This window comes from Anastrepha obliqua, chromosome 1 (assembly GCF_027943255.1).
Source record: "Anastrepha obliqua isolate idAnaObli1 chromosome 1, idAnaObli1_1.0, whole genome shotgun sequence".
In the NCBI taxonomy this organism is placed as follows: Eukaryota; Metazoa; Arthropoda; class Insecta; order Diptera; family Tephritidae; genus Anastrepha; species Anastrepha obliqua.
The window spans coordinates 30,901,994-30,974,082 of NC_072892.1; the positions used below are offsets into that span (position 1 = coordinate 30,901,994).

The following is a 72,089-nucleotide window of genomic DNA, read 5'->3' on the forward strand; positions in this document are numbered from 1 at the left end:
AAGCCTATAAATATGTCCTGAAATGTTTCAAATTTGCGCCAGAAGCACCCAAGGGGAGTACTGGAAAGACTTCTGTTCTAAGAAAGCTGCTCCCACTTTTTCCGACAACAACTCCATCCGAATTGCATACCACTGCGATTGTTCGCATTATCTTAGAAGCAAATTTCCGGAGCCCAAATAAGGCAGAACCGCAAATGTAAGACCAAAGAACTAAAGGCATATAAACCTCACCTATTTTCGTCCCAATATGTTTAAGAGCTTGTTGGGCGTCCACATTCTACAGCAAACCCATCCAAATTCCATCCCTCCGTGCCAGCACACCTACTTTAAAAGCAACTCTCTGGAGTTGTTTTTTTGATCCCCAAAGTGCCCGAGATCTCACATGTAAAACCAAAGGCTTATAGGCCTTCACTTATTTTCTTCTCAAAATATTTTAAGAGTTTGTTGGGCGTCCACATCCGACAACAAACCCATCCGAATTGCATACCATCGCACAAGCTCACACACTTTAAAACCAACTCCCCGTAGTGGGATTCCTCTCCAAAAACGGCAGGACCTCACCCGTAAAACCAAAGTGGTTTAGGCCTATAGATAAGTAGGTGAAATGGTTGAAGTATCAGACTGTCACTCTCCAATTAGCACTAAAGCGCCGTTTTCATACCATTATGAGAGCTCCAGGAGGCAGATATCTACAGCCAGCCAGAGGTGGTTGATGTAATAGAGAAGGTTGATGGGATTTAGGTTGGCGCACTGCCCCAGGCTGTCGAAGAAAGGAGCACTCAGTGACCTTAATCGTTTAGCATCCATTTACATTTACCGAGAAAGTGCTCAACAGTCTCCTTCTCTGAAAGGTTCCCACAGCTTCTGCAATGGGAATTAAATGGTACACTCAGCTTTTATGCGTGTGTGCCGATCATCCAATGGCCGGTAAACACAGCCACGAGTTAAGAAATTAAGTGGTGTGGCGTACACGGGACTTTCTGAGTCCTGCGTCTATTGTACTAGAGTCAAAGAGTTTTCGAAATAGCACACGAATAAATAGAGCTGCATCTCTTCTGCGCTTTCCTGAGAAATAAGTTGTGCTGCAATTCCCCTTTAACAACAGCCAGAACCTATAAGCTTCACCTTTTTCCTTCTCAAAATGTTTTACGAAACAGTTGAGCTTCCACATCCGCCAACACATCTATCCAAATTCCATCCCTCCGTGTCAGCTCGCCTGCTTTAAAAGCAACTCTCTGGAGTTGTTTTCATTCCCAAAGTGTCTAAGAGCTCATATGGGCTTTAGGCCTGTTTGCTTCTCTTCTCTTGTCTTCTCAAAATGTTTTAAGAGTTTGTAGATGTCCACATCCAACAACAACTCCATCCGAAAATCATCGTACCGTGTCAGTTATATATATATAATTAGCGCGTACACCCTTTTTGGGTGATTGGACGAGCTCCTCCTCCTATTTGTGGTGCGCGTCTTGATGTTATTCCACAAATGGAGAGACCTACAGTTTCAAGCCGACTCCGAACGGCAGATATTTTTATGAGGAGCTTTTTCATGGCAGAAATACAATCGGAGGTTTGCCATTGCCTGCCGAGGGGCAACCGCTATTAGAAAACTGTTTTTCTTCATTTTGGTGTGTCACCGAGATTCGAACCAACGTTCTCTCTGTGAATTCCGAATGGTAATACCGCACCAACCCATTCGGCTACGGCGGCCGCGTCAGTTAGTCTACTTTAAACCCAAATCCGTAAAAACAGCTCTCAACGAAATTGTAGACAAAATATAAAGAAGACTCCTTTAGGGAATTTGCACTGAGTATCTTGTATCACTGAAGAATATAAGGAGCCTTCAACAACTAGGTGCCTAAGTACCTAGAATTGAAGTAATAGTAAAGTGACGAAAACTTTTCTGTTTCACGTTTTTAAGCGACGTCCTCAAGAATTAAAAATAAATAAATAATAAATAATTGGCGCGTAAACTTCTGTTAGGTTCTGTTTGGTCGAGCTCCTCCTCCTATTTGTAGTGTGCGTCTTGGTGTTGTTCCACATATGGAGAGACCTACAGTTTTAAGTCGATTTCGAACGGCAGATATTTTTATGAGGAGCTTTTTCATGGCAGAAATACACTCGGAGGTGTGCGTTTGCCTACCGTGCGGCGATCGCTATTAGAAAAAACGTTTTCTCTACTTTGGTGTTTCAGATGGAGAGTTGAACCTACGTACTCCGAATGGTAGTCACGCACCAAACATTCGGCTCAGGCGGCCTCAACCATTTGGCATTCACAAATCAACTGTTTGGCGGATTTTAACTGTAGACGTGCTTGTGGCGGGCATTTAAATGAAGCCATTTTTCACATACCTATAATTCTTAAAAGCCGTATTTTGAATAAAAATAGTGAACAGAAGCCTGAAAGAATCTAAATTTTTAAATGTTTTATTTCAAAATAACATCAAGGCGCGTCTTTTGAAAGACCCTTTATAAATATCCCTTATAGTGTGGCAATATAATACTGACATATGTATGTATGTAAGTAATACACACATACATACACATATATGTGCTTCTGTAATTTATATTAGATCTGAAATGGAAATAAATCGCGTCATGCACACAAAAGCGCCAAGAGGCTGAAATTCCATGTCAACGAAAATTGAAGCTTGAAGACATAAAATACCAACAGAACTTAAGCGATTCGTGCCATATGCCAACCCACCAGCCAACCAACCAACACTTGCACCAACCATGCCAGCAGCCACGTATTGCATTCACTCACGATTTCCTATCGACTGCCCGTTTCTTCGACGTTCGCTTCAAGCTGATGGACCGACTTCCGAACCGGTTGACTACTTGTCTGGCGTAATTGATGTGGATGCGGCAGCTGACGCACGTCTCTTTGCACAATTCTTATGCCGTTCAGGGTCTTTTGTTCATGCAACTTTTCGCTTTCTCATGCAAACTTTGTCTTCCACTTCTTTACAATTGTGCAACCGCACAACCGCTTTCTCATTATTCCTTACGCAACACAGCGCTTTTTGTTGCCTACTCACGTTCATCTTTTATTGCAAAGTTCTATGCAAAAGGGTATTTTCTTTCCATATATCTCGTTTTTTTTTTGTTTTTGGTTTTTATAATTTTATTTGTTTTTATGCTTTTTTCCATATTATTCTGGTTGTTGCCACAGTTGCTACATCCTTTGCTCAAAGTTGCTGAGTTGAGTTGAGTCATCTTGTGCGCTGCACGAGCATTGTTGCTGTAGGCCAACTCAGCGCATGTATGGGTCTGTTTGGCCTGAATAAAAGTCTCGTTTTATGTATGCAAGTGTGCCATGTTATTATGCACATACGCTTATGTATGTAGGTGTGTGTGTGTGTATGCCCTGTAGCTTTAAGTTTTTAGGGGCTTTAACGAGGATGCTAAGATTGCTTAGTCGATATTATGCACACACACACAAGTGCGCTATCCTTTAATTTAATGCAAAATTTCCATTTCCCTTCTGAAATGTTGTATGCCTTAAAATAAACAAGCAAAGTAATCAGATTCGAAAGAGAATTCCGCCCCTTGCCGGCACCACTTCTGTGCGCTAGTTTGTGGAATTCTTATCTTTGCGCACATCCCCTGTCGAATTTCAGTTTTCTGTTTCGGGGTATTTAGCATAAAAAACGCCCTTAAAATGAACAAATTCTGTTGCAAAAAATCATAGATATGTACATATGTATGCACACACACACATACATGCATACATACACAGCCAAATGTTAATTTATTTTTTATATGGGTCCCATGTGGTTGAATTTTGTTGTTTCTTGTATTAAATGTAATATTTTACGGTTCATAAAGGCCGAATGAAATAAAATCAACGAACAATAAATTATGGCAACGGCTGCATGTCGAATAAAGTGGGTGGAACTGTTCTCCGTTCATCAGAAAGCCAGGCTTAAGGAGCGCATAAAATAAATATCAAATGATGAAAGAGGCAGGCGCTATCGCAAATCGTAAAATTGACTTTATGGACCATTTTTATACACCGAGTCTTATCCTTATCTACGCATGTAATCGAATTATGTAAAAAGTTGCTGAGAAAATCCGCCGATAATACTGAAAATAGATAAGTTAAAAAACATTAAAAACAGAAATTAAAAAATACATTTAAAAAATGTATAAAAAAAATCATATTTGCCTTCGAAAAACTTGTTTGCCACACAAGAAGTGTGCTTCGGATCATTGGATTGTTAAAGTTTCTAAATTACCAGTAAATTCTCTTCCGCATGAGGTGGCATTACATTTTGAAGTATCTGAACGCACTTGACCGCATCCATATTAACTTCGATACGATGAATTGGCCCGACATCGTTCCAGGAAAGCAGCCCACACCTTAATTGAGCCTTCCCGTGCTTTATGATTGTTGACTTTATTTACTTTCGTTTCATCCCTCACTAAAATATAATGATTTTGAGTCCAGGATATATGCTTTCGGCGCTGTCGTAGCGATGCTGTTACCAATGGCTTCTTCCATGCCACTCGACCGTGAAGTCCTGTTGCTGCCAATCGAAGCGCAACAGCTCTTTTCATTATTGCCTTTTCCAGGTGAACAAACATTTCTCGATGTATGGCAGCAGCACTCTTCCTGGGATCATTTTGCCAGCACATCGTTCTGCAACGTTCGGCTGTATACAAAAACGAAATTGGGTGATTAATTTTACGCCACCTCGGAATAGGCAATTTGGCCGCACTGTGGCCATTTGTTGTGTCGGAGCTTTTCCGACTACTTCAGGCCCGGCAGATGCTCGGATTAGTCTACCACCACTTGATGTTTTCATCTGCCATCTGCCGTGCCCCTTGACTCTATGCCATCCAGAGTCCTGCTTGACAAGAGACAGTGTGGTGCTGCCAGAGGCTCAACTGTAGTCAAACTCAGAAAATGAGCTCGGCAAACACTGTTCTCGCATTTTCACAGATGGCTCCAGGACCGAGCACGGCTCCGGCTCTGGGGACTACGTGGAATCCAACGGGACAAAACCGCACTTTGCTCTTGGAATGCATGCATCTGTGTTTCAAGCGGAAAACTTTTTGTGCTTTTAAAGAACTTTGTTGTGGAAAACCGATGGAGAGGCAGATCTATATGTGCGCTCATGGTCTCAGACAGCCCCCCAACCACTTCAAGGGTAGTCGAGTCCTGTAAATCTAGGCTGATCCGTAGACATAATAGCCTGATGTTAACATAGGTTCCGCGACACGTGGGTAACGAGATGTTTGACTCTTTAGCCAGAATGGGCTCTGAGGCCAACTTTCTTGGCCCGGAGCCCGTTCAGCCACTCCCTTCTGCAGCCATCAAAGCCACGGTTAGCAAACGGGTTACTCTAACCCACAAGCGAGCTTGGCAGGCTGAGAGAAGCTGCACATGGACAAAACTGATGTTATCTGTCATGTCCGACCGACTGTCGCAGTTCCTCCTGTCACTAAGCAGAGGGGACCGTAGGAGGCTGGTTGGACTGATGACGGGCCACTTTCTATGGGCAAAGCACATGGAAAAGGTGGGCATCTCAGATAGTGTACTCTGCCCAGCATGTGCGTCTGCCCGCCTTCGCTCGAATCAGGCTTGAGGTCTATGGCACTGATGGGTTCAGAAACAACCACCTTGACTCCTTGGCTCCACAAGATCTACTCAGATTTCTTCGGACGTCGAGTAGATTTAAAGAAAAATAAAAAGGAAATCCGAGTGCAGTGCAATGGACTTAATTGCATCTGAGTGTTGTACTTGCTAGTCTGTCCCGACAAAAAGAAGGCAGTTTAGTTGATACTAATCGTTAATTTATCGCAAAATCTATAATCGGAAAAAAATGTCAGCACACATAAAAGAAAAAAAAAAACTAAAACACGTAAGACTGAAAGAAAATATATTCGCAGAATATTTTGCGTATTTCTGCGCTGATGCATAGAAGTCTCCTGCAATATATCCTACTGTGAAAGGACATTTGCGAAGTCCTTTGCTGCAGGCGAGTATTAAATTTCTAAGCAAATAATTTCTTTTATTATTTAAAAAACAAACGTATGTGTGTATATGTATGTGTGCATGTGTGCGGAAGCATAAACATTCAGTTGTAATTTTTTACGCACTTATGGATTTTTAAGGATGCACACATATGTACATATGTGTGTATATGGATGCGCGCTTAGAATTTTATATTACTTTATTTATTTCCTTTGTTTGCAATTGTAAAATTTTTTTCTCATATTTCCCTGGCATATCTGGAGCTTAGCTTTTATCGTTTTTGTTCTTAAACAATGGCTTCAACTTTGTTTTGTTATCCTCGACCGGTGCGACGTAAAAAACACACAACCATAAAGAGGATAAATGAGGCGGCCAAGGAAGAGACGACGATGAGTTTGCATCCATTTCTGTGTGCGTTAGAAGGCGAGGAGATTAATAGTCGTACATTGAGTGTGCTTTTGTGCTTGGGCAACTTATTCCACTGAACGCATCTGTATGTATGTATGTGTGTGTGTGTGTGTTCATATACATAAGTATGGTATATATGTGCATACGTGTGCGTAAATATTATTTGTGTGCTTTATACACATTTGCCTGAACATTTTCACAACTTTCTTGTCCTAAAATGTGTGATATTTCTTCTATTCAAGTTTTCAGTTAGTCGTAAGGTACCCATAGCGTTAGCAACCATTCTTTGTTCGAACAAAAACAAGGCGTCCTTCGAATACTTCTTGCAATCACATTGTGTTGCCCAAGTACTGGTGTGACTTACATACAGACATATATAGTTTTTTATTATAGTATTTCCCTTGCCTGACTTTGCTTGCTTCCTCTTAGCTTGGCCTCCTTTGTGTAATAAAGTTGAAGAAATAAATCAAATCATTTTGAAATTTATTCGCACTTAAATGCCCCTGATTTCAATGGACGAACTCGTCGAGCGCACACCCTCCTTCTGGGTAACAGCATTCCGCCACTCGCTGCTACTACCTAAGTTGAGTTCACAGCTGCTTAGTCAGTCAGGCAACCCCACCACTCAGACAGCGAGTCAGTCAGCCGGTTCATTGAGCCACTCGGTGGGCAGCGGTAACAGCAGCAACCACAGCGACAGCAGCAGCTCCTGCGTGACATCACTGCAAAACGCGGATTAAACAGCACAAAAAACCAAAAAACAAAAACGCGTATGGAAAGGATGATGATTTTGCGCTAAAAGCACATTATTTCTTGCGCTCGCTAACTGTTGGCCTTTGATCGTGACGAAAAACCTTGCAGCAGGCACGAATTGGCTTCGCGTTGAGGTCGGCAAGCTCTCAATCTCGCTCCCTCCGCTAACTATTTCCCAACTATGCACAAGCAGAAACTAAAAACCGGAGCACAGTTGTCAGTTACTTTTATAAAAGGAAATATTTTCATGCCGCTCCTCGTTGGCATTTCTATGCAGCATTCGTATTTCACTATTTACGTATTCCTGCACACTGCGACCCTCGCCGTCGTCTCCTGTAACTGGCTGTTTTTGTTCGGCTGGAGTTGGGTGCATACTTTTTAATGCTAAATTGTGCTATTTTTGTTGCAAATTAAGCCCTGGAGGGCTGTGCAACTAAATCGCTTTGAAAATCGAGCATTCATAATGAATGCCAGAAATACTTGGGCAAAGATGGTCTTCGCTATGTCTTTTAGGTCTATGGTTATCTGCCCGCTCGGTGTATGGTATACTATATATGGATGTGTGTGTGTGCGTCAACGGCGCGAAATATGCGCTTCTAATAACACGCATACATACTTACATACATATGCACATAATAACACACATACATACATATGTATATATGTATGTACATAGGAAGCGTAGCTACAAAGAACTTTTTACCAGTCGCTTGTATGCTTTTATGTGAAGTCTTCTGTGTTTTTTGTGATAAAAATATGCAAAAAGACAGTTAAGACTAAATCTTAGGCACATATATCTGCATGTGCTTGTATGTGTATAAGTATGTAATATATTTATCTATGTATGCACGAGTATATATGTAGTTTAAAAAAAGAGTTGTATCTATAACAAGCAAACAATAAGTGCTGCTTTATTTATTCCACCTTTGTTTTTTTTTTTTTTTATAAATTTCTTGTATACTTTAAATTGGTCAAGCAAATTCGTAAGACAGTCACAAAACAAAATTTATTAACCCCTACCGGTATGATTTAATAATAAAAAAGTGCATGAAATAACCATTTCATTGTTATTTAAAAATACCTGTTTCATTTTATAATTCTTACATATTCTTAATTAATATTCAGTTTTACATATTGTTAAATGACACTAAAAACGGTAGAATTAAGAAAAACTCAGAGCAAAACTTTAATAAGGTATATCGTTAATAGTCTTCCAGCGTGTGGTACTCTTCAAAACACTCTGGTAAGTGCAAAAGAATCCTGCATTGTTTACACTGCCAGGGAGTCTCACTTCTAATTTTATTTTTGTAACACATGCGGCATCTCTGAGGTAGGTAGGTAGGTAAGATGGCAAGAGTACCCCAGGTACACTTCAAGTAGCACTTACGTGCCGTTTTAATACCATAATGTGGACCACTACCTGTGAAAAGATTTAGGGAAGAGCAAACCCCGTCTACAGCCATCCAGTGCTGTTGATGTAGTGGAGGAGGGAAAAGGGATCTAGTCATGCCCAAAGGGCACGCTAAGGAATCTCAAGCGCCTAGCCGCCAGAGCCGGACATTTGAGATGAGAAAGTGTTCCACAGTATCTTTCTCTGCAGGATCCCACAGCTTCTGCGATAGGGGTTGTACGGGATTCCAAGCTTCTCCGCATGAGTACCGATCACCCAGTGACCAGTGAACACCGCAATGAGTTTGGAAATTGAATGGCGGGGGATTCCCATCACCAGTGGCGGCGCTAGGCGTCGGCGACGTCGGCCACCGCCGACGGCCTCGCGCCTGAGGGGGCCTCGCAGGTAAACGAGTTACCTATTTATTTTCGTTTCGTCAATCATCCTGGCTTCGCCCTAATGAGCGTTCTCACACACACTGCCCGACACGATATCTGTATTGGGTGAAAATGTTTGTAAGTAATGTGTGTGGCATTTATCATTTATTTATTGATTGAATTCATGGATTCATGAATTCATGAATATACCTGCAAAAGATCTTAGTTTAGCATAGGTATATACAAACATAATGTGAGTGTCCTCTTCATTATGAGCGTCCAATACCAATATCGAGCGCTCAATTTCGCGCACGGCGCACGACACTCTGGACGGGGAATCCCCGTGTTGTTTAGTTTATTTATCTATATTTCATTTGTCTGTAAGAGTAAATTTCTTCATACGGCAACTTGCAGACTCGCAAGCGCAAAGTTTCTTTTTATTGTATTGTAAAGTCATCATCCCGACGTTCTAGTGCACAGTTCTAGTGGATAAAAGTTTTACGTTATTTGTTATTAATTTCATACCTAATGTTAAGGTAAGTTAACATCAACTTTTTAACGACGTCAACTATAGTATATTACAACCCAAGCCCAGAAAGTTGGATTTCCTGGCGGGTGGGAAATGGTGCCCGAGACGAAGCCGAGCCGGCCACGAAAGTCTTGTAATCCGCTAGAGCGCGCTGCTGCTCGAGCAGGCCTCAAAAGTCGCTCTTCCTGGAGTCAAATGCGGTCAGAAAGACCGTACTTTCGGCAGAGTGATCAAGAAAAATTATTTTGTCAAAATCAATAGTTACCTATATCTTTTATAAGTCGTAAATACTCGTAATATTAATAAAGAAATAGATTCAATTTTATATTTACCTAAATAAGTAAAGTACCTACCTACTTATTTTTAAACCTGCGCTAGTGTTTTTTCTCGAAATAATAGAAATATTTCGCCTACCGACCATTGCCTTCGAGTATATTTTGTATGCGTCAAAATTCGTAACAATTATTTTCACAGAGTTCTTTTTTCATAAATACCTATATCTCATGCGGTGTTCCTACAATAAGTACAAAATCATATGAATGAATAGGTACCTACAACGAATTATTTCATTTCTCCATAGAAAGACTTTGCTTATAAAAAGTTGCTTCTGCATTACGTATCCAACAAAATAAGTAGGTTGGTACTACTTACCTTTGCCTTCTTAATAGTGACTATGAAACAAAGATATTCGATCTGTGGCATGTACGTACATAAATATACAAGGTGGTCATGGATAAAGTGCAAATACCATTGAGACTATCGGCCCGCGACAGATCAAGGTGACGCTCTTAGGGGAGGCCTATATCCAGCAGTAGATGCCTACCGGTTGAGATGATGATGATACAAAGTTGGCAGCTGACTCGTAAATTTTGTATATTCGTTTTTTTTTTTCATTTCCGACAAAAAGTTTGCCAAAAAATGTTCCGGATATGTGTCGTAATCCATGGTTTTCGTATTTTCACTTTATCCAGGACCTCCCTGTGTAATAATCATCAACCAACTCTTATAATCTGTATCCTGTAACATTGCGTTCTTACCAAACTTAACTAAAAAATATTTAAGGTTATCATGTCTGAAAGTAAACTATGGCAATCGGTTCAAGTCAACTTGCAAGTCGCTATTGATTGCAAAAAGCGTAACAGAAGCTAGATTATTTGTGGAGAAAAGTACTTATGAAATTCAGTCTTAATTTAAGGAAAAAAGAACCAGTTGAATCTCCTGAAATGCAGTTCAGAGTTATTTATTTTAACACAGCGGTATAAATAAATAGTCGATACCGAATGTCGATTTATAGTGCTCAATGAATATTTTGAGTAATTTGGTTTTATTTATGATATCAATTATTTGAAATCTATGCCAAAAGAGGATCTTCTCAAACATTTTACTGAGGTACAAGACTTCGGGAAGCCGAAAACAGTGATATACAGCCTTTCGAACTATATGAAGAACTTCAGCTTTTAAAAACTAATTCACTAGACTCCATCAACGACGCGAAACAACTCATCCAATACTTTTTAGAAAATAATTTAGAAGAAATATATCCAAATGTTTATGTTACAATTAGAATCATGCTCACAGTTCCGGTCAGCACAGCTTCCGCTGAGAGAAGCTTGTCAAAGTTGAAATTGATAAAAACCTATTTGAGAAGCACAATGCGCCAAGACAGACTATCCGCGTTAGTTCTATCAATCGAAGCTGAAATAGCGGCTAAAAGCCGAAAAGTTCGACTATTTTAATTTTTGTTTGTAATTAGTTTTTGTCATCATTTTATTAACAAAAAAACTCGTTTAACTCATAAATTATTTTATAATTTGGCTCACTTAATTTTACGGTTTCTTTCACTGCGAAGTAAAGAGGCCTCGCGAAGTTGATGTCGCCGACGTACACATTTCGTCTAGCGCCGCTACTGCCCATCACCTTAAGCGTTCTGTTTCTAACGTATTGAATCCGGTAGTGTAACTTTTTGTAGGATTTGTTCTGCTATGTCCAGTTGAAAGCTCCCAATTCCGAATTTGCACGGCGACCGCCGTAGCCGAATGGGTTGGTGCGCGATTACTATTCGGAATTCACAGAGAGAACGTTGGTTTGAATCTCGGTGAAACCCCAAAATTAAGAAAAACATTTTTCTAATAGCGGTCGCCCCTCAGCAGGCAATGACAAACCTCCGAGTGTTTTTCTGCCATGAAAAAGCTCCTCATAAAAATATTTGCCGTTTGGAGTCGGCTTGAAACTGTAGGTCCCACCATTTGTGGAACAACATCAAGACGCACACCACAAATAGGAGGAGGAGCTCGGCCAAACACAAAAACACGGTGTACGCACCAATTATATATATATATATATTGATTTTGTTATAAAAAACATATGAATTGTAGAGTGCAATGTCAAAGATGTAGAAAAATATTTTCTTAAATCCTTTCATATATTTTCGCATAACCGGAAAACACGCCAACTGTTAATCATTTTTGTCGCTCACTCAATCACACAACTTGGTTTTAAACATTCTCCGCTTTTCCATCTTTCTTCTTTTTCTTTATTCCCTTATCCATGTGATCTCAGCATTACAGTCACAGGCATCCCCCACAACACATACTGTCATAGTTGTAAACAACCGGAGAAAAAAGAAACAATCTTCCATTTCCTCTGTGAATGCCCTGCCCTATGGAAGGACAGAATGTTAACCCTGGGCAAACCGCTGTTCGAGAGTCTCGAGCAACTGTCTGGCTTAGACGTCAACAACTTAATAAGGTTCCTAAACCGCACAGACTGGACATAGTCTTGCCGTAAATAACTGTTAAACAAGTTGGTAACGAGGATGTGGCAACAAAATGGTGCAGAAGAGCTAGTTGGGATTCTGGATGAATCACCACTCTAACCAACCAACCAACAATATCCTGGCTCGCATAGTTGATAATATCTTATTTCAAACCTTGCTCGCCTGGATGCAATAAACTGCACAAAACTCAATCAACTTTTCTTTATATTTCATCAAAGACTCGTCAATAGATATAAAGGGTTTTCCAATAACAGGTATTATCTATCGCTAGAGATGATTCACAATTTTTTATGGCCAGAATTGGATGGTATTGATCTGGACAACGTTTATTTTCAACAAGATGGCGCTACGTGCCACACAAGCAAAGAAACCATTGATATTTTAAGGAAAAAGTTTCCGGATCGTGTTATCTCTCGAAGAGGTGTTCACAATTAGCCACTGAGATCTTGTGATTTAACAGCTTGTGAGTTTTTTCTTTGGGGCCACGTGAAAGAGAAGGTCTACGTCAACAACCCAGGGTCCATTCAAAACCTCGAAGATGGAATTCGTTAGGCTATCGAGGACATAGGGCAGCCACTTTGCAATTCGGATATGGAAAATGTCATGAAAAGCATGTTGTCCTGTAAGCGTGGTCGTGGTGGTCATTTTCCTGATGTTATTTTCCGGCATACCTTCCACTTTGTAATGAAAGAAACATCCGATCATTTATATTAAAAATATCAAAATAACACCTCTTATTGGGAAACCCTATACTATTTTGGGAGTGTAAAGATTAATAAATTTATCATTTAAATAATTTGCAGGAAGCGTGAAATAGCTAAGAACCTTCTGAGAGACATAGTCTGTAAAAAAATTGGCGTATGTACTATTGGCCTTTTCGACCAGTACATTTTTAAATCTGATTTTTTAAAATATGCTTTCATTTCGACGACAGTTACAGGAAACCATTCTACATCTATTTTCTTACTTGCGCAATGTTCTTTCTTTATTGCTTGTTCCGCATGCCTGTTAGTTTTTATTGATAGGATTTCCCAAAAGTTCACACTCAATAGATACTTCTTCAAAAACTTTAAATGGCTTGGGATTAGCACCAAGTTTTTGCATATTCAGAGAGTTTACACACGGTATTCCTGTAAATTTTTCAATTTCATTATCTATTTCCCTCCAACACCATTCTTCCGATGATGTGTCAGCGATTCCAGAAGGTTCACTATCATCAACACTAATTAGTCGCCTAGCAGGTTTTCGCTTTCTTGGTAATATTTCACTATCATTACCTTCATTATCAGTATCAGGTACACTTATTCCTTCTGATTCTTCATAGTCGCTCCAATCACCTTGACCTTACAACACGTTTTTCCTTTACAGAAATATATATTGACCGATGATCACATTAACTTTTTAAGACTAAAATCTTGCAAGCTAACAACAATTCGCCCATGACTTGTACAAAGAAATTTTAAGGGTAAACAATATGTGATACGGATCTGTGATATTTGCACAAGTAAAAAAGGTGTTGCCAAATTCAGTACACTAGAAATTTTGAACTAAATTAATTATCATATTCAACAGTACGCATGACGAGTGCAGCTCGTCATTGCGTGATATGGCATGAAAAACCAATAACGAGCTAATATAGATTCGTCATTTTACCGGAAGGGGTTAAGCATAGAGCGGCTTCTACAAGGAGGCACCCTATCGAACTTGTGAACTAGACAGCTGCAGTACACAAGCAGACAAGCAATGGAGCGCATAAAGATCAAAATAAAGGCTTCCATATCTCTGCATAATCATTTATTTTTATTTAGTTATTTATTCACATAATATTCTAAAAATTCAGTATTTCTTATAAGCTATAAAAACAGATGAATGCTAAATAATTCATTCAAAAATACATTAAACCTATAATTTACAAGTTTTTGTTTTATTATTTATTCAATTTTAGTAAAATAAATTATAAATTCGAAGTCGCTCAAAAATCGCGTTGATTTTTGACAGTTTTTTTTTTTTTTGCATACGATGTTAAGATTTCCCTCTATATAAAGCCTTTCATCAATCAGTCTTTCATAAGCTTTTCATCCTTCGATCTGCACCAAAATTAGCCTTCCTCAAACACACTTATTTTCTGCAGTATTTGCTTTTTTTAGCCCAGTTCGCATTTACCGAAATTTCATTACTTCTGAAATGTAAGTGATTTCCCTACCTCTACTTTTATCAGAATGGTGCATTCATCCATAGCACAGCTGCCGACGCGTCGACTTGCTCGCCTTTAATTCACGCGCACAGGCATATTTACTTTGCAATGGATTTAAAATTACCCTGAAGGAAAGATGAGCTCAATTGGCTAAATTTTCCTGCTGCTTTAATAGCACGCCCATCGCCAACTTTGACAATATCATTGTACTGTTCAAACGTAGTGAACCAATCTCGCCGCTTGCTCATGTGATCGGTTGCACCCGAATCAAGTACCCAGCTGTCTTGCTTACCCGTTACACTTGCTCCACACACCAGCTCTTCGACATTTTTACGTTGAATCTCTTTCTTTGCGGATTTTGCCATTTGCGGACAGTCCCGTTTAAAATGTTCTTTAGAACCACATTTAAAACTGTTGCTGGTGCTGTTGTTCTGCTGCTTTTATTTACTTTGTTGCTTCTTCGTATTTTGCCGATTCTGATGCCTGACTACGAACGCCTCTACTTTAATTTTTTCTTGAGCGCTCAAACGAATTTCTTCAGCCATCAGTCTGGCTCTCAAGGTGTTCAAATTCTGATCAGATGAACGCACCGATTCCCAAGCACTATGGAAATGATTGTATTCCGCCGGCAACGAAATTAAAATTTTTGTCATAATCATCGAGTCTGATATATATTAGTTTCGCCCTGATCACGAAGATGCTGTACAATTTCCATTAACTTCGACAAAAAAGTCGCAATATCTTTTGCATAACTGTAATACTTCTGCAGCAAAAACAAAACACTCGCTGTTGATGTTTGCTCGTATACACTTTTGAGTGTATCCCAAATACTCTTCGCACAAGCACAGTTAAGAATCTGCATAAGCGGTTGTTTTCCCAATGCTGTACTTATTGTCCGGCGAGCTCTAGCATCAATTTTACGACAATTCTATTGTTCTTGCTCACCTGTCCTGGGCAATAGCTCTTCTCCGTTGACCACACCACACAGCATATTACCAGCTTCCAAAATTTGTACCATTTGAAACTTCCATGTCAGCCACTGTGAGCTATCTTGCAGTTTTTCAATTTTGATGTCACTTTCCGAAGACATTATAATAAAATAATACGTTTTTTTTTTTTGATTTTTTTTTTATTAATTATTAATATGAAACAATTATTGATCTTTAGCAATTTTTGCGCGACCTATGGGATCTGGGCTCATAACTTTTTGAATAAAAAACCATGTGAAAGAACAATTCAGTATTTATTTGTAACAGCAAAACGCAAGAATGATATGCAAAGCCTACTTGCATGCAAAAGCTTGAGAAAAGACTGAAGGACAGAAGGTCTAAAGAGAACGAAATAAAGTTGCCATGTAACTAAAATATACAAATTATTTCAACAAAAAGAATTTTTTTAATTGAATTACTCAATTTTTACACGAATTCGCTGTATATGACAAGAACACTTCATCACCATCAGGCAGCGTTACAGCTCGCGGTGAGCTTTAGCTGCATGAAGTAGCCTTCTCCAAGTTACACGACTTAAGGCAGCAGACCGCCAGTTATAGACCGTGGACTGAAAAGTCCTAACACATGCCTAACACATAGCTGGCACTAGAGTTTTATTGCATTCTCCTCTTTTTCAGTTAGTACTAAGAAACCAGCTGTTAAAATTTCATGATACTCTACATTATTTCGTGACTTATTTTGATAAAAGTGACTCTACTTTTGTTATTTTCGAAACAATGGTTGTTGTCGCCTTATTTGACACCACTTTCGATGGCAAAGTGTTTTGAAGTTGACTGTTGTTGTCTTGACTTTCAAATTAAATATTTTTCAAAATGAGCGAATAATTCAAAGCAAAGGGTTTTCTAATAACGGGTGTTATTGGTGAATGGATTGCGTCATCGGGAGATGATGAACGATTTTTTATGGCCGGAATTGGATGGTATTGATCTGAACAATCTATATTTTCACCAAGATGGCGCTACGTGCCACACAAGCAACGAAACCACCGAGATCTTGGGATGGGCCACGTGAAAGAGAAGGTGTACGCCAACAGCCCACGGTCGATTCAAGACCTCAAAGATGGAAATCGTGAGGCTATCGAGGACATAGGGCAGCCACTTTGCAATTGGGTTATGGAAAATTTCATGAAAAGGATATTGTCCTGTAAGCGTGGTCGTGGTGGTCATTTGCCTGATGTTATTTATAACCATAGATGATTTTAATTGAATGATTGAAAATTTTAATTATCGTATGACAACCTGCAGACGTGCTAATGGGGGACATTTCATTGATGTAGGCTAGGTTAGGTTCAATTACTGCCCTTGCGAGGGGCCCACTTGGACAAATATTCAAAATTCGTCCATTGTGATACCATAGGGGGGAAAGGAGAAGAGAGGAAAGAAAGAGCTTTGTTATTAGAGAATGCTGACCAAGCACACGAAGCCGACGGTTTGTAATTTACGTTCGTAATTAGCCGCTTCAAGCTACTAATGAACTTCACCAGATGTATGATGTTTACACCACAGGTGTCGCGAAAAAGTAACAGCCCAGATGTCTAAATTTTTGCACGACGAGAACAGGGCAGCTGAGAAGAAAGTGCTGAGATGATTCCATCTCGTCCTTCAATTCTTCAGAACAGAATTGAGGTTGACCGCATGAGCACCTAACGGACAATGTCCGGTAAGGAGCCGCCAAATTCGAGAGCTGCGGCTTTGTTAGAAGTTAGAAGGATCTCGCGACTTGGCACGTTTGCGTTCTAGTCCAGCTCTCGCCAAAAGCAGACCAAAGGTTATCAAGGGAGTAGGATTTTGGTTTTTTGCGATGAAATCGTCTCCATGGTTCCCTGTCTGGCCAGCTCCTCAGCTCAGCAGTTTCCCTCTATACCTCTGTGATCGGGAACCCAAATGAGACTGATATCGAAGTATTCGGATGCAACCGAGAGAGAAGCCAGCGATTCCCCGACTAATTTCGAACTCACAAACAACGAAATTTTTCAGAAATCATTTTAAAGCCCCGTTAGTGAAACCTAGAAAAATTTAAATTTGTACATCTTTTATTTTAAAACAACATCTGGGCGTGTCTGTTGAAAGAAATCTGTATTTTGCCCCTCATGCGCGTCATAGCTTCTCGGTTTGGCACACAAGCTTTTGCCTATTTTCGTACTGACGTCCATCAAGTGTCAAATTCTCCAAAAATAAACCAGAGGTTTTCTGTATTCGCTATATCGCGCATATCAGGCAAAGTTACTCTCTCAATTTTGCTTGGCAAAGTCATTGTGTTATCAGTAGATTTACAAGAACAATAACAACAACATAATACGAAGTTTTTAAAAATATTATTTAAATATTAAGAATGCACAAAATACAAATATATTTGCTTCTTATCGGTGCACTCGGCAGCGCTTGGAAGAGTGGTGAGCAGAAAGTGCAATATGTTAAGAGAAAAATAAAACAAACAAAAAATGGAATTATCACAAACTTTTACTCTCTTTTCTTCCATGCCATATGTCAGTATTGGACGCAACGAGGATCCTACAATACGATTGTGCTACCGAAGATTACCATTGGCAATGCCAAAATGGTGAATGCATCTCAATAAATGTGCTCTGCGATGGCATCAAGCACTGTCGCGATGGTTCCGATGAGACCAGAAAGTTTTGCAAAAATGCGATATGTACACCGTTATTATTTCGTTGTGATTACGGTGCGTGTATACCGTTGACACAGCTTTGTGACGGTGTAGTCGATTGTGCAGATTCGTCAGATGAGGGCAGCGAGATGTGCCACAAACGGCGCGAGGAGGTGTCAGTTGACGAAAGTAGTAAGCAAATGAATGAAAGGAATTGCGTTGGGTAAATGTAAAAGATATTTAAAATGACTAACAGAAAATCTTGAAGTGTACGCGATGGTGGTGATTGCACATTGCGAGTGGAATGGATAATATTTGTTTGCCATTTTAATATTTTCGCCCCCGCATTCTTATAAACAAATTAAAAATGTGAAGGCAATTCTTCATTTCTGCAGTTTTTCGCACGGCTACCTGTGCTATTAATATTATTAATACTTCTCAGTTCTCATATATGGGATATAAGCATATTTATTGCTTAAAATAAGACCAGGCACCTCCATGCGTCTCTTAGAGATAAGAATTTCACTAAGTTTTTCGTAGGGCGTCAGACGAGCTTTCAAGCTCTTTCATAGAATAACTATTGGGTTGACATTTGCTTATGAAAAGTCAACAACGTGGTCAGCTGTTGGTTTGTTACCTTCTTCTGGATTCCCATTTCAATGCCAATTACTTTGGATCACTACTTTTGGCGAGTTCAAAGCTTTTTTTCTTTCAGTAATTATAAGGAGGGCAGCCGGCACAAGCGACGCAGAAACGACGCGCTTCCACGTTACCGGAATGATCCGGATTTATATCCTGCCAAGGACTGCCACTCCAGCAGCATTCCCCGCACATGTATGGCGGATGTTTATGCTGCTACAACAACAAAAACGCAATCCGATGACATTAAGTTAACGAAACTATCTTGATTTATGCCCGAAGAAGGACTTTCATTCAACAGCATTCGCCAAACCTTTGAGCGATTTTTCATGTTGTTATGCAGCGACCTTAAGCTGTTCAAAATCAGTATTTTAATAAAATGACAGAATTAGGAATTAAAAGCTAAACTAAAAAAGAATTACTTTTGATAAAACTTCATTGCAATAACTATTACAAAGTAGAAAAATCGGATTTTAATTACTTCCTTTCAATGTTGACTCTGACGTCGGATACACTCCTGGAATCTGGCCGCCGTACTCCGTGCCACTCGCTGGAGAAGTAATATCGGGTCGTCATTCACCTCGTGAATGGTACTTTTTTAGTACTGAGATGGTCGCTGGGTTTGTTTTATAGATTTTTCTTTGGAATTACTCCCACAGGGTGCATTTAATAATGTCGGGGCGGAGTCAATTGTCACTGCGTTAGATAGACTAGAGGTGGAAAGACCTATTTGCCTCTGGATCTGCGGTGACAGGAGGGGCTAAATTCACTAGATTTGTGTGCAGGGAGGAGTTCTTTCGCTTCTCCTTTGGCTAGTTGCTGTTGACGAAGTTCTGACTAAGTTAAATAAAAGGGTGAGGTGAAGGTAGTAGCATACACCGACGTCTGGGTCCTCATGGTATCGGGGCCGATTCTTCAGTCATAACAGATCTTTGAAGGATCACTGGCTGTACTCAGTCGCTGGGCCGCCAGTTATGGTATCAGAGTCAACTCTGGACAAACAGAGCTGATGGTATTTACCAGAAAATATAAACCTCCATGCCTTAGGCTTCCCAGATTAAATAACGACATTCTTCCGTTTTCATCGGAAGCTAAGTAACTTAGAGTCATAATCGATGATTTAACTCTACTGGAAGCTACATACTGAAAATCGAGTAAAGAAGGCCAGCATAGCATTTTACTCCTGCATATCTATGTACGGTAAAAAATGGGTTTGGTGGAAAGCTCTTCGGAAGGGCTATAATATGACTGACCTGGTGAGGGTGCAAAGGACTGATGGTATTGGCATCACCGGAGCATGTAGGACTTGTCGAAAGTGCTGCTGTCGTTTTGCACTTCCTTCCTATCGACATTTCCGTTATTTCCAACACTACTCAAAGTGAAATCTGGCAAAAGGAGGAAATCTCTCAAGGGACATGGTAGTATTTCCAGGCAGTTAACACCGCACTTTCCAACTAGGTAGGATTGGAACAAGGAAAAAACCTGCACCGAAGCTTGCTCCTCTGTCTTCACTGAGGGCGCCAAGATGGAATTGGGAGTCGGAACAGGGGTTTTCTCTAAATCAGCAAACTTATCTATTTCCCTTAAACTGCTTTTCGAGTAGAAGGCTTTACTATCCTGCAGGTACGCAGAATGCTCAGAGAATGCGGGAGCGAGGGAGTTATTAACATTTCTTCCGATAGTCAAGCTGCGATCAAGGCTCTGGTAGTGCCATGGTGCAGATCCGAACTGGCCAAATCCTGTAAGGGGGAGATCAAATATCTTGGGTACGCAGGTAACATTTCTCCGATCTGGGGTCCAGGACATAGGAACATAGAAAGAAATGAAATTGCTGATGAACTTGCCAGGAATGGGTCAATTGAATTGATTTCAAAGGTCTTCTACCCAGACTGTTAAGGGGGATTGCGCAATTTATTTCTCCCGAAAGTGCAGAACACATGAAGCTCCATTTATTCATGTGCTATTTCGAAAACCTTGGGTTTACCCAATGCAATAGATGCAGGATGCAGATAGTTCTGGCAACTCTACGCCATTCTATTTCCAAAGTAGCTGTGTTTATCGGTCATTGGATGATCGGCACACACGCAGAAAGGCTAGGGTTACTAATTAATCTCCATCGCAAAAGCTGTTGGTACCTTTCAGAGTAGGATACTGTTGCGCACTTTCTCTGTATAAGTAAATGCCCAGACTTGGCAGCTAGACGGTTAAAGTCATTGGGTGCTCCCTTCTTCGGCAATCTGTGGCAGTACACCAACCTAAATCCCATACCCATTCCACAGCTCTGGTTGGCTGTAGGTATCTACCCGTTGGAGATCTCGAATTGGTGTCCGAAAGGTGCTTTAATGTTACTTGGGGAGTGCCAGACTGGTACTTCAACCTACTCACCTACCTATCTACCCACACAGAAAAAAGGCTGTAGAGGTGAGTATGGGCGGCCAGGATATATCACCGTAACGGCTTATCACGGTCTCTCTAGCCGAGTGCTTATATCTATATCTAAATTATTGAAGGTGCTCGATGTAAACCTTTCAAGTTTGTATGTAGCACAACTCCATTCTTACCAACTCACATATGCGACTTTAGCTTTAACCCACCTGCATACTTCCCATAAATTCATCGTATTCATATTGTCAAAAACGATTTTCTTTCAGCTGGGGTCAACTTAAGTGCTGGTCTGGCCAATGCGTTAGTGTGCATGCCAAATGTAATGGCATACGTGATTGCCAAGATGGCAGCGATGAGTGGGAGCGCCTTTGCGCAAATATCAAATGTAATAGACGCAAACAATTTCAGTGTAATTATGGCGCTTGCATAAGTCTGACTGCCAAGTGCAATGGTACAGCAGAGTGTTTGGATGAGAGTGATGAGACGTTAGCAGAATGTGTACAGAAGGTGAAAGGCAAGAGTGATAGCGATGTTAGTAGAGAGAAACTACAGACACACCCAGCAACTCTAATTACAACTGCTCAAGGGTCGGTGCAAATGTTCACCCCACAAACAAATGCAATGCCTATTTCAACTACAACAATACTCGTTAATGTCGAGCCCAATAATGAAAACGATGCTAGCGAAACACACGAGCGAGACGAAACGGAACTTGCCACTCATAGTCAAAGTGATAATAAGAAACCAATAAGTGGAATATATCCAAGCGATGTAATTACTTCATCACAACTTGGACATGGCCTAGGTTGCCGCATATTTCAGCATTGGCAAAGCTCATCAGCCCGATACTGCAATGATAAATGGATTGAAAAAAGTGATTGCTGCACTTTATATGGAAAAACCATTCCATGCATTCGTATACTACCGAATACGATTGTGCAAAAAGAATGCCGGTAAGTTGGAAAGAATATTGGGTGTACAGAAGTAAGGATTTTTCGAACTCCCAACTGAAACTGGGGATTCAGAAAATACTTAAAGTCTCTTTTAACTAATAACTTTTTTAACTGCTAGAAGGCGTTCGCGAAAAAACGTGGAATGGGTGTACAAGTCAATAAGAAATTATGTTTCTTTTTCGTTAAACTTCCTTTAAGCCCTAATATATTTTTAGATCCCTCAATAATTGCATTTACGCAAGGACTAGGTTTTTCTATGTTTTTTCTCGCAGCTCCTTTTTTAATAAATAAATGTTTGTGTGTTGTTCTTCAATAGATGGTAAAATCGGACAGTAATTGCACCTATTTCCCATTTAAAAAATATTTTACAAGTAAGACGTGCTTATGTAGGTCCTCATACGTAGGTTCGAATCTCCGTGCACCAAAATCATAGAAAAAGTGTTTTCTAATAACGGGGGCGACCTCTGCAGAGAATAGAAAACCTAGGAGTATATTCCTGCCATGAGAAATAGAGGGGGCCACTATTTGACGAACAACAAGAAGACGCACATCACAAATAGGAGGAGGAGCTCGGACAAACTCCCAAAAATGGTGTAAGCACCAATTAAATATTTATATATAAGAAGCCGTCATGCACTGGATCGAAACAAATGCAACCTAGCATCTGCTTTGCCCGAACGTATGCTACTCAAGCCAAAAATATTTCTGTTTTACAGATGCGATATTTCACTTATAAAACTGATGCTAAATTTGCTCATAACCTTCGGTTTATTCTCTTACAAAATCCAGTTTCCTCAGCAATTCGAGCCAAGCACATGTAAGTAACGAGGCACCAGTTGAAGAACTTATCCACCGCATCACTGCAGAGCGCAAAGACAACGGCGAAGCGGCCACAAAGGAAGAGCCACTGCACAACGCAGTTATCTCTCTGCCCGGTTTTAAAATTAGCTCGTTAGAGATAGCAGATAGCCATTAACTTGTTAGAGATTGACAAAATCAGCATTAGAATGGGTCAACCGTCGCTTACAAGAACGTGTCCCCGTTACAAGAATGCTACGGATGTTTAGAATTTGGTCTCATGTCGCGTAACTGTGCTATTGAACTCAATAGACCTAAACAGAGCAGAAAATGAGCGGTGGCCAACCACTTCGCCAAGGATTGTCAAAATAGCCCGTGCTTTGCGTGACCGACAGAAGGGAGAGAATCAACCATATTGCCGAGAGTTATAGGTGGGCAGAATTCAGGAGAGCTCCAACAAACAGAAGCAAATAAGAATTGATCAAATAAATATTAATCACTGTGAGGCCGTTCAAGACCTATTATCACAGACAGTTAAAGAAATTAGAGCAGATATTTGCATTATAAGTGAGCCTTTCAGCGGCAAAAACGGCAGCACATGGACCTCCGACAGCAATAAATGCACGCCTATCTACCCGGTGCCGGTGGAGAGGTGATGTCATTTCAAATATTCGTACAATTTTTCCAACTCCTTATTGAAATTAACATTTTATGTATTTTTGCATTACATTCTTTTTTTTATTTCCTTCTTTCTTTCTAGTTCTTCTGGTTCACGTCACAAATGCAGTAAAGAACTAAAATGGATAGAAGAAACATATTAGCAATAATTATTTAAATTAATTAAAATGTAAAGGGTCTTTCAAAAGTGACGCCTAGATGTCTGTAGTGAATAGGTGCTAGAAGACCAGTTTTTATGTCATCTTTGACATTTTTCAAGTAGACAGATGTAGAATTTGGCACGATACATAGAATAGCAGGTTAAAATTAATAAATTTTATTTATGAAAATGGTCGATCTTTCAGAACAACACATCGCAAAACTCTTAATTTTTTGGTCCAAATAATCGTCCGAATTAGTCGTCAACTGACATTTCAAGTATAGCAAAAGGACTGGCAGACCAAAACTGGACTTTATGTCGGGAATATTGCTGCTGTTGCGCAGAATGCTGCTCATCCACCTTCAACATCGATATCTCAACGTTCTCAACAATTCAATCTCAATGCATTCATGAATTGACTGTTCGACTGCTTGGCAAATTGTATTTCTAGACGCGCTCATGATGCTATTTTTCACATTTAATTCTTAAGAGCCGTTTTTTTAACTTTGAATAAAAATAGTGAAACCTGAATGAATTAAAATTTTTACATATTTAATTTAAAAACAACATCTAGACGCGTCTTTTGAAAAAAATCTTTTGTAAAATCTTCTAAATAAACTTAATGATGTTTTAAAATCGTTCGTAGAATATTTAGACACACCAGAAACGTCCAGACATGTAGGTGTTCCGATACTCTCACTGCCGTTGCATATGTTTTTTTCACTATTTTGGCAACACTGCTTGAGCCGGCATCATTTTGTGCGGAAAGTATCGATCCAATCGCGCTTAAAGTGCACAATCCGCGCCATCACCCACTACCTGGTTGTGCAGGGAAGAGCTCTTATTGAGATTTTTAAAGGGGTAAATCCTTTTATGGTGATAAAGTTATGAATCGTGCGAATCTGTACAAATGGTGCCTTGGACTACTTAACTCCTTTGGATTGGACATTTTATGCACTTCTCTTAAGGGAAAAAAGAGTATATATAGGTCATATATATATAATATGGGCCACGTAAAATTTGCTTTTTGAATCGGCTAATCAATATTTTTTCAAACTTTTTTTTTTTATTTTGAAGATTGAAGATTGTCATTTATGAATGAAAAATAATATCGTTTAAATGACTGCCACGACTGGCTTTACAGTAGGCCATTCGATCAACCCAATTTTTAAGCACATTTTCGATTGTTTGGGCTCCAATTTCATGAATGACAACTTCGATTTCGTATTTTAAAGCATCAATCGTCTCTAGATGGTTCGCATAGCATTTGTCCTTAACGGCTCCCCACAAAAAATAGTCCAACGGGCTTAAATCACAGCTCCGAGGCGGCCAATTGATATCGGAATTTCGGCTGATTATTCGGTTTGCAAAAACGGTAGCTAAAAGTTCGAGTGTAACTTTGGCAGTGTGACAAGTTGCACCGTCCTGTTGAAACCAAATGTCGTCCATGTCATCCTCTTCAATTTTTGGAAACAACTCGTTGAGCATGTCACGGTAACGCTCGGCATTTACTGTAACCGCTGCTCCTCGCTCATTTTCGAAAAAAATGGCCCGATGATCCCGCCAGACCAAAAACCGCACCAAACAGTGACTCGTTTTGGATGCATTTGCATTTCTCTATAGTAACGTGTGGATTTTCTGAGTCCCAAATCCGACAATTTTGCTTATTGACGTAGCCACCGATGTGAAAATGAGTTTCATCAGAAACGAAGAAGAAGAAGACTCACCACTTTGGAAATAGGTTTTCAATATTTCCCAATTTTGTTCAAGCATATAGCGTCCCATTTCGTAAATGTCAAACCTTTAAGTAAATTATGAATACATTTGACATGTCATTTGTGTTACCATTCTCAAAAAAATAGGTGGTTCAAAAAGCAAACGCTATATGGCCCACCCTGTACAAGAAGAGACGCATCAAGAAGTAAATTGGCTTTCGCAACAAAAGAAATGTCACCCTTGCAAAGGCAATAACGTAGCATTTAAACAGAGAGAGGGTCAACGGGCCTTTGAAATGGCATATTTAGTCACCCTACGATATTACAGAACTCATTTCCGATCAAATCACTTTAATAACCCAAAAAACTTCGCCGAGGCTCTATAAGAAGCATTTCCCGAGTTTGTGTAGTCAGTCGTCTTCTGTGATGCTGGTGATAAATAATAGCGAGGCCATTATTTACGGAGTGGAGTAAGTAGGTAAGGAGCGGTGCCCTTTAAGCGGAGTGAAGCTACCGACCGCCAGTAGCCGTAGAAATTGATGCATGACTACCATTCTGAGATTCAAAGATTTCCCTAATAGTCGACTTCCGCCGGCTGTTTGATGATGATTTTGAGGGTGTTGACATGCTCAACCAGGACCTTTATGGCTTAAAGCCAGTTTGATCTGGGCGGAAGAATATGGTCGAGAATGATAAAGGATAGAATTTCGTGAGTGATGTTGAACAGAGTAATTCTCTCTCCATTTTTGGCATATACTCAGGCTCTCTTTCTTAAGTATTGTAGTTATAACTCTTTCCTTCTGTTATTTAGGTGTTTTCTTCGTTGCCCACATTTTCTTCAGCAGTCGATGTGAAATTTTTAACAAGCTCGAACCCTTACAATGGCAGATATCAACAAGCTTGAAGCATTTGAATTGTGGATATAACGACGAGTTCTGCAAATACTGTGAACAGATCGTATTAGAAATAATAAGTTTGTACAGAGAACGAATTGAGATGGAGAGCTGTGAGCAACCATAAAGAAAAGGAAAACATCATACTTGAGCCATATTGTGAGAAATCCAACAGGAGAGGAGGAGGGTCGGGTCAAAAGGCCTCATATATCCCGAGAGCCTTCAGCGGCAAGACTGAAGAGCTTATCATATTTGACTCTAAACTCCATTGGAAGTTACACATTGAAAATCGGGTAAAGAAGGCCAGCACAGCTTTTAATACTGCAAATCTGTATTCGGTAAAAAATGAGAGCTCAAGCCACAGGTCATTTTTAGATGAACAAGGCCTGATCCCTGGTTTGGTCAGAAGCTCTTCGCAAGGGTTACAATATCATTAAACTGGGAAGGGTGCGAAGGACTGCTTGTATTGGCATCACTGGAGCCCAATGCTGCCCTTAATTTTTTTATTTTTTTTTATTACTATTGCAATCTAGTTAACAAAACTATTAAGCAATTCATTTTACATATATTTAATTAAATTAAAGCATCTCAAGTAAAGACAAAATTTTATGAAAAGAGATCATGCGGTTTCGTTCTTTTTAGTCTTCTCGTGAGGTCATCAGTTACAAGTAGTTTGGCTGCTTCATCATTGATGTGCTGCTGAAGTCTCTCTTTATGTTTATTTGCGAATTTTTTTATGATATCCGTAATGGTGTCTATATTAAGATCCTTATGTAGATTGCAATTACGAATGTACCACGGCGCTCTAACGATGTCGCATAATACTTTATTTTGGAATGAATGAATGATGTTTTTGTTGCTTTCCTTGGTGCAGCCCCAGAGCTGTATGCCATATGATCACACTGGTTTCAGTATTTGGTTGTATAAAAGTATTTTGTTATAAATAGAGATTTTAGAATGTCGGCCTAACAGCCAATACATTTTCTTGTATTTAAGAATTAACTCCTCGTGTTTTTTCTTGACATGAGCTTTCCATCTCAGCTTAGCATCTAAGGTCATTCCTAGATATTTTGCCGTATTTGCATGCGGTATTGCCGTATTACTGATAAATATTGGTTTATAATTTATATTTCTATTAGTGAAGTCAACATGCACAGACTTGGTTTCGTTTAACTTGACACGCCATTTTTTGGTCCAATTTTGAATTGCATTTACTGATGCTTGTAACTTCTGAATTGCTTCTAAGTGTTTTTCATCAGTTGCTAATACTGCAGTATCATCGGCAAATGTTGCAGTTGTTGTATTGCTGCATGTGGGTATATCGTTAGTATACAAGAGATACAGAACTGACCCGAGTACACTGCCTTGCGGGACACCTGCATTAATATCTTTCAATTCTGAATAGACACCTGCTTGCTTTATTCTAAAGTATCTTATCGATTCGACAATTGTTATTTTTCTCTTCAGTATTTATCGATTGCACTGTCGATTGTGCTATTCACTAACTTATGTTAACTAACACTGAACAGCTGTTTTCTTCTATTTATTCAAACTGATAGAGAGTGACATCTTTGTCAAATTAAATGTCAGAATGAGCGAATAACGTGAAGAAGAGAAACACAAAAACATAGACGCCAAACTATTAATAGCAATTGTGAGTGTTTTTTACCATTAATATATGTACAAAGTAAGTACAATAAAATAACTGTTTATTTCAATTTATTGTTTTATTAATAATTTTTGTATATTGCTTTAGGATGACATCGACAGCTACCAAAAGAAGCCGTGCCACATCCGAGCAGCTAAATCGCCTGCTTGACTACCTAATGGAAGTCCCGGGTCTAGCAGGATCTAGGTTCCACAGCCTCCATGGTAAGTACGAGTGCGACAAAAAGTGGAGCGAGCTAGCAACAAAATTAAATAGTCTGGGTGGAGCAGTGAAGACGGTGAATCAATGGCAAACGGTAAGAAAATATTGTGTTATTACTTAAAAGTAGAGAGATGTTAATCATTTCCCTAAAAAGGTATGGCGGGACTTAAAAAGCCGCACCAGCATTAAAGCACGGAATCGGCGAAGGCAACAAGCTTTAACGGGAAAGAGGCCAATCAGCGAGGAGCCCCTAACGGAATTCGAGAGGCGGGTGTCTGCTCTTATAGAGGAGGAGTATATGAAGGGCCACGATTCAACCCCTGAAAATATTCCACTGGAGGAGGTAAATTGCATGAAGTGTATGTTTTAAAGTGTAACTTACTGGTGTCTAAATTTTTAGGTAATCCAAATGGGTATCGAAGTGGAAGATGAAAGGGTGATTTCGGAAGCCCCGTCACCTTTACGGACGCCACTGGCAGAGAATTTCACGCTGAGGTCAGGTAATTCCCATATCTCAGACAGGAGAACACCACGGGCGAGCTTGAAAAGAAAGCGCATGGAAGAAGACGGTAATGCTCGGAAGAAATTTTTGGAAATAGCAGAAAAACAGGCAGATGCACTAAAGGTAATTTCTTTTGAACTTAATGTAAAATAATTTTATTATGTTTTTCCATTGGTGATTGTTTTTTAATAGATGCTAGCCCAGTCGAGTATAGAAACAGTAGAAGTCGCGAAACAACAAGCAGATGCTTTAAAGGTAATTTATTTTCAACACATAAAAGTGGCATTTTATTAATTGTTCTTGCTATTTTTTAATAGATCTTAGCCGAAAGCAGCTCTGCAATTGCTCAGGCTAATAAAATGATGGCGGAGGCAATAGCCGTATTGGGGAATGGATTAAGCGCTACCGCAGAAGCATTCAACAATCTAACGAATGCAATCTATCGTATGTAGATTAGAAACCAATTCCGCAGTTCCCTTTTATGTGCATATATACCAAATGTTTATTTTAGTACCTGAAGTTACTTTTTATTTGAATTTTATAAGCAAACAAGCTGTGGTAATGTTAAGTAACATTAATTAAATGAATTAGAATGTATTGTTTTCGTTTTTACAAATAGACTGACCTTTGAATTTATAAACCATGTGTACATACGCTTATGCATACCTATATACATAAATAGATTTGTGTGCCTGTAACCTGAAACTGTATGTAAACTGAAGTTAAAGACTGAATTGTTTTTATTGAATCTGCATGTAATTTTGTTCAATAAAAGGTTTTAACAATAAATATGAAAATGTTTTAACTTTTTATACCCGAGTGTTCACATAGATATGTATGCGGAATGATTATGAGTGAAAATAGTATTTAAGTAAAAAAATTAGCAATCAGTCGGTCTTGGATGCGCTTTGCTGTTGAGGATGGTGCATCTTGGTTTACAAAAATGTCGTTTGTTCTGGGCTCTGTGAATTCATTTTCGGTCTGGTATATTCCTTCTCTTAAACGAATATTATGTAAAACTGAGCACGCGTTAACTACTTGTCCAGTAAATCCTGGATCGTACAAGAGTGTCCTTTGTTGAGACAAGCACCGCCACATTGCCTTAAGAACGCCAAAAAGTCTCTCAACTGGGTTACGAGCTTTGCACAATGCCTCATTATATAAGAATTTCGGAGAACCTTCCGGTTGGTTTGTTAGAGAAGTCATCAGCCAAGGCTCCAAAGGGTACCCGGAATCACCTGCAGAGAATTTTTGATTTTTAATTCCCTTATTTTTATTTAAATATATTTGTTAATAGATTAAAAAGCCTACCAATCAAAAACAAGTTATGGTTTCCAATTTCAAAATTCCGTTGCATAACCATTCGCACCGCAGAGGAACTCCAAATGTATGAATCGTGCCGTGCTCCCGGAAATTTGGCATTTACGTTTAAAATTTTAAGTGTAGGATCACATATCTGTAAAACATTAAAAGGGAATCTTGATTCTTGAATACTTTACAAATTATGTTGTTACCATTTGGACATTAAGCGAATGGTAGCCGTGGTGGTTGACATACGCTTCTTCATGACGTTTCGGGGCCAAAATTGACACGTGCGTGCAATCGATAGCTACCTCCCACAAACGGGGAGGTTGCTGAAGCAAAAATTTCTTTTGCCGCTTGCCGCTCCACTTGGGTCATGGGAAATCTCACCTTTGCGCAAAACATGGAGCTGTTGATTGCAGCTGTTACCCGATGAATGCTACGGCTAACGGACGACTGGCTCATAGATATTCCCCATTGCTCACCTACGGGTCGTTGATAACACCCGGTTGCAAAAAATCGCAGTGCAGCTAGAACCTAGTTGTATAAAGGCAGAATTTAGAACTGAATTAGCATGAATGTTACCAAATTTACCTGTTTTTCAGTCGAAATCGCTGTTATTCTGGAACCTCTAAGATGGCTGTCAAGCTGCGAAACTACGTCCTCAGTCAAGTCTGGAGTTAAACGGAATAACTTCTGGAACTCCCCTGCATCCAAATCGAAAGGATTGTCCACATGCCGGAGCAAACTTCGATCAACTATTTGAGGGCTCACTTCCTCCTCTCCACGCGATAAATCGTAAGCCAAATACTCAAACGCCATACTCACGCTTTTTAAATAAGTTTTTTTTCATCTAATATAATTTCACAGTTTTGATTAAAATCACTAATTCTTCTTTATCGTTTGATTTAACAACACCAAAATTATTGTCGTTTAGTTCGCGATAATCGACAGGTTAACCAAACAGCTGATTTTGTCTTGTCGATTTTCGTAATGAAATGGGTTACTGAATAGCAAAATCGTAAAAATTGTGGTTAAGGAAAGATAACAAAGCGAATATCGATAAAATGTGTTAGTGAATCGCACCACTGGATTGGTAGAACTGCTTGAAGTTTATGGATTAGTCCCTCATGCCATACTTTATCAAAAGCTTGCGATACATCCAGGAATACCGCAGAACAGATTTGTTTTTCTTCCAGTGATTTTTCAATTACATGAGTAATGCGGTGCACTTGATCAATCGTTGAGTGCTCATTTCGAAAACCAAATTGATGGTTTGGTACAATGCATTTTGCATCTAACAATGGTTTTAATCTTTTTAGCAAGATTTTTTCAAAAAGCTTAGATAAAATTGGTAACAACGATATTGGTCGGTATGATGTCACATCATGTGGTGGCTTTCCTGGTTTTGGAAGCATAATAACGGCCGCTATTTATTCATAACCGGGTGCTTTTTTGCTATATATTTTATTTTTATTAGTGTCCTTTACCTCTTTAAAGGAAGTCAAGGGGATTTTTATCGATTTTTTATCGAATAGGATGAGGTATATTTTCTAACTCATCTCCTTCGTTAGGATGAAAAATGTTTTGAAGATATTCGGCAAATCTCTCAGCTTTTTGTTCATTAGATTAGGCCCAGCTGCCATCATAATTTTTTATTGGTGGGGAATGCATAATAGGCCTTTTCAAGGTTTTAGTTGCCTTCCAAAGTGAATAGTCCGTGCGTTTATCGCTCGTTAAATTTTCTAGAGCATCTCTAATGGAGTCCTTTTTAAGTTGTTTTATTTCTTCTTTTAGTTGTGTAAAGAGTTTATTGAGTTTGGCTTTGTCTTGTGGTGCTGGTACCTCTGTCCTCGCTTATGGCTCCAAGGGTTTTCTCTAAGTCAGCTAATTTATCTATTTCCTTAAAACGCCGAGTACTGGTAGTGATTTTGAGGTGGAAGTCTTTACCATCCTGCAGGGATGCAGAATGCTTAGGGAACGGGGGAGCGAGGGGGTTATTAAACTTTTTTCTCTGAGGATGCCATGGTGTAGATCCAAACTAGTCAACTCCTGTAAGGAGGAGATCGAATCCCTTGGGCGTGCAGGTATAAGTTCTCTGATCTTGGTTCTAGGACATAGGAACAAAGAGGGAGACGAAATTGCTGATAGGAGAAATTGCGAGGAAGGGGACTGAATTGATCTTAAAGATCTCCTACCCAGTCACCGGCATCCCCCAGACTGTTGTTAAAGGTAAATTGCATAACTTACTTTTCAGGAAATCGCAGAACAGATGGAGCATCATGTGCTATTTCGAAAGCCCTTTGGCTCCAGTACAATAGATACACGATGCAGATAGTTCTGGGGACTCCACGCCATCCAACTTCCACATTCATGGCAGTGTTTATCAGTCATTGGACGATTGGCACACACGCAGAAAAGCTAGATGTACCATTTAATCTTCATTGTGGAAGCTGTGGGGACCTTTCAGAGAAGAAGACTGTTGCGTACTTTCTTTGTAAATATCCGGGCTTAGCAGCTAGATGATTAAGATTACTGGGTGCCCTCTCTTCGACAATGTGAAGCAGTGTACCATCCTAAATCCCATTCCTGTAGATATCTTGCTATTGGAGGTCTCATAACGGCATCAAAACAGCACTTTAGTGCTACTTGGGAAGTGTCAGACTGGTACTTCAACCATTTCACATACCTGCACCTCTTGAGATACAAAGAGCCAATTAAACTTTTTCACCCATATTTTTGTGAGAACTTTTTATTTCACTCAACTCTAGCGGTATTTAAAGAATTCGGTTGTAATTTCCCGACAATTGGCATCCCAGCGCAAATAAGGCAACGCGGTTTTCAGATTTGCACTACATCAGCTTAATCAGAACATCGTAGTTGAGCGGCGTACTAAGAAGTCATCATAAGTGCAAATTTCTTTTTTAAAATTAAAATAAATGCGACGACTTCAAATATTATTGCTTCTTAGCATCGCTCTGTGCCGATCTTTTATAAGTGGTGCGTAATGGTCGGGCTATCTGTGACCTGGCAAGGTTATCATTCAAATATTTTTCAATGTTGTTCTTTTTTTGCATGTACGAAATAGTGGTGTCTGCGACTAACTGCACCGTCGCGAATGGCGAGTGGAAGTGCCTGAATGGTGAATGCATCTCAATAAATGTGCTCTGCGATGGCATCAAGCACTGTCGCGATGGCTCCGATGAGACCAGAAAGTTTTGCAAAAATGCGTTATTATTTCGTTGTGATTACGGTGCGTGTATACCGTTGACACAGCTCTGTGATGGTGTAGTCGATTGTGCAGATTCGTCAGATGAGAATAGTGAGATGTGTCGCAAACGACGTGAGGAAGTACCGCGTGATGCAAGTGACGACAATACAAATCAACTTAATTGTGCAGGGTAAAAATATCCGTCTAAGTTTTGGTTGCATTTTGATGGTACCTTTTTTTGATAGCATCTTTGACATTAGTCGAGTGGACAGATGTAGAATTTTGCACGATAGAACAACGCGTTAAAATTAACGGTCTTCGAGATATTCAAATTAATTGATCTTCTTTTGCAATATAATTTGTGATTTTTTTGGTGAAAATAATCATCCGAATGAGTCGACAGTTCAAAGGTTGACGAAACATTTTCAAGAAACTGGTTCTGTCGAGCAGACCAAAACTGTACAGCGGACGAAAATGGAAATGAAAGAGCGTTTATCGTCAATGCACAACGCTATGGTTAACTGATCGACGATTTTTTGTGGCTTGAGCTTGCGGGAATAGACATAGGTCGATCTTTATCTGCAACAGAAGGGAGCCAAAAGTTGCACAACATAGGAAAATATTACACTATTGCGATCTAAGTTTGCCCGTCGATGAATTTCACGCAATGGTGAAATAAACTGACCTCCTAGATCATGCGATCTAATTCCACTAGACTAATTTATGTGGGGTTGTTTGAAAAGAAAAGTCTATGGGAATTAGTCAACAATGATTTCAGAGCCAAATTCGCTTAAGCGGTTATCGCGCCAATCTAGAAAACGAAGATTTCAGAGTTGTAACACAACATTCATTCATTCGAGATTGCTGAATTCAATGCGATAATGTGTGAGCGAGTACTTGAAAGTTTTTCTTGTTATATGACAGCCTGTAGACGTGCCCATGGCAGGCATTTCAATGACGTCATTTTTCAGAAATAATTTTTAAGCGCCGTATTTTGCATAAAAACAGTGAAACTTTAACTAATTTTACAACTCTTTTTTTATAACAACATCCAGGCGCGCCTTTTGAAAGACCCTTTATATACATATATACACATATGTATGTACATATTTACATGCGTGCAGATAAGGAAGTCGGAATGTTTCTCATTCATAAATATTTTTTCCGGTTTCTGTTCAAAAATCTCGCTTAGTGGTGTGAATTTATACAGAAACAGCATTTTTTTTTTTAATTTATTAATACTTAGAAGTAATTCATAAATTTTGATTATAATGCAGAGTAATAGCAAATATTTGAAGGCTTTACAGTAAAAAACAAAAAAATAATTTTATAAGTTTAGAATTTAGTTACTTACCAAAAATTGTAACATTTATACTTGCGTCGGTCTCACGATATAACTAATAATACAAAAAATATTCATAAAAATAAAAAATATAATAGTACACGCCCACTCGTCACCGTTGCCGAAAAGCGCAAATTCCGTGGGCTCGTAGTTTTTGAAGAAACATCAAATCATTGATTTGTCGGCACGGCAGACCAGCAAAGAATATTTGAAACTGCGCCGCGACTGAACTGTGAACTCAAACCCACATTTCAGATGTGTTGCGGGTTAGCTGTAGATGCTATAAGCGCAGCAAAGCAAAACCACACGGAAGTTAAAAAAACAAAAATGCTTTCTCAATACAGCAACAGCTGATTTTTTAATGCTTTTGGTGTTATGCTTTTAAAGTGAAAAAATTAATTGTGGAAAGCAAATATTTTAGGATTTAAGCACCTTAAAGTCTTGGTGGTGGTGCTGGTTATGGTGGTGTTGTCTGAGGGAAACAGCCTAGACTCAATTAGCACAAAAGATGCCAATTTGGAGCACCACTTGTAGAACCCCTAATTGTTATTAGTCGAACCATCTTGAATTGGCTATGAATCTGCTTATGTTGTCTATTTTCTTTTCTGCAATTTCTTTCAAGTTGACTATCGAGAATTAGCCTAGCATTCTATGCCGTAGAGCACCCAAATTTGCGCAATCATACTGATGTTAACAGACTGATTCCCTAGATTTGTGTTGCTTGCAGCTACTACATCTATTGTTGTACTGCCACCCCATCTTCGAGGCATAGTCTCTCAAAAGCCAGTGGCCGGTCATTGTTTTAAACTAAGATTTACTGTCAAGAATGAAGCCGAATTTTGTTGCACTATTCGTCAAGTGGCATTGTGGAATACCCAGATATTGGTGTGGATCCATCTTATCTTCTATGCATCCCCACACCATAACTTAAAGTTTGCCAAATTTCACTGTCGACCTAATATTTCGCCTTTCCAGTAATTTTGATATCTGCCTCCACACTATATTGGGTCAATCAGCTCTAAGCTCACTAGCAAGATTTCTTATTGTAGCCTGGGGGTTTACGGCTACTTCTCTCAACAAAAACGCGCTCAGTTATTTTCCGTGGTCTTCCACTTGCAGATTTTGTATGCAGCCTCTTTTTATTTTCTGCACGTTTTATTACATATATTATGAATACCTTGTCGGATTGAAAAAAAAAAAACATTTCTAATAACTGTTACACAATTTTTCCTATTGTTTTGTATTTCGTTAAATAAAAGCAAACGTTAAATATATTTATGTGATTTAAGTAAATCTCTCTATAATACCTATGTGGTGTTGAACATTAAAGCAAATCCCAGAATCTTCTGAAATGTATAAAATCTAGAAGGAGTAGTGCCAGTATTCCCACTGGTATCTTTTTAAACAGTGAAGCGACAAATTTATTTGCTGAGTTTTTTAAATCTAATTTTGTTGATGAAGAACTTCACCTTCCGTGCGACTTTTCTTCTGACTTAGAGCGCGCCTTGAACTTTAGAGCTCCTTGCCTTTCACCTGGGGATATTAGTAATGCTTTACTTAAATAGAAATCCTCCTCTCAAACTGATGCTTTCAGCAGTTTTGAAAAAAAATTGTCTGACCTTGGTCTATCCCCTGAAAATTATATTCAACAAATCGTAATTGACGCATGGAAGCTCTCTTTTCTCTATCGACTATTTCCAAAATTTTTGAGCACGCGGTCAATGCAAAACTGAGCTTTGCGGTTAAATCTTTAATTTGCCCAATTCAGCATGGGTTTGTTCCCAACAGCTCCACAATATCTAATCTGGGTGTTTTTAGTGACTGTATTTACACTGACTTTTCGAAAGCCTTTGACAAAGTTTCTCATAGAATCTTAACTAAAATATTAGCTTTTTTTGGCTTGAACTTTGCTTTTCTGCAATGGACAAGCTTTTATTTGAGCAAAATACGTTGTGTTGTAACAATTGATGGAATTTCATACACTAACTTTGTTGCCACCTCTGGTGTTCCGCAAGGAAGTATCTTGGGGCTGCTCTTATTTGCGTTATTTATTAAGGACATCAAAAGTTGTTTCTCATTTGCTAAATTTTTGCTTTATGCTGATGACCTAAAGATATTCTCAGCGCTCAAGACTCAAGAGGATGCCATTAAACTTCAAGCCGATATGGATAGGCTTTACTTGTGGTGCCTGAATTCAGGTATTTCGCTGAAATTATCCAAGTGCTTTCAAATATCTTACTCGAAAACATCTAACATTGTGCGTACTAAGTACAGAATCTCGACTTGTGTCCAGCAGTGTGTTAGAGAGAGTTTAAGGACCTTGGCGTTATCTTTAATAACGAATGTTCTTTTAATAACCATATAAAATATATTACTTCAAAATCTTTCGCGATGTTGGGCTTCGTCAGACGGAACACCACTGAGTTCTCTGGTCCCTATACCATCAAGTTACTTTATACATCATTTGTTAGGTCTCATTTATGGTAGGATATGCCATTTTTATTTGGAGACCAAGCAGTCAGCAAGCTATCAATAGAATCGAGCTTATTGCACACATTATTCTCAAATATGCCCTTCGGGCTCTGAATTTTATTGATCCCATGCCATCATATTGTGCTCGTCTCATCCTTATAAGTCTCAAGGTTTTAGAAATTCGAAGGTCTATACAGCGTCTGCCTTTTACACATAATACCATATTATTACTGGAGTTATTGGTTGTCACTATTTGTTGGAAAGGATTCGATTTAATGTTCCCCAGCGATCTCTTAGCAACCTCTACCCTTTTTATGGTAATTACGTGTAATTTATTAGTAGTTTAATCTAAGGGGCCGCCGTAGCCGAATGGGTTGCTGCGTGAATACCATTCGGAATTCACAGAGAGAGCGTTGGTTCGAATCTCGGTGAACAACCAAAATGAAGAAAAAAAGTTTTCTAATAGCGGTCGCCCCTCGGCAGACAATGGTAAGCCTCTGAGTGTATTTCTGACATGAAAAAGCTCCTCATAAAAATATCTGCCGTTCGGAGTCGGCTTGAAACTGTAGGTCCCTCCATTTGTGGAACAACATCAAGACGCACACCACAAATAGGAGGAGGAGCTCGGCCAAACACCTAAAAGGGTGTACGCGCCAATTATATACATATATATAATTCGAAGCTAATTTTGCATCATAGCCTCTAAGGATTGCAATTCATAGACTTAAATAAATAAATAAATCGACAAAAGGCACGTCAGAAATAGGAGGAGGAGCCTGGCCAAACACCTAACAGAACTAGGTATGTGCCAATTACTTATTTTTTTATTATTTTATTTTCTAATTATAATAGACCGACAGAGTAACTTCAAACATTTGCCATCCATTTTCCAGGCATTTTTGCGTTCTTTATTAACTGCTTACGATTTGAAATTTTGATCAAGAAATCTCACTTTGCATCATTTTATGACTGATTGATGATTTATGCGTGTGTTTCAACTCAGTGAGATAACGGTATATCAAATCATATACGCAAACGAAGCCGACGATAGATATTTAAAAACACTTCTTTAACTGCTGAGAGAAGCATTTGTTTTGTTTTTGTTTGCTTTGGTAGATTTAAAAATTTTACTGCTACGTAGTAAGTTAATGAAATAAGTTTGAAAAGCTCTCCGAATTCAATAAGTTGGCTTTAGTTAAGGAATTACAAATGATTTAAATATTTTAGTATTTCGAAAGATTTTATTGACAAACCGTAGGCGAAATTTTTTTGCTTTCTTGGGCGAAGTGGTTAAAACTAGGACGTGACATAAATCTCAGATAATGCCAGATACTTAAATATTAATTTGTCATTTATCGCTTGCAGTTGGGGCCAAATGAAATGCAATGGCATACGCGATTGTGACGATGGCAGCGATGAAACCGCTCGGTTATGCAAAGCGATGACCTGCACGGAAAAACAATTTAAATGTGATTATGGAGCATGCGTACCGCTGAATGCTGTTTGTAATGGAAAAGTGGAGTGTTGGGATGAAACCGATGAAAACCCAGAGTTGTGTGAAACAAATAGAGTTACTGCAGGAGCGGTCACAACAACATTAAGACCGCCGACAATTCCTAATGCTAAAAATGCTAAACCTATAACAACTACAATTGAAAATTTCACCAACGGTTTGTATAATGTACAGCAAAAAGTACAGAAAGTTTACGAAAACTCAACTAATACAAACAACATCTCGAAACACATAGTCGAGAATACCCAGGAAGCCAAAGTAGGAATCAATAGGCCGAATATCCCACTACACCTTAATACAACAGCTGTTGAAACAGAAGCACGTCTAAGTCTAGATACCGAAGAAATATCTCAGGGCGTAAGTAATACTAGACGTGTACCGGGAATAGCGGGAAATGAAATAGCGGGTCCCAAAAGCAACACATCTGAACCTATATATACGACTACGGACGTAAGCATTCCACTATCGCAAACGCATCAAACACGGATTACTAATACAACAAATTACAATGGTAATCCAGCTAAGCGTCCAACACATCTCGATAAAGAGGTCTCTTACACATCAAAATCCGGGCCATCAACGCCACCAAAATTCGCCACCGTATCTACCACCTTACAAACTACACCGCTCACTACAACTTTGCTCAGACCTGTTGCAGCCGCCAAAAGTAAGTGTAATTTTGGCGAATGCGCTTTTCCGCTAATTTGTGAAATTTCGAACCCCAACTCGACACATTTAAGTAACACCAATCGGCGCATATCTGCTGAAGAAGGTTCCCATATAACATTTAGTTGCGGTGAGGTCTTGGATGAATGTTTTACCCAGCGTATTTCTAATCTTAGTATTCTTCTTCCAATAGCGATTGCTTGTGAAGTGGACTTTTTAGCTCAATGCACATCACAATTCGCATGTTTATATAAAAGACCAAATTCGAACTCACAAATTTCCATAACACCGAATTTTACGGAGAGTAAAGTGGAGAAACTCACTCAAATTGGTTTTAAATGCAGAGAAGGCTATGAGTTGGAAGGTTTCAGAAGCAGAATATGTACGGAGAGTGGCTGGGCACAGCCCTTGCCCCAATGCAGTAAGTTTAGTGTGGAAGAAAACTTTTCTTTGGAAAAAAAATCCCAAAAAAAAGCACAAGAAACGCGCCCAGAAGTGGAAATATTATACTTGCGAATCTATTCTTTTTTAATAATTACTCTAACATGACTAAACAAAATCCATCATTCATAGCCTTTTCCTTTTAACGAGGTTGTTTTCGTACAGATATGTGCGTTCTCTTCTCAGCTGCCTGATGGACATGGCACTCGGAGAAGTGATGCTGCGGAACTGTATAACTAAAGGAACATTCAGCAGAGACGCATTGCTGCCTCAATACCTCTTTGGCGCAGATACTGTGACGTTTTTCTATAGCAAAACGTCTCTTTATACAAGCGGCAGCGGTAGCCGTATGAGTTCGTGCGTGACTACCATTCCGATGTACGTTTACAATCGCAAGCCTCCGAGTGTATTTCTGCCATAGAAAATGTCTTCACAAAAAATCATTTGCCGTTCGGAGTCGGCTTTAAACTGTAGGTCCTTGTGGAACAACTTCAAGGCGCACACCACAAATAGGAGGAGGAGCTACAGCAACTAAGCTACAGAAAATGAATTCCTTGGAATTTCCTTTATTAGATTAGATTCGACCAATTAGCTAAAGTGACCTCATATAGACGGAATATATTCGTAATGTTGCCAGAAAATATATTTCCGTCCCTTGAAATTGTAAAGTTCTCCATCAAAAGTAAGATTTAATAACAACAAACTTTCCCTTTGCTCTGTTGGTTGTGGTTTTTTAGTTGCCGCTCTCTATCAGGGTATTCCACTTGAATGCTGTGCGTTGCCAACCAGCTATGTCCTGTCAGTAGTCTTGGCAGAAGCCTAAGGTTTACTGCTTTAAGAGGTGATAAAAATCGCAGCTAGCGTACAGGCGTACGAGGGAATGGCTGCTCAGACAGATAGATATGTATATTTTTATCTAGTGATGACCTTCATCAAAAAGTTCCCGGAATGTAAAGAATTCAGAAATTTCAAAACGCAAGTTTCTTCCGCAAAGGTGATATTACTGCCTTCAAAGTATTCCCCATCAACTGCAACGCACCTATGCCAGTGTTTGATGCAGCTCTCGAAACATTTCTGCAACTCTATTTGCGGTATAGCCAACAGAGCTGTCTTCGATTTTTCCATTACTTCGTTTTGGCTCTTAAAACGCGTTCCCCGCAGTGGTTTCTTGATTCGATCAAATATAAAAACCTTATCAGGTGAATTCGATGGCTGTTGGATGGTATTTGTTTCGGTGTTTATCAAAAAATCACGGGTAATGAAAGTCTGTGCGGCGGTGCGTTATCACGAGGTGCAAAATTCAGGAATTGTTTCCCACAAACTCTTTCTTTCTTGGCGAATTGCGTCACATTAACATCTCATAACGCCCAAATTATGACGCTTATTATCTGACCTTTTGACAGAAATTTGTGGTGTCCAGTACCGTTGTAATCTATAAAATTCGTAAGCATTGCTTTCTTTTTTTGACTGAAAACAACGTTGTTTTTTTTTGTCTCGGTTCATCCGTTTATTCAAAGCTTTAGTGGAGAGCTCGTCCGATATCTTTATTGCATTTCATATTCATAAACCCACGTCTTGTCTCCAATTAAGATGCGTTGAATTATCGTTGGGCCGTAATCAACCTTGAAAATCATGCCTTTGGCGATATCGCCGCTGCCTCTTTTTTGCATGGAATTCAAGTCTACGTCTAGTCAAGTGAAATTTAATACTTTGAGATTAACTTTGCAGCAACTCAAATCATGAACTACAATGTCCTGAACGGATTCATAAGCAATGTTCAAGTCATCTACCAGCTCTGTGATGGTTAATTTGCGATTATTGATCAATTTTTCTTTCACTTTATTCATGTTTTTTCAGTTCAATTTTGCGATGTCGACGGCCTGCCACTACGTCCGCCTCCTCGATAGACTCATTAACTTTTATGAAGCGTTCATGCCCCTCATTACCGAAATAGTTTCCCAACAACTCTAAGGTTTTCGCACAATTGAATCCATTTTTAATGCACAATTTAATACGTTGTCTGGCCTGTGGCTGCACGATAGTTCGATATACCGATCAATAGTTTTTTCTGTGTAGCATACAAACATATGTAAAGGTAATAAAGATTACCAAATAGTCGCGCGTGATCTGCCGAAAAACCCCAATTGGGGAAAGTTCCTCCAATGTGATCACCATTTTGTTGTAAAATATGGGTGATTTTCAGTTGTTCAACTCTTAGTGCGAACTCAAAAATGATAAAAATCCAAAATCGGATTAATTTTGTCTGAAAGAGATTGTTTTTTGCTTACCACGTGCAGCACCTTTTGGTATTAGAAAAGCGACAGTTTGACAGATATGGCTTTAAGAAATAAAAGTAAAAAAATCATTTTCAGTTAAATATTGCCATTTGAACGCCTTGGAAAGGTGCAAGGGAGCGCTCAGCTGTGTAGTTTATAATTCAAACACGAGATCCTACATGGAATCTGGGGAATATTATTGGAATGAACTTTTGAGGAAAGATTCTCATGTCGAATTCAATTGCAGTCATGGCTATAAACTGGAAGGCGAATATCGTTCAACATGCACCGGGACTGGCTGGGACAATATTACGCCTAAATGCGGTATATTAACCTTTAATTACAATTTTTCGCATATTTTTTATCACAATTTTCCTGTCAGTGAAATCATGTCGAGGAAACCTTTTACCCAAATGTGGTCATCCGCTTGTTTGTAAATCCTACGATTCAAAAACGAAATCGTATAAAGAAATAACTACTACATCAAGTACGCTTTATGCGCAAAAAAGTGAAATTATATTCAGTTGCATCAACGGTTATCAGTTGGAAGGTGCATATCGCACAGTTTGTAAATCGTTTCGTTGGAGTCATGAGGGGGATATTGTCTGGCCGAAATGCAGTGAGTTTTTTCTTTTTCATTTAACCAAATTATACTACTCTTTGTTTTCTCACTCCCCCACATTCACTTTTCCACAGTTCGAGCTTGCAGTCTAGATTATGTTTTAAGCCATAAGAATTCAATGAATTGTTTTTATTATGGATATTCTCAGTCGAAATGGTTGGATGTCCACCATTATTTCAATCGTAGCTGGATGCCGGAAGACTCCTATATATACTGTCGTTGTAAAAATGGCAGCCAGGAGAGATATTTAAGCTGTACTGGATTTGGTTGGAATTATGATTTTCCTAAATGCGGTAAGTTTCCAATTACTTTCAATTAATTAAATTCGGTTTTTTATATATAATTATATTCCATTTTAATATGTTTTATTTTGTTTCATTATTTTGCTTTCATATTTTCATATTTTGCTTTATTTTATTTTAATTCTATTTATTATAGGTATTTTTATTTTTCATTACTTTGTTTTATTTTATTCCATTTCATTTTGTTTTACTCTATATTTATCTTTTTTATATTACTTTTCTTAATTTTTTAAGTTATTTTGCTTTATTTTGTTTCATTTCATTGTATTGGATCTTAATTTTTTATAACAATTTTCCTTATTTTATTTTATTTAGTTTTGATTCACTTTATTTTGTTCTCTAAAACATTTTTTAAATATTACTTTTCTTTATTTAATTTTATTTGTTTGATTTATTTTATCTTCTGCTCAAATATGAACGAGACGATATCAATAAAACGGTCCGCGGATGACATATGGCAAAAATAAATTTTTTGTTTTTTGGTAGGACTGTTATAAGCTTACATGGCAAATTTCAGCGTGATATGTCACATAGTTTGTTTTCTGTGCTACTGTAAACAAGTCAAGCTCGAGTGTTTTCTTCGAATTCAACGATGGAAATTCAAGTTGAACATCGAATTTGTTTGAAATTTTGTTATTCCAACAAAATTTCGGCTTCAGACGCCTTAAAAATGTTGCAGACAACCTATGGGGACTCTGCTCTATCGCGTGCACGTGTTTTCCAGTGGTACAAATCGTTCAAAGAGGGCCGTACATCGGTTGAAAACTTGCCTCATGAACGTCGTCCGATGTTGCTGGACGAAAACATCGGAAAAGTAAAGGAAATTGTACTTGAAAATCGCACAAATCGCAAAATCGGTTAACGCTGAATATTATTTAGACGTTTTAAAGCGTTTGCGCGAGAACATCCGTCTTAAAAGGAAGGAATTGTGGGACAACAAGTCATGGTTCTTGCATCACGATAATGCACCAGCTCACACATCACGTCTTGTTCGCGATTATTTGAACAAAAATAATGTTAATATCGTTCCGCAAGCACCGTATTCGCCTGATATGGCTCCATGTGACTTTTTCCTGTTTCCCAAGCTCAATTGCCGCTCCGTGGAAAACATTTTGAGACAATTGAAGTCATAAAAGAGAATTCGAAGAACACACTCGAGCTTGACTTGTTTACAGTAGCACAGAAAACAAACTATGTGACATATCACGCTGAAATTTGCCATGTAAGCTTATATACCGTCTCGTTCATATTTGAGTAGAAGTTATTTTATTTGTGCTTTTAATGCCATTTTTATTTATTTACCTTTATTTAATTTAATTTTTTTCTCGATTCAGATTTTTTTTATATTACCTTTCCTTATTTCATTTTATTTTATTTTTTTCCAACATTATTTTATTTAATTATATTTTATTTTGTTTTAGTTTTTTACTTTGTTTTGCTCTACGTCGATTTTTTTTTTATATTATATTATTTTACTCTATTTTTATTTTTCCACTTTAATTAGCTATTTTTGTACAATAATTTAATTTTTTTATTTCATTTTATTCTATTTTGATGTTTTTTTATAATTTTTATTCTATTCTTCTATTCTATTTTTATTTTTTATCTAATCTTGTTTATTATATTTTAATTTAGTCTTTTTTTATTATTTTTATTTTATTTTCTCTCAACTTTATTTTTTTAATTATATTTTATTTTCTTAAATGATTTTACTTTGTTTTATTATATTTTGATTTTGACGTGTCAACGTCTTATAATTCGATGGAGCCGGCTGCACGCACCAAAAAATGTGGCGTTACCTTACTCATGCGGCATTACCTTGCTCTGAGGCTTGCATTGCAAGCGAGAGCGCGGAACGAACGACAAAGAGGCACAATCGACCCACGCGTTCGGCAACGTTCGACATCTGGCTCTCACCTACTTGAGTAAGCGATGAGTCCGGACAGCTGCTATACAATAATACATGACTAATTGAAAGCCTATGGGAAACTACATACACACATACATATGCCTGTATGCACATATGTACGTATGTGTGTAACGAACTTTGTTCCAAGAGCTAAATGAGTGTGCGCTTTTACTCACTTAAAAATGTATAAACAAATTAACAACAAACATGCGAACTATCGCTTTTATATGCAATAAATGACCAGCAAAGAGATTAAGAGAGCAACAATGCATCTTTCCATTCATTGACTGGCACATTTCAAATTTTATAGTATTCAGTAGTTGAACGCGAAACGGCAACAGGTTAGGAAGTGAGCAAAGTTTTATTAAAAGAAACAGAGAGCATAACTGAATTTGATGCACACAACTCTTTTTACAACAAATTACAATTAAATTTGCAAAAATAATTAAGTAATTGAACAACAAAATGTATTATTATAAAATAATAAAATCAAAAATTAATTTTTAACAGTCGAGCAGAAATTGAAACAATAAATTTTATTCAAGTATTTTGTAAATTTAAAATGATTTTCTGAACGAAGAATTTTATGAAAAATTGTTCTAAATTGTTTCGAACGACGACTCATTTTACAGAACAGCTATGTACATTGTCAAAAAAAGATTGACATAATTGTATTTATGCGTACAAATAAAAGTAACTTGATCAATTTTATTGCGATTCCATTTACCTCCTTCTCTATACCCATACAAAATGTCTATCAAACAAATAAAAATAAAATTTTCTTTTGAAAAATGCAACCATTGCATCAGTATTTTCTTATGACGTTGTCACGTTCAACTATCTTCAGTAAACCAACTTTATAGGCAACCTCTTTTTTTTTAATTAGTTTAATCTTCTTTTATTTTTTCAACTTTATTTTATTTCATGTTTTTTTGTGTTTTTTTTATTATACTTTGATTCTTTTATATAATTTTTCGTTATTTTAATTTATTCTATCTTTATTTTTATATCTCTTCTTCTTAATTGGCGCGATAACCGCTTACGCGATTTTGGCCGAGTTTAACAAAGCGCGCCAGTCGTTTCTTTCTCGTGCTAACCGGCGCCAGTTGGACACACCAAGTGAAGCCAAGTCCTTCTCCACCTGATCTTTCCAACGCAGAGGAGGCCTTCCTCTTCCTCTGCTACCACCAGCTGGTACCGCATCGAATACTTTCAAAGCCGGAGCGTGTGTATCCATTCGGACGACATGACCCAGCCAACGAAGCCGCTGGATCTTTATTCGCTGCGCTATGTCTATGTCGCCGTAAAGCTCATACAGCTCATCGTTCCATCGCCTGCGATATTCGCCGTTGCCAACGTGCAAAAGTCCAAAAATCTTACGCAGAATCTTTCTCTCGAACACTCCAAGCGTCGCTTCATCGGATGTTGTCATCGTCCAAGCTTCTGCGCCATACGTTAGGACGGGCATGATGAGAGTCTTTTAGAGTGTTAGTTTTGTTCGTCGAGAGAGGACTTTACTGCTCAGTTGCCTACTTAGTCCAAAGTAGCACTTGCTGGCAAGAGAGATTCTACGTTGGATTTCAAGGCTGACATTGTTATCGGTGTTAATGCTGGTTCCTAAATAAACGAAGTCTTTTACAACCTCGAAATTATAACTGCCTACAGTGACGTGGGTGCCGATACGCGAGTGCGCCGACTGTTTGTTTGAAGACAGGAGGTACTTCGTTTTGTCCTCGTTCACCACCAAACCCATTCGCTTTGCCTCTTTATCCAGTTTGTGCCTGAGCGATTAAGTTCTGCGTCTCTTACGATGCTCTCCAACATCAGGTTAAGGAAGTCACACGACAGCGAGTCACCCTGTCTGAAACCTCGTTTGGTATCAAACGGCTCGGAGAGGTCCTTCCCAATTCTGACGGCGCTGCTGGTGTTGAGCAACGTCATCTTACATAGCCGTATTAGTTTTGCGGGGATACCAAATTCAGACATAGCGGCATACAGGTAACTCCTTTCCGTACTGTCGAATGCAGCTTTGAAGTCGACGAAAAGATGGTGTGTGTCGATTCTCCTTTCATGGGTCTTTTCCAAGATTTGGCGTATGTGAATATTTGGTCTATGGTAGACTTTCCAGGTCTGAAGCCACACTGATAAGGTCCAATCAGTTGGTTGACGGTGGGCTTCAGCCTTTCACACAATACGCTCACTAGAACCTTATAGGCGATATTTAGAAGACTAATCCCGCGGTAATTGGCACAAATTGCAGGATCGCCCTTCTTATGGATTGGGCATAGCACACTTAAATTCCAATCGGCAGGTATGCTTTCATCCGACCATATTTTGCATAGGAGCTGATGCATGCACCTTACCAGCTCCTCGCCGCCATGTTTGAATAGCTCAGCCGGCAGTCCGTCGGCGCCGGCGGCTTTGTTGTTCTTTAGCCGTGATATTGCTATTCTCACCTCGTCATGGTCGGGTAACGGAATGATAATTCCGTCGTCAGCGATTGGGGTATCGGGATCTTCACATTCTCTATGACATGCGCAGCTGTCACTGCAGCTGTCGAGAAGTGTTCCCTCCATAATTTAAGATTGCTCTGTACGTCAGTCACCAGATCGCCGTCTTTGTTCTTACAGGAAAACGCCCCGGTCTTAAAACCTTCTGTAAGCCGCCGAACTTTCTGGTAGAATTTTCGGGCGTTGTTCCTATTGGCCAGCATCTCAAGCTCCTCGCACTCACGTATTTCGGCCTCTCGTTTCTTCTGTCGAATAATACGTCTCCCTTCCTTTTTCAGCTCTCTGTAGCGATCCCACATGGCTCGCGTTGCGCCCGATCGCAGCGTGGCTCTATAGGCGGCCTCTTTTCTTTCGGCGGCAGCATGACATTCCTCGTCGTACCAATTGTTTTTTCGGGCTCGCCGGAATCCGATTTCTTCTTCGGCGGCGGTACGTAGGGAACGAGAAATGTTGCTCCATTGCTCATGCATGCCGGTGTGTTGGGCAGTGCTCTCCGAGAGCAGGAGTGAGAGTCGAGTGGCGAATCTTCTGGCTGTCTGTTGTGATTGCAGCTTTTCGATTTCGAACATTCTTTGCGTAGGTAGATGTACGTTTTTTGCTGCACAGAGGCGTGTGCGCAGTTTGGCTGCAACAAGGTAATGATCCGAGTCGATGTTGGGTCCTCGGATCGTAAATACATCTAATACACTAGAAGCGTGTCTTCCATCTATCACAACATGATCGATCTGGTTTCGCGTTTTTCGATCAGGAGACAGCCAGGTAGCTTGGTGTATCTTTTTATGCTGGAATCTGGTGCTGCAGACTACCATGTTTCGGGCCCCGGCGAAGTCGATCAGCCTCTGTCCGTTACCGGATGTTTCGTTGTGTAGGCTGAATTTTCCGACTGTGGGACCAAAAATTCCCTCCTTGCCCACCCTGGCGTTGAAGTCGCCAAGCACGATTTTTATGTCGTGGCGGGGGCAGCGCTCATAGAAACGTTCCAAGCGCTCATAGAAAGAATCATTGGTCGCATCGTCCTTCTCTTCCGTCGGGGCGTGGGCGCAAATTAGCGAGATGTTAAAAAATCGCGCTTTGATGCGGATTATTGCGAGACGCTCGTCCACCGGAGTGAACGACAGTACTTGGCGACGAAGTCTCTCTCCCACAACAAATCCGACACCGAATTTGCGCTCCTTTACATGGCAGCTGTAGTAGACGTCGCAAGGTCCTATGTTTTTCTTACCTTGCCCCGTCCATCGCATCTCTTGGATGGCAGTGATGTCAGCCTTTACTCTCACGAGGACATCAACCAGCCGGGCAGAGGCACCTTCCCCATTAAGGGACCGGACATTCCAGGTGCATGCCCTCAAATCGTATTCCTTATTTCGTTTGCAGGGGTCGTCATCAGTGTTGGAAGTTCTCATCCGAGGCTTTGTTTCTGTTTTCCATGGGGGGGGGGCGGGGCTTTTTAAGTGGTGGGTCCCGAACCCAGCGCACAACCAGCTATGCTGGGATGCTTCGCCTTCTCACGTTAGCTCACTCCCGAACGGGTGTTCGGAAGCTAACCAGAGGATACGTGGGCTAATCCCGGACGTTGTGAGCTGCTTGAACCATATGTAGAAGAATCGTCCTGGCCACTCCCAAGTGAATGGCGATCAGTAACTTTCCCCACTTGCGTGGACTTCTACACATGGAACCATCCATCCTTTATTTTTATATAGTTTTTTATTTTATTTGGTTTTGTTCTGTTTCTGTTTTATTTATTTTCGACTTTATTTTATTTCACCATAATTTACTTTATTTTCTTAATTTGTTTAATTCCATTTTTCCTTTATTATGTTCCCTTATATTTTGTTTTTTTAGTTTATTTTATTTTAATTCTTTACTTAATTTTTTTTTTTTTGCTTTTAATTTTTATTTATTTTGTTTATTCCTATTTTTATTTTATTTTTTTTTTTTTCAACTATAACTTATTTCATTATAATTTAATTTTTTTTTTCTTGCTTTGTTTTATTCTATTTACTACTTTTTAAAATTATTTTTATTTTATTTTATTTTATTTTATTTTATTTTATTTCGTTTCATTTTACTTTATTTTATTTTATTATATTTTATTTTACCAAACGTACGTACCAGTAATTAATTGCTTATTTAATTTCTCTTTCAGTTGAACAAAGAAGGCCGTGATTTGTTATAAGGTGGTAACCTGAAGATGTATGAAAAATGTGTGTGTATATCATTGCGCGATTGATAATGAAGCAATAAAATAAGTTAACTACATTGTTTTCACTACAAAGTAGAACCGATCAGCCAATATAATGGAGCGTACGTCTATCTATTGGTTAACTAACAATTATACATATATCATATTCTACTATGGACCAGATGGATCAAACGGAAGTGTGCAATTTTTAAGAAAACATTTCCAAATAAAAAATACATATATTTAAATTATGTAGAAGAAATTAAATGCTTACTTGAAAGTTCTTTGAAATTTAGTTATACTTAAATTTAATTCTATTGCGACGTTTCGAGAGCGCACCGAAGCTGAAGTGATCCTCTAATAATCCCATAAATCGGGTGAGTGAGAATATCCCTTGAGAGAGCTGGAAGCTCAATTCATTTCGCACCCACTTTTCCTGATCTGACCGTATATTGCTATTGAAAGTAAAATTGCATTCACTACTTAATTGTGAACAGGCGTATTTCTTTTGTTGTTTTTGTATTTCGTGTGTCACTACCGAAAAGGATACTTTCCCACGCTTTGCAAATTAATTGTGCAAGTTAACACAGCGATACTGGCATAATGTCGACAAACATGCATGTGTGTGATACATACAGTAGCGTGCAATAGTGAGCACATGTTGGGCGATTTAACTTTAAAGTCTCTGAAAAAATCTAAATGCACAACTTAATGAAACAAAACTTTCAGCATTTATTCGTTGCTTAATTCTTAAAATAACGGCTTAAAACAAAACAAAAAATACAAATGTAGGAATGAGAAGGATGCAATAATATAAAAAAGTACGTATTTACTCAGTTTTGCACGTCTGGCACTCATGGCTAAAAACTAATAAATTTTAATAGTTAATCCATAGGCCTTTAATGTTTGTTAGACTTTTAATGCGTTTGGGCATACTTTCGACAAGATTCTCGACAAATGTGCGCGGAATTTGGTTCCACTCCTGCTGTACCCGGTCCCATAGCTCTGTCATGTTCTCAGGAGCCCTGTGATATTTTCCCAGCCGCTGTTTGGTTATTGCCCACAAATTTTCAATTGGATTTAGATCCGGGCTTTGTGCAGGCCAATCTATTACCTGAAAAATTTGTTGCGACAGCCATTCTTTAACAATTTTGGCGGTATGTTTGGGATCGCCGTCTTGTTGGAAGATAACTTCCTCTTCTGGGTAAGCGCTCATATCAACAAATTCTGGCAAATTAGTCTGCAATATATGTAAGTAATCTTCTTTTTTCATAATACCATTAATATTAAGGAGTGGCCCCATGTGCCACCAAGTGAAGCAACCCCACACCATAAAATTACCACCGCCATGTTTAACAGTTGGCTTCACGTGATGCCTTTGGATCCTCTCTGTAGGTCGGCGCCAGCAATAGCTTATTCCGTCGGACTGAAAACGATTAATTTTTACTTCATGCGACCAAATTACCCGTTTCCAGTCTTCAACATTCCAATTTCTGTATTTTCGAGCAAATGCTCGACGGGCCTTAATATTTTTGAGCGATAACGCCGGCTTTTTCTTATTTACAGCTGATTTATACCCGATTCTATGGAATGCTCTACGCGCGGTCCACTCGCTGACGTTCTTTTTTGACATTGCTGCAGCCTTCTTTGGTGTCACAAAACTGTTTTTGCGTACTTCTTGTACCATAAGGCGTGCATCTGAGCCCGAAAGATGTTGTGGTCGACCTCCAACATTCGGTGCATGTGCTACATTTCTTCGTTTCTGTATATTAATAACTGTGCGTTGGCTAATATTTAATATTTCAGCAATTTTTCTTGAGGAATTTCCACTATTAGTCAAAACCACGACGCTGTTTTCGAGCTCCACACTTATTTTCTTCATAATTGATATTAATATTAATCAGAAAGCGATTGTCTAACTTCGTACACCTTTCTACTACTAATAACAAAAGTAAAAACACAGTAACATGAAACAAAAACTATAACGGTATATAATTACAACTGTACTAAATGTTACAGCTCCTTTCGGTTTACATATATAAAACGTGCAAAACTGAGTAAATACGTACTTTTTTATATTATTGCATCCTTCTCATTCCTACATTTGTATTTTTTGTTTTGTTTTAAGCCGTTATTTTAAGAATTAAGCAACGAATAAATGCTGAAAGTTTTGTTTCATTAAGTTGTGCATTTAGATTTTTTCAGAGACTTTAAAGTTAAATCGCCCAACATGTGCTCACGATTGCACGCTACTGTACATATATGTACGTTTGTATGGCGATGGCTGGCCGTCAGCATCGGTCAAGTCACTTTTGGCTATTGCCGCTGTGACTATCCCACACCTCGCTTAAGTACTTTTTCGGTATGCCGACGTTTCGCATTTTGCCGAAACAAATCGTGCGCATCATACAGCCGAAGGAGTTGTCACTAAAAAGCACTTAAGCGCGGTTAGTTTTTAGTATAATCTAGACAGTGTAAGCCACAGTGTGGTAGTGAAGTGAAATAGTGAAGTGAAGAAAAGAAAAATAAAGTGTTTTATTTTAAAATGAAAAATAAAGTGTTTTATTTTAACTGGCGCCCAACTCAAGTGGCCTAAGGGTAGTGTTACCCCAGATCCCACAACACAAACATTAAGTTAAGAAGTGCAAATCTAAAATGAGTGAAAAAAAAAAACTGAAATCCAAAATATTCGACTAACGTTTTAAGAAGTGAAGCTAAATGAAAAGCTGGAGTAAACAATTGTTAAGCAACTATGTTTTACTGAAAATGAAATAATCAATTATTGAAGGAATGCAGTATTAAAAAAAAAAAAAAATTATATATTATATATTATATTAATTATTATTATTATAGATATTAACAGAAACATTTTTGTATAAAATATTAGAAGGTTTTGATTTAATTCAATATGGACCGCAATGCAGTGTTATCCTTAATAGAATCCGTGGTTGAAAACACGAAAGAAGAATTGCATAATAAAATTAAAGAAGTAAGTAAAGCTTTCGAAAATCTTTCTCCTGTTACCCACCTGTTACAATAGTCCCTGGTGTGCTAAGCACACATACCGATCTCAATTTAATTAAGGGGTAACACCACTGTACACGCGTAAAATAAACACGATTTTTAAAGAATTTTTTTGTATAGAAGGAAAGGGAAACAATCACTCTGATTTGGGAAGTTATTACTTATGTACTAAAATACAAAACTACAAAGTTTGATCGAAAAATTTTACAAAATGGCGGCATTGGAGACATTTTTGTAATGTGGTTTCTCTTGTGGACCTCTTTACATTTTAGAAAACGAACTTAACACTCTACGACAGGGACGTATGGACATAGATGAATATTATTCGGCAGTCGATAAGCAACTGACCCTAATTATTAACAAAAATATCATGACACATAACGGTAACGAAACATTAACCAACGCATTTAACGAACGAGCTAGGGACAACGCCCTTAGAGTATTCATATCTGGTTTGAGACGTCCACTTTGCGACACTTTATTTTCCGCAAATCCATCGGATTTACCATCTGCACTTGCTATAGCGCAAGAGTTACAACACAACCGAGCAAGGTACGATTTCGCGCAAACATACGCTTCAGCTAGCCAATACAAGAGTAGCCGAATTATATCCAGTACACAGCCTTCGAGGTATATCGATTACGCCCAACCTTCTCGAACTTTTCAGTCTAAACCAACACCAATGGAAGTGGATTACGGGAGCTCACAGTTTAGGAAACATACTGATTTTAAAAATAAACCAAACCAATTTAGGCAACCACAGTCCAAAGACAATTCGAATCAAGCTCAACTTCGCACTGACCAAGTCACATACGGGCAGCAACAACTGCAACTACCCAATAATCCTAAAAGAACACATACCGGCAATAATTCTACGCAGCTACCGTACAACAAAATACAGCGAATAAATACAATGGAAAACGAGCCATGTTACTCGGAAAACTTTGAAAACCAATCAGTCGAAGAAGTTAATTTTTTAGAGTAAACTCGAACTTGCCACTGCTCAAACGTACTCTTTCGGATGGGCAAGTTCTTCAATTCCTCATAGATACAGGCACTTCTAAAAACTATGTAAAAAAACTCAATTTCTTTAAAGGTATCACAGAATTAGATAAGCCATTTCAAGTAAGGTCTATAAACGGTTTAAATAAGGTAGACGAAAAATGTCAGGTTTTTATATTAGGAGAAGTAGCTACCTTTTATATTTTACCCCAACTTAAAAGTTTCGATGGAATCATCGGTTATGATTTCTTAAAAACAATCGAAGCCCAAATAGATACTAAGGATAACCTTCTTTTCCACAAAAAGGAAAAGAAGAACTTTATCACTTCTGCTGCCAAGAAGTAAATACTATCATAACCAATCGGAAAGACGAGCTTATTAATATCCAAGAGCTAATCAAATCTAACTCAAAATCATTTGCTAATCCAGATAGAGCCCTTCCTTTCAACACGCGAGTAATAGCAACCATAGATACAACATCTGATACACCTATATATTCACGAAGCTATCCGTATCCTATGTCGGTAGCAGGGTTTGTTAACAAGGAAATTTCAGATTTACTCAGAGATGGTATAATTCAAAAATCCTACTCGTCGTATAATTCACCAATACACATAGTTACAAAAAAGGGATTCGATGACGACGGGAACCAACGGTTAAGAATGGTAGTAGATTTTAGAAAGTTGAACGAAAAAACCTCTTCTGATAAATATCCTATCCCGGATACTTCAATAATACTTGCTAATTTGGGAAAATCAAAAATTTTTACCACACTTCACCTTAAGTCAGGTTTTCACCAGATACTCCTCTCGGAAAAGGACAGGTGCAAAACAGCGTTCAGTGTGAATAATGGTAAATACGAATTTTGCCGATTACCCTTTGGGCTTAAGAATGCCCCTAGCATCTTTCAAAGGGCAATTGACGACGTATTAAGGGAATATATTGGCAAAATATGCCACGTCTACGTGGACGACATAATTGCTTTTTCCCCTGATGAAACATCCCATTTGAAACATGTTGACTTAATACTGAAAAGAATAGGAGAAGTAGGCATGCGGGTCTCGTTTGACAAATCAAAATTTTTTGAAAGAAAAGTAGAGTTCCTTGGCTTTGTTGTATCACAAAAAGGAATAAGTACATGCCCTGACAAAATCGAGGCAATAGCAAACTACCAGGAACCTAAGTCCCTTAGAGCATTGCGTTCTTTTCTTGGCCTTTCTGGTTACTACAGAAGGTTCATTAAGGACTACGCCCAAATATCCAAGCCTCTCACCAAATATTTAAGGGGTGAAAACGGTCATGTTAAAAGCAAACACTCAAACAACATTTCGATTTCATTCGATAGCGACGCCAAGCAAGCCTTTAAAAAACTGAAAATTGTCTTATCATCCGAAGACGTTCTCCTCCAACACCCGGATTATTCCAAACCCTTCGAAATTACAACAGACGCTTCATCCGTGGCTTTAGATGCCGTACTATCACAAGCTGGCAAGCCAATAACGATGATTTCTCGCACACTCTCGAAAGCCGAGGAGCATTATGCAACCAATGAACGAGAGTTACTTGCGATAGTATGGGCATTCCAAAAACTGAGACACTATCTTTATGGTGTAAAAAATATTCATATCTATACAGACCATCAACCGCTAACATATGCAATATCTGAAAAAAATCCTAATTCGAAGCTGAAACGATGGACTGCTTTTATTAATTCCTACTCTCCTACGTACCATTATAAACCAGGTAAAGAAAATATTGTAGCCGATGCCCTGTCACGACAATATATGCACAACTTTTCTGACGATACAGCTCATAGTGAAATATCTTCCAGTGAGGCTATAAAAACAGTCAAGTGCCCGGTTAACCAATTTAAAACGCAACTTTTACTTTCTCATTCTGAATTTAATAACAAAAGCACAAAGATATTATTTTAAAAATTTCTCAGACATACAATTAGATTTAATTCTCCTGAATATCTTCTACAAACTCTTCGTAACTGCATTAACCCAGATGGCGTAAATGGAATATTTTGTGACCTTGATACAATAGCAAAAATGCAATCCCTAATAATATCTAACTTCCCAGGCATTAAATGTTTGCACACGGAAAAGCTTGTAATTGACCTTGTTTATAAAGATGACCAGATAGAGACTGCAACCACCGAGCACAATTAATGAAAATTATAAACAAATAATTAATGAATATTACTTTCCCCAAATAAAGAAACTGTAAAATATGTCTAGAAAATAAATATAGACGACATCCACCCAAACCGGATATCGGAAAAACTCCTATTCCGGAATATCCAGGCGATATTCTACATATCGATATTTTTTCAGTCGACAAAGAACATTTCCTAACATGCATATGCAAATTTTCCAAATTTGCAATAACACTTCCAATATCATCAAGAGGTACAATAGACATAAAAAATGCATTGCTAATTCTACTCAACAATTTAAAAAAAACCAGAATTCTGGTATCGGATAACGAGAAATCTTTCCAATCAAACACAATATCTCACATGCTTAGAGATTATTTTCAAATAGAGCAATTTTTCGTACCGCCATTGCACAGCAAGAGCAATGGCCAAGTGGAACGTTTTCATTCCACCATAATAGAGATAGCTCGTTGTATAAAATCAGAGCAAACCATAACTGACACTACTGAACTCATACTGCTTGCAACTTATAAATATAACAACACGATACATTCCACTGTTGAAGCCAAACCAATAAATATAATCAATACTTTTTCAGAACTCCATTTAAACCAAATTAAGTCAAAACTAATTTCCGCTCAAAATAAAGTTCTAAAACGCGGTAACACTGATAAACGATTTTTCAAAGAAGGTGACGTAGTTTTCGTCCGACGTAATAAACGATTGGGTACAAAACTAAATAAAGTTTACATTCAGAACATAGTTCAAAAAGATTTGGGCAAGGCCGTAATGATAAATGGTAAAAAAATCCATAAAGACAACATTCGCTAACTATATATTTTTATAAAATATTAACGTAAGTTAAAAAAATCAACAAAGTACATTGACATTAATTAATCTTAATAGTAATACCATCAAAAAAATGCGAAAGCTTAAAAGAATTTGCAAATCGTTTCAAACCAAATTTTTCACCTGTAAGAAGAACAGCAAAATGTACAAATTTTTTTTTATAATATATAATGGGTACTATACCTAAAAGAAATACATATAATGTGTAGACGATACTTCAGAAAATAATTGTAAATATAGAAATATTTGTTGGAACAATATTTTTTTTAATATATATAACACTAAAATTCACACAACTGAAATATAAACTTTGCCCTAATCAAATACATATAATGTATAGGCTATATTTTATAAAATAAGAATCTCACGAAGCAAAAAATTGCTTAAAACAAATACATATATATTAGGGTGGTCCAAAAAAAAATTTGTATGCTACCGCCCCCCAAAATAGTAAAGAATGAAAAATAAAAAGACCCGTATTTTTTTTTTTTTAATCAGACCATATTTAATGGTGCCGCCGGGGCTTTGAAATATCCCATGTATTTTGCATGGGAAAAAAATACTTTTTCGTAGATTTCATGTAAAAACCTGGAAAATGAATATATTTTAACCGGATAACTCAGTTTCTCTTCATAATTGGTCAGGGAATAACAACCAATTATGAAATAATTAATTTTTTTTGTATTAACTATTTTCATAAAAGTAATATAAAATATTGTTTTTCGATTTTTTCTTAGATTTTCGTTTTATGGGGGCTTTTTGGGGTTCTATAAAAAAAAGTTAATACAAAAAAATTAATTATTTCATAATTGGTTGTTATTCCCTGACCAATTATGAAGAGAAACTGAGGTATCCGGTTAAAATATATTCATTTTCCAGGTTTTTACATGAAATCTACGAAAAAGTATTTTTTTCCCATGCAAAATACATGGGATATTTCAAAGCCCCGGCGGCACCATTAAATATGGTCTGATTAAAAAAAAAAAAATACGGGTCTTTTTATTTTTCATTCTTTACCATTATGGGGGGCGGCAGCATAAAAATTTTAATATAAATTTTTTCCCATGCATTTTTGGACCACCCTATTGTGTATGGCCTTTCAAGTGAATAAACTATTTTTGGAAAAAATTTACTTGTTGTTTTTTTATGTCAAAACGGTAGTTACTTTAAAAACACGCCTCGTGTATTCAGAAGCTGCATAAAATATTCTAAGCCAGGCATCTAATTTTCATCATCTACTCATCTTTTTTTTACTAATAAAATAAAGTATACACACTTTCGATTCTATTTTTTTGATTAAATAATAAATAATAAATGCGAAATGATAAATAAAAGAAGTAAACTTAAAAAAGTAGAATTAATTGGAGTGGGAAAAATACAATAGAATTTTCCATGTGTTTGGCTCAAACTTTGTACCACCGGCAATCGGATGATGTGCTGTGTAGTTCATGGGGTCCCTTAGCCTATTCCGAAATCCTAGCGGGTGTGTATTGTATTACATCTACCACTGTGAATGCACCCATGTGGCTGTGTCCCATTTGACTGTGTTCTACTTTTTTCCAGATAATCTAGTTTCTCTATCTCTGTTATTGCTGGAATTTTGAGTTTACAATTTTTCCTTCAGGCTATTCTGCCCGCCTCTGCTCTGTGGGTAAAATTCCAAATCCTTCTGATTGTTATTTCATCTTTGGATTGTACAATTTGGCGATTTTGTTGTTATTGGCGATGCTGTGTAGTCATTATTTATCTGTATTTGACAATTTTTTTTCTTTTTGCTGTTTGTTCTTTTTATTGTTTCGTGCCTTTTGTTTTTTCATATGCAGCTTTGCCACGCTACACAACAATAATGTTTATGGATTAGTGCGGCTTATACTCACCATTTTTGCAGGGCATTTGTATGTGTGGAATATCCCTTGCAGTGCGCATCAGCACATGGGGTATACTTTATCAAAATCGGCATATGGACAAACAAACAAAAAAAAAATAGGCCAATTTAAAATGTAATGCAGAGAAAATTTATCTTGCAACAAATTCTTTTGAATAAAACTTTATTTTTTCAGGACATAAACGTATGACGTGTCTATTTTTTGTTGTTTTCTTATTTGGTTTTGAAAATTTTCAATTGAAATGAAAATTAATGTACCCATTGAAAAAGGGCTTCATACATATGGAGATACATACTTGCATACATACAAGGCAGTGCATGCTGAAGCATTCATGAAGGATTCACCGTTCAGTTCAGCGCAATTTTTTAATTTTTTATATTCTGACGTAAACAGCTGATGACAGGTATTGGTATTTTTGTCATTATAGAAATTATGATTTTTGTCCAAAATATCGACAATTGATTGGCCTGAAGGATTTAGGATAACGTGGGTGTTTCTTGTCTGCTCTTTTGTGATAAGACTTCTAACTCCCAAGACCCTAGTATTGAGTATTTAGATTCCAATCACAGGGAGTTGCTGTTCTCACCTCATATGGCTCGAGTGGCGGTATGTCAACTTCGTGCTTGAATATTTGTGTTGATCAGTTGTTGTTGGTTAAAATTTAGAAATCATAATAAAAACTAATAACTGTTATTTGCATTGCCCATTTACGGTTTTTACGACTGAACTCTACGAGTAGGTTCGCCAAACATTTCGCAAGTAAATATACTAAGTACATACATACGAGGACGGTACCATAAGTACCCGTGTTTGATGACAGAGGGCGTTTCTGAAGCTGCCATCTATCAAACGACGGGAAAACAAATTTCAGACTGATTAATAGGTTAGTTTGGATTCGAGTAAGACGTGTTTCGTGATTTTCACTAAGATGGAATCAGAGTAGCATCGTTCGCTTCGCTTTTTGTTTTTTGTTTTTGGATGGGAAAAATGCGAGGAGATAAAAGCAAAATTGGATGCCCATAGACAGTTCGCCATCTATGACCACTGTTAGATATTGGCTCAACGAATTTAAACTTGGGCGAACTTTCGTTTTTGATGAGGAGCGACCAGGACGACCCCGGTTACCGAGGAAATCATTCAAAAAGTCGATAAGATGATTTTCGCTGATCGGCGAACGAAAGTGCGCGAAATAACAGAGGTCATTCATGGATCGACCGGAACGGCAATTCATATTTTACGTGATAAGTTGGCGGTGAAAAAATTGTCGGCCCGATGGGGGGCGCGATTGCTCACGGAGAACAACAAGCGGATGGGGCTGTTAACTGCGAGGCAGTGTTTTAAGCAATTTAAGCGAGATGCGCAGAAACATTAGCTTCGAGTTGACGAAACTTGGATTCATCATTACACACTCAGAAACTAAGCAACACTCAAAACAATGGATTTCTCCCGCTGAATCTGTTCCAATGAATGCGAAGACAATCTCATCGGTCGGAGAGGTCATGGCAACGATTTTTTGAGATGCGAACGGCGTCATCCTCGTGGGTTTTTTAGAAAAGGGAACAACAATGACTGGACAGTACTAGAGTGAGTTGTTGGACGGCGTTCACAAAAAATTGAGGGAGTACCGGACGCATTAGGCCAAAAAGAAGGTGCTGTTTCACCACGATAACGCCACAGCACTTTCATCCGGAATTGCCGCCAACAAACTGCATGAAGTGCGCTATGAATTGTTGTCGCATCCCCCGTATTCACTCGATCTGGCTCCCTGCGACTTTTTCTTGTTCCCTAACATGAAGTAGTGGCTCGCGGGAAAAAAAATTTAGTTCAAACGAGGAAGTCATCGCCGAGACAGCGGCGTATTTTGGAGAGTTCGACAAATCCTATTTTCTTGCGGGATTAAAAAAATGGTCGGAGCTTTGGGAGAAGTGTATCTCTCTAAAAGCGGACTATGTGGAAAAATAAAAGAGTTTTTTGAAAAAATTATTCATTTCTAAAACGCATACTTATTGAACCCCCCTCGTACATACGGATAAGCAATTGCCTTAATAGGACAATGTCTGTTACAACAAAAAGATTCTATAAAATTGCTATTGCTGCATTTTGGCAATGGCAACAGAAAGAAAACAATTTATTTCAATAAAAATTGCGGCAAGGCCATAAAATGAATTACAACGAAACCAAGTGCTGCAATAATCCTAAAATTAAAACAATAAACTTGTAACTCATTGATGGCAACAACAAAAATATCAGCAACCATTGATGACGCCAATCTTGATGTTGGTATTGGTGATTAAGGCAACAAGAGTCGGTCACCATCATCAAACAACCACACAACAACAAGGCATTCCAACAATAACAGGCATTCCAAACTCTAGCACTCGCACACACATACATACATATGTACGTCTGTCCGTGAACGCTTTACGAGCTCGAAACACATCGACTCGTCGTAGCCGGTCACTGTGTTTTCATTTTATGACGCCAACAGCGGCGAACAAGCAGCGGAAAAGCGCAAAGTGCAAGGCGCGCCTACACTGGTCGTTAATGGGCGATGGCCATGTGATGGGGGCGGTGCGCGACGGGAAAGTTACACACGCAGAAGCGCCAAGTGGACGAGTAATTGCTGCGCCCACCAAGCAGCCAACTCGCAAAGGAAAAAACTCAAAACTTGCTGATAATGTAGGAGATTGCGAAATAACGCCACACAGCTGACGCTAAACATCTTTAATGCAGTGAACATAGATTGTCTATAAGTTGTAGGTCGCAAAGCATGAGGATGTGCGGCAGTGCTCGCATTGCAATGCATAGAAAATACACCAGCTCTCACATTTTATGGCATTCATAAAATAACCCTGACTTATTACATTTCTCCGGCAGCACGTGGCATGCAGTGAGTGTTGGCGCTGAGGACAAGCGGCTCATTCTTTAACTGCACTACATCAGTTAAATGGGCTTGGGCGGTTAAAATGAAAGGTGCCGCTTATGCACGATTAAATTACGCTCATCTAAAGGCCGCATTTTAAAATGACGTTAAATGCAATGCTACTTAAATTAACCAACTCAGCGGAAGAGCCCACACCAAACAGTTACTTGTTGTGGGTGCATAGTTTTTGCTCAAGGTAAGTAACCCAAATGCGGCAGTTTTGCTCGTTAACGCATTCGTTTAACCTTCCATTGGGCACCTTTTCTAAAACCCTCCGTTGAACACCCGGGTCTGGCTTTATTTCGCCCTGTTCGAGGATGCTTTTTAAAAGGTTATATCCATAAATCGATAGAAAATTAAATTTAGAAAGCTGCCTGGAAGCTCAAGTTGTTAGCTATGATAGAACTATGTTAAATTCACGTCCAAAGTCGAGAAATTCTGACCAGACTGGGTGCTCAACGGAGGGTTAAGTGAAAATATGCCTGTCACGCATTGCGCGCAATGCACTTTTTGCAGAACGAAAGCTTTCATAAAACTTCTGGACCATTTTACGCATTTTTCAACTGAGTATCGTTCCATGATTCCAAAATTGCCAAATTATCGCAAATAGTAGAAAAAGAACTGCATCACATTTGAATCACCCTCTACAAGGCAACGTAGCGATCGACACTGTTCGTTTTCACGCGTGAAGGATTTTAAATTTGCTAAACTGGACGAACTCACGCATTGTCGGCCCAATTTTGCAAGGCTACGTTCTTCTGCCGGGAGAAGTAGCCGAATGGAGGAGGGCGTGATAATCGGAACATCAAATAATAGATGAAGTTTTTTCTAATAGCGATCGCCCCTCGCAAGGCAATGGCAAACCTCCGAGTGTATTTCTGCCATGAAAAAGCTCCTCATAAAAAATATCTGCCGTTCGTAGTCGACTTAAAACTGTAGGTCCCGCCATTTGTGGTACAACATCAAGACGCACACCACAAATAGGAGGAGGAGCTCGCCCAAATACCAAACAGAAGTGTACGCGACAATTAATATCATTTTTTTTAATGTTTTTTTGGATGTATCTCAAGAATGGCTCGCATTCAGTGATATTCGTATTCAGTTTGTAAAAGTTTCCTGATGGCCAACATAACTTTGATATTTAAGTCGTGTGACGAGGTGCCCGATTAACAACACCAAGACGGTTAATCAAAAGACGATTATTCTGTCGTTTCCACCACAGGCGAATCTACGTTATCGGAACGACCCAGATTTGTATCCGGCTAAGGACTAAACACGCATACCTTAAAGGCAAATCTACGGAGACAGCGCTTCACGAGGTAATCCGAACAATAGAGGGCTCTCTAGAGAACAAACATTATACCATGGCGGAATTCTTGGATATATGGAAAAGGCGCCTTTAACAATGTTATATTAGTACAGATGTCATCCAACGGGCGTTGATAGACCTAGAGCTGAACAGTTGCATTAGTAACTGGGTCATTTCTATGCTAGAAACTAGGATTATCAAAGCTAATATAGGTAATATCAACATAACCAAGAAGGTCCACAGGAGCACTCCACAAGGGGGAGTATTATCTCCACTTCTTTGGGTATGTGTGATCACCAAAATCTTAATAAAACTTAATAGGGATCGGGTAAAAGTGGTGGCGTACGCTAATGGTGTCAGGACTTTGTCCCAATACGATCAGTGGGATCATCCAAAGGGCGTTAGGCGAGCTTAATTCTTGGGCCACAGGCTGTGGCCTAAGTTTAAGCCCGCGTAAAACAGAACTTATGCTTTTTACCATCATATAGAAGGTACCAACTTTTACCCTACCAAATATCAACGGACAAACTCTTTCACTTTCACCCAGTGCAAAGTACTTAGGGGTAATTCTGGACTCCAAACTTAGCTGGAAATTAAACGTCGAAGAACGGGTAAGGAAAGCAGAAATTTCTTTATATGCTTCTAATCGTATGCTTGGAAGAAGATGGGGTATTCAACCTAAGCATACATTATGGTTGTATAAGGCGGTTATACGAGTATGACCCATTTCATCGTATGGTTCGGTAATTGGGTGGACCTCTAAAGGGGTGGAACAAAGCAGGAATAGCCTCACCACCTTGAGTGAAAACCATAAAGTAACCTTAATTTAGGTCCCGGGACACCGGAACATAGAAGTTAACGAAAAAGCCGATGAACTGGCAAGAGGGGGATCTGCCACGAAAAACGTTCTTGCAGTACCGGTATTCACACCATTAGGCGCAGTCAATAATACAATTTCCATAAAATACTTTCGAATCGCAGATTGCAGATGGAGAGACCAGACGAAATGCAAAATCAGCAGGACGTTATAGCTAAAACCTCAAGCAATCGTCGACATTGATTAACATGAAGCGATGGGACGCCTGTAGACTAACGGCAGTCATAACTGGCTTCTGGTCCATCGGAGAACAAGCCGCCAAAATGGGCATCCCTCACAACACAAACTGGCATAGTTGTAAACAACCGGAGAAAAATGAAACAATATTTCATTTCCTTTGCGAATGCCCTGCGCTATGGAAGGACAGAATGTTAACCCTGGGCAAACCGCTGTTCTGTCTGGCTTAGACGTCAACAGCCTAATAAGACTCCTTAACCGCACAGACTGGATATAGTCTTACTGTAAATAACTGTTAAACAATTTGGTAACGAGGATGTGGCAACAAAATGGTGCGGAAGGGCTAGTTGGATTCTGGATGAATCACCACTCTAACCAACCAGGACTGTCACTCTAGCAGCAATTCTCGTACAAGTATGCGGAATGTTTATGCTGCTGCAACAATAACAACGATTACTGTGTGTGCTGTGTGGCATGATACGTCATCCTTCCAAATCCAAGAACCGTGCAAGTTCATTCCTCAATTTCAGTCCATAAAAAATCGCGTATCATGACTTTGCGCTGCGTCGATGTCTTCAGACCCAATTGTAGATATCTGAGTACACATTGGGTTCGGGTTGTTTCTTCATTCTCAGAAGCAGCAATTTCGTGTGTTAACATAATACGCCATCATTACGCTCAGTTTATTAAAATTTAATTTGGGCCGGCCGTTAATTTTTGGAGTCAAACAAACTCCGAGACAATAAGGTTATATGTAGCTTGTAACATCAAACGCAATAATGAAAGCCCCGGCACTGGTGAAGTGTGATGCGATATCTGGAAATGGCATCTACATTTTCACTGACAGCCAGGCGGTGATAAAATCCCTCACAAAATAGTCGACAAGTAGTCATGAAATGACGCACATCTCTTAACGAGATGGCTGAGTCATTTCGCTTAAGAATAATATGGGTTACTGGCCATTGCGACATTGAAGGTAACTGCAGAGCCGATGAACTAGCGAGAATCGGCACCAAGTTGACAGATGAGTACATAGACAATGACATAGGAATACCCTTAGAAAGATGTAAGCTACTTATCCTTGAAGAAATTGTGAGGAAAGCAAACGAAAGATGGCGTAATGAAGCCACCTGCAAAATCGCCCGTCAACTGTGGCCGACTCTAAATGCTAAACGCACAGAATCTTTGCTAAGCCAAAATAAGCACAGCCTTAGCACACTGATTTCAGTCATAACGGGACATTGCGTAATAGGTAGGAACGCCCAAAGGATGGATGTGCAAGCGCATGACTTCTGTAGAAGTTGTCTTGCTGCGGAAGAGGTAGAGGCAATCTTGCAGCTTCTGTGCCATTGTCCTACTCTATCCAGACGGAGATTTGCTATTCTAGGCAGACAATTTTGTAACGAATTGGAAGATCTCAGTTCTGCAGAAATAGGAGGTATTCTGAAATTTTTGAAAAGCACACTCTGGTTTTATGGGAAAAATAGGGGAAGCTCCCCGGCATCACAATGGGCTATGAGCGTGAGTGTGTCCCATAGGACAACCACTTCAACCTAACCTAACCTAAGCTGAATATAAAAAAAAGTTTGATACGCAGTTTTATTGGCAAATTTTAGTATAATAAAATTATAATTTGAAGTAGCGCAAAATTCTCGTTCATTTTTGATCGTTTTTCCCCTCTGAAGGTGTTACCCATTTCCTCCAGATAACAGAAGCACCACATTTTTGTGCATTAAACAGAGAGAAGGCACGCGGCAAAATGATTACCCCATGGGTGGTGGATGTTTCAATCGTTTTTTGTTGTGATTTTAAGCAGTTTTTACAAGTCAGGCTGTACAGGGTGGCACAAAATTCATCACCTTTTTATTATAGTTTAATTTTTTTATATTTATACATAGAGTTAAGGAAAAAACACTACATACACCCTACTATTTTCAACTTCCAGAGAACTAGTCATAATATTCAACATAATTTTGATGTGAATGTTTACGACATTAATAGTTAAGAATGTTGGAAGAAAAAAAACTTTGAAAATATTGGTAACTTATAAACTATTGGCGATAAACATAGAAATCGGTGGGAAAAAAGTCTACATACACTTTGGCAACTCTTAAAATACATAGGAAAATGAAGAACTTAAAGGAAAAAATCCGTTAGTTTTCTTGAGTTGCTTTATCTGTCAAACATTACAATTATGTAAATTCAGAAAGCGATTTGTAAAAAACGTTTTATCTTTAAAAATGGCAAATAGAAAAGAAATTCAGCAATCAGTTCGAAATTTGGTGGTTAATCTTCGAAAAGAAAAGAAATCTTACGGGGAAATTGCCGAAATAGTAAAATTAAGTCGCTCTACAGTGCAAACTATTGTCAAAAACTATAAAAAACCCAACAGTACCGAAAACAAGCCAAGGTCTAGAAGGCCGAAGAAGCTTTCAAGACGCGATGTCAGTAGTGTCCTTAAAGAAGTCCACAAAGATCCAAAAACAAGTGCCCCAAAACTAGCCGAATATCTTGCAAGATGTTCGAATATAACTGTTTCATCAAGAACAGTAATAAACCTTTTGCATGATAGCGGCTTTAAAAGTAGAACAGCACGCAAAAAGCCATTTATTTCAGCCAAGAATCGTCAACTTCGCCTGGATTTTGCTAAGGCACATTGACAGAAAGGAATGGATTTTTGGAAGAAAGTTATATTTGCTGAAGAAAGTAAGTATAATATTTTCGGGAATGACGGCCGAAACAAGGTTTGTCGAAAACCGAATACTGCACTTGATCCCAAAAATATTATACCTACTGTGAAACAGGGTGGGGGGTAGTGTTATGGTGTGGGGAGCTATGGCGGCATCTACAGTTGGTCGATTGGTTTTTGTTGAAGGCGTTATGGATAGATATCAAGACAATATTGGAACAAAATCTGAAGTCATCTGTGGAAAGCTTGGGCCTGGGAAACCAAAGGATTTTCCAACAAGACAACGACCCCAAGCATATTGCTTGTTCGAGACTGGCTTCTTTATCATGCACCAAGACAGCTCAAAACACCTCCCCAGTCACCAGACCTTAACCCAATTCGGGACGTTTTGGAAAAATCTGCTCGCAAATATGATATCAGAATTCGTGAAACACTGAAAACTGCCCTAACTCGGGCGTGGTCGGAAATTGCGCCCAGTATTACGGAGAATTTGGTGATGTCTATGCCACGTCGTCTTCAGGCGGTTATTGGAGCCCTGGGTGGTCCTACAAAATATTAAAAACATATTGTTTTCTTTTATTTATTTAAAAGAAATCAAATATTCTATTCGATTTTTAACACTGTATGCAGACTTTTTTCTCATGAATTTTTATTGTTTTTGTTATTTCTGTTATTGTTATGCTTTTGAATTAGCTTTTTGTTTTGTAAATAAGCTTTGTTTTTGGTCCTTTAAATATCAATGCAAACGCTTTATTAATTTACCTTACGAATATCTTAGAAATACAAAATAAGGGGGTGTATGTAGAGTTTTTTCCTTAACTGTATATCTTCTTTAATTTTATTTATATTAATTCATAATATTTCCAAATGGCGTCGTACGCCAACCATATTTGACATTTGTGAAATAGACATCGGCAGTATAAAAACAGATAAGCAATGGAGCGTGTAATAGTCTAAGAGCTCATGACCAAAAAACCCAACAAATTTTATACTTCTTGAAATTTTGTCTGAGATTAGTTTTTTAATACTAGTATCGATATCCGGCGGGCTGGCTGCTCAATAGCGGTCTTAATTATGCGTTTTTATTTTTTAAAATTGTAAATAAAAAACATTTACTCAACATATTTTATACCACTTGAAATTTTAACAGAATTTCATTGAAACGTTGGTTGCCAGCCCATTTTCATGGTCCCAAAGTACTGCCCATGTTGAAAGTGCGTTGATGGAAGCACAAGTCAACATATTTTATACCGGCTGTCTTTTTTACACGACATTGGCAATACAATAAATTGATGAAATGTGTAGAGCCAGCCCATTCTGATGGTCCCATCACATGGAAAATTTGGAAAATTTCATTCCTGTGAGTGCGAGCGAGACCGACTTACGTGAATGTGGGCGCGCGAGAGAGAGCGTATATTGTTCATATTCTGTCTCTTCGTACAGTCTTGCAAAAATGGGAAGGATCAAAGGTTTGTTCATTAAAAAATTAAATAGAGAATGGGATTTTTTTTCTTTTTCTTAAAAAAGTTTTTATTTCTTACACTGTGAGACAATTTTGGGGTCATCAAAATCAAACCACACCGGACCTTTTTTTTTCTGAAAATATACCTATTCAATAGCAAAACCCTCGCTGGGTTTTTAAAAGTTAGCTCGATTTTTTTTTTATAGCGTTTTGAAGTTTTCTATTTTCATGAGATTTTGGAGTTTAACCTGTACGCTAAATTTGACTTATAAATCGACCTTTGTTTGATTTAATCGATTTATTTTGTCATAGCTTGATGCAGAAATTTCATACATGTACAAATAAACTTATTTTGAGAAGAACCTATATCTCAATACGCAATTTTGAATACCAAAATCTCGAAAAATTGTATGTTTTTACCATTTTTTACTGTAATTATGAAAATAATTAAAATTTCTCACTATTTCTTCTAGCAAAAATGTTGCAAAATGTACTAAAAAAGTCATTTATAAGATAAAAACATAAAACTGAACTTTAAGTTTGTTATTTTCTACAAAAATAAATTTTTAACAAGATTTTTCTTCATAAAAATAATTTTTTTATACTCTGCTTTAATTTTTTTTTAAATATCTAAAAACTCTGTAGGTAAAAATATTAAATAGATTAAGTAAAAAGAATATAGACTTGAATTCTTATAATTTTTTTTTTTTTTTTTTTATTAAAATAAAGAATTTTTACGTACTAAAACCTTAGAGACGAGCTCTTTTCGACAATGATTGAATTTCAACATCATCATTATCAGAGTAATCAGATTCATCAGTAAATAATTCCATGCCTGTCTCTTCTTCTTCTACCTCATATTCTTTTTCCTCCTGGTTACTCCATTTTCCTTCATTTTCTTCCTGGTCGTATTGAAAAATATGTTTACTCCACCAACATATTTCGGCTAGTATGGCACCTGGAGCTCGTTTTCCTCGGTATCTTGACTCAAATGGCATCGCAGTTTGATGGTAGCGCTCACGTAAATGAAATTAATAAATTCAAATATGTTAACAAAAACCGTATTGTTCACAAAATATTTAGCGCATCAAATGTGTTTTAGGAGTTGTTATGCACGAACCTGATCTCGCAAGACTGCTGCGATCTTAGAACAGGTAAAATCGTTGGGAACAAATTTTGGAATTTCTAAAACAAACATTTCCTGATAAGACAGACTACAACCTTCTTTATACTTTTTATTTTGGAATGTGTGCTAGCCACTTTTCTATGTACTTGACAGGCTAAAAGTCTTGTGAGACCAATCTTGCTTTTCACTACTCACGATCACATTTTGTTACATCCAATATTCATTGGAAAACCGTATCTGGAAAAAATACTAGCAAAAATAGAAAAATCTGAAAATGTGTATAACGGGTGGTTACGTATAAAATTATTTTCATAATTACAGTAAAAAATGGTAAAAACATACAATTTTTCGAAATTTTGGTATTCAAAATTGCGTATTGAGATATAGGTTCTTCGCAAAATAAGTTTATTTGTACATGTACGAAATTTCTGCATCAAGCTATGACAAAATAAATCGATTAAATCAAACAAAGGTCGATTTATAAGTCAAATTTAGCGTACAGGTAAAACTCCAAAATCTCATGAAAATAGAAAACTTCAAAACGCTATAAAAAAAAAATCGAGCTAACTTTTAAAAACCCAGCGAGGGTTTTGCTATTGAATAGGTATATTTTCAGAAAAAAAAGGTCCGGTGCGGTTTGATTTTTGATGTCGCACTGTGTTATTTATTACTCCTTTATTTATTTATTTAATTTATTAAATGAATAGAAAAAAAACACAAAATTAAATGTTTAATTTTCTATGTCAGAAATAGATTCCGAGTCTGAACTTTCTATTTCTTTAGAGTCTCGCTTTTTTTGTGTACGGTGTAAGTTCTGTGGAGATTGCATCAAATGTGCGTCGTCTTTTTGATGGACCTGCAGCAGTTGTGTCACGTTGACATTCATCATCAGCAACATTGCTATCATTATTAATTACATTTTGATAGATGATACCAACCGTATCATGTAGGGTATCTTTCCCGCTGGTTGTTTCGACAAATCTGTCGAAATTATCGAAAGCCACCCCAGTATTTAAATTTGATGCCAACGTAATACCTTCAGGACATTCCTGAGTCCTTTCTATAGAAGAAAATGTAGCTTCGGTTTCCAGTTCTTCGAGAACTTGATAGCTGCAGCAGTGACCGTATTTGTTGAGAATATCGATAACTTTACGGCTGCTGGTTAAACTTTTCATAGCCATTCCCAAGGTAATATGCTTTCCAGGCTTCATATTTCCATTCGTAACCGCGTAGATTGTGTCGGCCGCAATTGAATTGACTTTTCTATATAAGTCTGGGGTGTTCTTAGGTCGATTTCGGGCACCGCACAACAACATCACGTAAAAATTTATCAAATCACGGTCGATCATACATTCTCCAGCCAGCAATTCATTCAACTTTACATTCGATGATAACGGCTTCTTTTCAATATTTAAAACTCTTCTTCGTAAAATGAATGCTGCTTTTTGAAGTATTTCATCTTCTTGTAACAGCGAAAAAAGGCCATCATCTATTAATTTATTCTTCGGTGAAATTACGTTTTTATTTCTGAATGCTGAGACTTTAATTTCATCACTGAATTTATCAAGAATTTTATTCAGCAAATGTTGAAGGTTGCATGAACCATCATAACTATAGCCACGGTCTTCGTACAATTTCTTCAATATATCGTCGTATATTTCACCCAGAGATATTAAAAAGAAACAACTGCCACGAGCAATGATGTTTTTTTGGATGAACTGATAAATTTCATCATCAGCTTCCTTGTGTAGTTCCCGATTCAGATTAAATTTTGTGTCTGCAGTTGGATTGCTTTTAAATTTATTAAGATATTCAACCCGACAGATTTTGTGATAAAATAAGTGAGGAGGCTCGTTAGAAAGTGACTTAAAAAATTCACTATCTCTCACAACATCCAAATATTGTGCCAAGGCTTCAATGAGAATTTTTTTTTCTCCTCTGACAAGTGGTGCCTGACGTCCTTTGGATTTTTTATATTTTTTATTACAAAATGCACAAATACCCTGCTCCACACTTAATGCTGCCTCCGTTAATTTTTCACCTGAAGGTTCTTGTATGGCAGATCGACCTTCCTGATGTGTTTGTTCTATTTCGTGAGCAGATGAAGTGCTTGGTGTCGGTTCATCTGTGAAAATATATTTGAATACAAAAAGTTATAAGCGGAACTAGTATTATATTCCTTATTACAGCAAAATAAATATTTTCATACCTGTTTGAACTGAAATATCCGATGATGTAAGTGTCTTTTTTTCATAATACTTTTTCATGACTGCTAAGAACATTTTATGGCATTTTATATGATAGCCGTCATCACATTCTGATGCTGGTAAAATAACATCTTTATATTTTAAATTAAATTTTTTCCGAATGTCCAACACTTCTCGGCACTTTTTTAACGTATGCACGGTAAAAGCAACGAGTTTATCATTTGTACTTTTACTGTTACAAAAAACGCACTTGATGGAAGATTCCATTTTAAATAACAAGTAAGAAAATCGAAAGAAAAGTTAAAATTTACGTCTTTACTAGCCAACACTGTGGAAAGAACTAACTATACAAGGGTCCGGAGACTGTTGTCCTTGAATACCGCCCCTATTGTATTGCAGGCAGATGGCGACTTATGAATCACCATTCAAAATTCCTAGTGAAAAAGTAGAGCCAGCGCGTGCGAGAGAGACAGTATATAAACAATATACGCTCTCTCTCGCGCGCCCACATTCACGTAAGTCGGTCTCGCTCGCACTCACAGGAATGAAATTTTCCAAATTTTCCATGTGATGGGACCATCAGAATGGGCTGGCTCTACACATTTCAACAATTTATTGTATTGCCAATGTCGTGTAAAAAAGACAGCCGGTATAAAATATGTTGACTTGTGCTTCCATCAACGCACTTTCAACATGGGCAGTACTTTGGGACCATGAAAATGGGCTGGCAACCAACGTTTCAATGAAATTCTGTTAAAATTTCAAGTGGTATAAAATATGTTGAGTAAATGTTTTTTATTAACAATTTTAAAAAATAAAAACGCATAATTAAGACCGCTATTGAGTAGCCAGCCCGCCGGATATCGATTCTAGTATTAAAAAACTAATCTCACACAAAATTTCAAGAAGTATAAAATATGTTGGGTTTTTTGGTCATGGGCTCTCTGTCTATAAAAGGCTGTTTTTTAGAAAAAGTTATTCAAAAACAAAATTGTACTACGGAAAATAAAGTCGAATGAGATAATAGCACGGTTGAAGAGCTTAAGTCTTTGGCGA

The 72,089-nt window shown here is 38.3% G+C and overlaps 1 protein-coding gene across 1 annotated transcript; it reads left to right on the forward strand.

Annotated features, from left to right (window-relative positions):
* The first annotated feature begins 17,897 nt into the window (after nucleotides 1-17,897).
* On the forward strand, nucleotides 17,898-49,636 carry LOC129245612 (uncharacterized). The gene is made up of 15 exons (XM_054883925.1): nucleotides 17,898-18,244; nucleotides 21,312-21,998; nucleotides 27,978-28,185; nucleotides 28,246-28,434; nucleotides 28,492-28,716; nucleotides 28,786-28,848; nucleotides 28,911-29,037; nucleotides 32,984-33,296; nucleotides 38,286-39,229; nucleotides 39,293-39,520; nucleotides 41,913-42,140; nucleotides 42,199-42,435; nucleotides 42,513-42,731; nucleotides 49,306-49,351; nucleotides 49,387-49,636. Exons 1-14 carry the CDS (start codon nucleotides 17,898-17,900, stop codon nucleotides 49,323-49,325), a joined length of 4,035 nt encoding a protein of 1,344 aa, XP_054739900.1. The 3' UTR covers nucleotides 49,326-49,351; nucleotides 49,387-49,636.
* The last annotated feature ends 22,453 nt before the right edge of the window (nucleotides 49,637-72,089 follow it).

Bases quoted from the DNA above. Each gene is read 5' to 3' on its own strand.
- LOC129245612 (XM_054883925.1), top strand. From the start codon at position 17,898: ATGTCAGTATTGGACGCAACGAGGATCCTACAATACGATTGTGCTACC. The intron at 42,141-42,198 runs GTATATTAACCT...TTTTCCTGTCAG, and splicing joins CAATATTACGCCTAAATGCG to TGAAATCATGTCGAGGAAAC. The intron at 42,436-42,512 runs GTGAGTTTTTTC...ACTTTTCCACAG, and splicing joins TATTGTCTGGCCGAAATGCA to TTCGAGCTTGCAGTCTAGAT.